Consider the following 62,304-nt stretch of genomic DNA (forward strand, 5'->3'; position numbering starts at 1 on the left):
AGCAAGTCCTACCTTGCAAAAAGTGATGAGAAAAATGAATAATGTCTGTTTGTGACAGAGCCTCCCTTGACTTGGAATGGGCCATGTCTATTGACAAGTCCAGCAGCCACACCTAAATAATCTGCATATTGAGATCCAATCACAATGCAGGCACAGTCCAGACAATGAGAACATTTTGATACCAGGTGGAATCGCAAAGGCCCGTGCACTGGATGTCTGTCATGCCTGTGCATACGGGGGAACAAGGAATACAAGGGTTAGGTGCAGTTCAAATGATTTATTACAAAAAAAAAACGGCAATAAACAAAAGGCTTAGGGGATGGTGAGGCACGCAAAGGTCAAATCCAAAGAAAACAGTCCAAACAAGCAAACAAATCCAACAGGGTGCAGGCTAGAATCAAAAATCCAATAAACCGCAAAGTCCAGCAAAACAAAGCAAAGATCCAAAAACACGTGAAAGGGCTGGAACGCTGCTACAAGGCGTACTGAGGCGAACTGGCACTGACTGAGGGAAACAAATGCTTCAATACAGGAAGGAGGGAAGGCTAATAAGGGACAGGGGAAACCAACAAAACCGTCATCCAGAGAATGGATCCAGATACAGATCATATGTTAATACAAGGTAGGAATGGGGTTTGGGTATAGACAACATAACGCAAGTCTACTTTTAGTTTTTTCTGGGGTTTTCATCTTAGTCTCATGGTCTTCATCATCTTTTGTATCTTGAACTATGGTCATGTGATTGCTGTTGAGTTAAAATAATGACAATGATAATGAAGATGAGATGCTTATAAAAGCTCCAGAAACCTGGTGAGTGGATGTTGATTTAGGCGGAAATGAAGGCACTCCTGGGCCCTGTGATGAACTGACCTGTCCAGGGTGAACCCCATGTCTCACCCACTGTAAGCTGCTCCAGCCCCTAATGTGTGATGTTCAGTTATTAATAAATTTAAGTGTGCATATACACAACATTGTTTTTTCAGGGTTCTTGAACTAGTGATTCTCTCCTATGACATTATTTTCTTATGAGGTTTTCACCGGGTTCTCCAGCTTCCTCCCACAGTCCAAAAACATGCTGAGGTTAATTGATAATTCTAAATTGTCCGTAGGTGTGAATGAGTGGTGTGCATGGTTGTCTGTCTATATGTGTGCCCTGTGGTAGGCTGGCGATCTGCCCAGGATGTCCCCTGCCTTCACCCAAGAGACGGCTGGGATAGGCTCCAGCCCCCCTGTGACCCTGCAAAGGATTCAGCGGTGTATAGATAATGGATGGATGGATGGATGTTTGGTCCAGATTAGCATCACCCCTGCATTTTCATCCTTTAACCATACCAGAATAATGCTTCCACAAGATAAACTTGTGCTTCAGTTGGTGGTGGCCCAGCCTACCATGCATGGGCACTGATTACTTAATGGGAGTAAGAAGACAAAGAAGAAGAAAATTAATAAGCAGTGCATTTGTTTCACATTGACTGGCCAAGTAATTGATTTTAATCTGATAAATGGCTAACATCTCCAAACCAATATGTTGTTGTAACATAGTGAGTCACGCTAATATACAGTATAATATGTATTAAAGGGTGGGAAAATCCTGACCCCCCATAGTGGAGCCCCCTGAGGCAAACCTTCAATAAAATCAATCAACCGCAGAGGTGTGTTATCTTCCACTTTTCCCTTTATGTATGTGCATCAATGATACAACTTGCTTCAGTGTTCACAATGAATTCACCACATACAGATGTATAGTATGGCAGGCAGAAAGCCTGTTTTTTTTTCCTTAAAACCAGGTTACACACCCCTGGTCTAACCTTGTTGTGGAGAAGAAAGCACCCTATCCATCACTACCACCCATCTCTGAAGCTTTTTCAGTTCAACTTCATTTCCATCCGAGCGGTAAAAGGTTAGGAACAGACCCCAGACACCGGAACAGAAAGGTAGGGGGTCTGTTTGAATCCACCTGCAGGTCAGAGCCACCTGGTAGCTGCAGGCAGAGTCAGGCAGGCAGCCACCTCCACACTACTTTCTGCTTTCCTCGCTATCTTTCAACCTCTTTTTTTGGCTTCTCCCTTTCTCCTTTTTCTTCCTTTTCACTTTTCTTCCACTTCCTTAGGCAGCACCTTCACTCCATCAACACCTCCTCTTCACAGAGAGAGGGAATCGATAATGCTCATGTCTGAGCGGTGGAGGAGGCATCGATTGCTCAGTTCCGCCGACTGCCCTTTCTCTGTCTGTTTAGTAAGCTGGAGGGCAGGAAGTTTTTGGGCTGTTTTCATGTCAGACGGACGTTTATCTAATTCTGGACCTCCAGAGATGCAGCGAGGCGATGTTACACACTCTTAATGTTGAATTTATCCACAGGGCCACCAGAGACACTGGTTCACAGAGCAGCACTAATTCACACTGGTAAAACCTAATTTAAACCCATAACCCATTTAAATAAGAAAACACTGCAAGAAAACACTGGAAATAACAATTCCCCAGAATCTCATGCTGCTAGTAATCACTGGATTGTTGCTGTAATTACTGAGCCGTCATTTCAGAATTTAAAAAATCACCATGGTTCATGAAAATGTGTAAAGCAGCAGGTTAATTTGACCGTAATTGAAGTTGGCTGGGGAAATGACTAATGCCCCTGTGGTCAGGATGAAACTGAGGAAGGGGCTCTCTGCTGAGGTAGATAAATCCTATCATCACACATACTCTGTTAACACAGAAAAAGATGTGGCGACATCAAACTGCAGTCATGTCATGACTGGTCAGTTTAGATACTGAATGGTCACTCTCTGGTCATGGCTTGCAAGCTGCCGTTCCCACCACAAATTTGTTTCAACTAAACCTCATCAATAAAAAAAAATTTCACATTCTTATACTGAACTTCTGTCCATTTTTAGCCGTGCTAGCAGCTAAAATATCTCAGCTATTTGATAAATTCCCAAAATTGGGACAGACATTCATTGTTTCCTCTAGTGCCACCACGAGGTTGACATTTCTGGCCTGTAGTGAAACATCTTGACAAGTCCTGAATGGACTGCATTCAAATTTGGTCCATATATCCGTGCTGCCCAGAGGATGAATCCCTGACTTCTCATCTGAAGTGGTGCTTCCTAAATAAGGTTGAGGGTATTGGACAAATCTGATCACTCACCTGGTGTATGTATACACAGATTTACAATAACCAGGTTTCTACATTGTTTGTAAATGCTTTGTTTAACTACCATAAATTGTCATACAATTTTGGGTGATTTAGATTTGGATTTAACCAAAACTACTAAAAAGACGGATTGTCATATATCTAGTTTGTAATAAAACATCATCCTTGAAGTGGTACTCCATCTAATCTTTGTAGCATCAGATGCAAGCTCCATGCAGACTGAACGCTGTTAAAAGTCGTTTTTTCTTCATTCACAGAAAACAGCTGTTAGCTGGGATTCGGTTACAATAGATTTCAAAACATCCAGACCATTCTCAAACCTCCTGCAGCATCATCCACATATCTGCCGTCCTTCAATACAATCAATGTTCCACTCAGGCACAGTTTAGCCGAAACAAGACTGATCATTGCTTCTGCCTTCAGCTCTCACTACTGTATGAGCTGCTTGTTGGAAAAAGCTCACCCTCAATCCCATTCTCACCAACATCTGGCATTTCACACACTTACAGCACTCAGCATCTGGATTATACCAGAGCTACATAACCAAGGCTGGCTAAAGAAGCTTCTCTCCAAACATAGAGATACGAAGCCTCTTGAAGTCTGGCTTGCTTTGCTGTTCTTTGCATAATGCTGGGTGACATAACCCCAGATTACCACAGTCCTCATCAGATTATCAAACCATCTGGATGTCTGAATGTCTGAAAGTACTGATTTGCATAGGCAAATAAAATTACCATTTGATATTAATGTCATATGGAGAGAGTTTAAGACCGTGAGTTTTTTCCTACTGGTCCATAGCAACGTCCATATCCAACTTCTTACAGCTTTGAATGTGAAGATGAAATAAATGAAGCTAACAATGTTAAAATATGATGGAAGAAAGATTACATTCATCAAAAAACAAACAAACAAACAACAGCAAATCCTGATGTGAGTACAGACATGCAGGCTGGTTTCTAAAGCACAGCTTGGTATAGTTCTAGCATGGAGCTTTGATTCCACCTAGTGTCTAGACAGAGGTACGACATCTTACTCACACTAACCCAAATACCCAAAACCTGCACATTTCTCCACCTCTTTAATCTTTACATAATAGCCAGCACTGTGGAACATCATTGTAATTGCCTTTCAAAACAAATTGAGTTTTCATTAATTTGGATTTTGTTTTTCTTTTATTCAAATGAGGTGCTAAATTCTCTTGTCTAATCCGTCTTAGCTAATATTAGCACACAAGTACAAGCTCTAAAAGTGCATGCCTGAAGAAACACAGCTTAGATCCCTACTTAAACTACAATTAGGAGGATAAAAGCCCTGCTTTGGGTAATAACCCAGAAATATTACTGAGACTGGACAAATCAGCCTCTCTCTAAAAATCCACACACACACACACACACACACACACACGCACAAACATTTAACACACTTGCTTTTGCTTTCTCAGCAGGAGTTCGTCAAATGAAAGAACAAAACTGCTGAGTAAATGGTGTGCTCTGTTTCAGGTCTTATCGTGGCTCGTACATTATATGTCGATGGAAGCACAAGTCATAACCTTTCCCACTCACATCTCCATATAGTGTGATATCAGCACTGAGCAGCAACTTCTATTTCTGTTCTGCCTCACAGAGGAACTTTTGTGCAGCTCTCTGTAAAACTTCTGCATTTACACATTATCGACTCACTATGAAGATTAATTACACCCCTGTTGCTCTCCTTCCTCTTCTCTGCAGACAAATCCAAGTTTATTGTGACGATGGGTTTCTTACTTAGTGGCAAAAGCTGTGCTTTTCTCAAAACACAGATTGAACCATGTGCATCTGTTTTGTCGTCTGCAGGACTGAACAAGGTCATGCTGACAAAACAAAAAAGACAGAAAAGAGCTTCACACGTATGACTGCCTTTAGAGTTGTCAAACCGTGACAGTCCTGTGTCTTACAAATTGTGTGTGTATAAAACTAATTAGCAAGAGTAAATATGTTTCAAAGGAAGTGAAATCACACTTTGTCTTAAAATAACGAGGAAATCTTGTTAATTAATGTTTAACAAGCTGCAAAAATGTTGATACTAAACATATGTTTGTATGTGTTTGTATGTTAGTGTTTAAATAGATTCCTAAACAGGGGTGAATTTTTAACTCACTCTATTAAGGCTTAAAGTCTTGTATAATTATGGACAGCCAGCCGCTAGGTTTTAGCTTCATTCAGCTGTGGGTGGGTCTATATATATATATAAAATATAATATAGTACATAATAAACATAATATAAAGAATAAGCAATATAACGTAGAATATTATTAAAATAAAATAATATTAAATATAATATGGTATAGTATGTGTATAGTGTAGTGAAATATGCAATATATGTAATCAGTCTGACAGCAATGCAACACCATCCAGTGTCATGCAGGGGTCTGGTAGAGGAGAGGTGAAGGGCGAGGAGGGTCCTCTGAGGTTATGGGTGAACTAAGAGAGGGGGAGGCAGCCATGTTTTTTCTCACCTCCAGCAAAGGTGTGGACAGGGACAGAGATGGTGGGTGGGGACGTGGACACACGGTCTGAGCACACACAGATGGAGGTTGGACTGAACCTATTGAAGAATAGCTTCGGCTCAGTAGCAAATTCTGGATCCCCTTGTGCTCTAGGGGCAGGTTTGCTGCAGCGTGTCATCTATTTCATTCCATTCCACACATCCTTGGTAATAATCCGCCCCAATTTGCCCTCAATCCCCTTCAATCCTGTATTCGTTTTTGGCCTCTCTGAATTTTTCTCTTAAACTCATTTTAGACAGCCCTGAGCTCCTCGTGATCCAAGGGGAGAGGAGCTGTAAGCCCCCTTCACTCTGATATACAAGAGGTCAGGATTTTATTTTCTCTCATTGCAGTTAACATTTGGTTGTTAACTGTCAAACTCTGCCTTTCTAGCTCGTCATACTGTCTAAACACAAGCAGCAGTGATAAAGACAACAATGGTGTTCTTAAAGAATGCCAGAGACCTGGAGGAATCTCCAGCTGAAAACCAACTGATGGGTTAAAAAGCCGTCAAATCTTGTAGCTGAGCATCCAAAACAAGCATTTTCATTAGATGGCCACCAGATGGTAGTACAGAAGCTAGAAGAAAAGAAATGAAGAACACCAATAATGAAGTGCTGCCAAGTCTCTGATGAGTACACACTGGAGGCGACTGTCTGAACTGTTCAGAGGTACTATTAGTCAACTATGGAAGCCTGTACTAGCGTTTGAACAAACAACACAAATGTGTTACCCATGATAAAATGTATAGAGAGGCATTATGCAGTAGAAAACTTTGGCACACCATTCACTGAATACTACAGACAGCAGCAAAGTCTAAAGAGCACCCGAGGGATCAGATGGTAGAAAATAATGTTGATGTAGAAAACCTGTGCAAACAGATTGCTGAACTAAGCAGGCAGAACAGGTTTTTAAATGTTATGGGAAAAGTATATGGGCGAACACTAAATCAAGATGTGTTCCTGGGACTTCCACAACAGACCTCTAACCTTCAGAATAAGTGTTGGGGGTTGTGGGAGCCAGTTAGTCGTAATGACAGAGTCATAGTCATAGTCCCCTCCTCTGAGGTGCACATAACAGAGACTCAATTAGCCACTCAGAGCAGTGTATGAATTGGCAACTGCGCAAGTTCTATTTGATAACTGACAGATAATTAATATCTGAACATAATGTACAGGCCAGAAAATGTATTGTAAAATATAATGTGCAAAAATGATATGGCAGTCTGGGCTTTCATGTAATCTGATATGACAACTATGACTGCTCTTATTCTGAATACCAGGTGTATCCTGGAAGCTTTACCCTTAACCTCAATTTTTTCTCTCTCTACCACATAACCAATAGTAATATTGCTATTTGGGCTTTTCGTCTTCTTCCAGGCACGAGAGGTTTGCAAATGTGAGCAAAAAACAGATCAAGCTAAAAAAGATCAATTCAATTATTTAAATAGAGCAGAAGGTGCTATTCTGATAAAAGAAAAAGAAAACTGCCAAAAACATATTGTGATTGATAAAAAGCAAAGGAGCTGGATAATAAAAAAAAATATTGAGACATAAAGTGCTAAAGTTGTATTTTGCTGTCATGGGGAGCTTCTGTTCTAAGTCTATGTCGAATAACTGGACTCTTTACTTCTGTTTTCCATATTATGTATACATAAACCATAGCTTTATGTAACATGTATTTTATAAACAACCCTGGAACAAATTATGCAACTTCGAAAGCACTGTTTTGTTGCTCAGGTTGATGAATAATTAACCGAGAAACAGTCCTGAATCCTGACACTACTGACCCTTCATCTTGTTATATAATGACTCTAAAACATTAATTTAGTTGGGAGAGACACCATAATTTATAGAAAAAGAAATTTACTGTACATGAAGCAGTGAGAAATGCAAGTTAAGACTTCCTCGCGAGGTTTATCTGATATTGGCGTGTTGGTGTTGTTCTTCCTACAACATGATAATTTCTGTTGCTCCAGGACAATTACTGTAACTGATGAAAAGGCGACAAAGTCCACAGAGGGGGCAAGGCCAGGTGGACAAATGAGTCAACTTTCCCCAGGGAGACCAGGATCCATGTCCTTTGTGGAATTTATTGCTGACTTATTATTTTTAGACTTACTTCACTTGTTATTTTCAGTTTACGAAACAAAACTGCTTGGTTAGTTTGAGAAAAAATAATGGATTGGGTTCAAATAGACCCTTTGACAATGTTAACTCCATGTTGGAAAGGCTAGCTTCTCCCATGTGCATATTTTTCCCCTCTTCCTCCCCAGTTGCTACACTATGGCACACAAAGTTTTTGGTTAAAGAGAGAGAGAGAGAGAGAGAGAGAGAGAGACAGAGACAGAGAGAGAGAGAGAGAGAGAGAGAGAGAGAGAGAGAGAGAAACAGATGCCAGTGACTTTGGAAAATATATTTTTATTAGTGATATATATTGTAATTTGTATTATCATAATAAAAAGAAGAATTGATCATGCTCTTCTTCATTCTATTCTTTAGTTTGATAAACTGGTACTTTGTTGGCTTACAGAGGTATAATTTGAGAAGAACACTAAACGAAGAGTCTCAGCATAAGGAACATGCGTGGAGGGACGTACCGGTGACGTTAGAGCCGCATGTTTGCGTCATCCCTGTCCAATAACCGCACTGAATGCTGATTGGTTAGTTCGGGAAAGTTGAGGCCCTATTCTCGCACGTTTCCGCTTAAGTATCAGTGCGTCTCGAACCATTGATGACAAGAGGGGGAGCCGTCTATATATATCTTTTTTTTTAATCTAGACTTTTATCCGTTAACGACCGAAAATGAAACAGTTAGATTTATTTCCAAAGTAGTATATCCACTTCTTACAGCTATAGTCAGTTCTACCGTATTTTTGTGCCCTCGGTAAAGCATTACGGACTAGCCCATCATATGCTAACCCCTCGGTAGCCGGCGTTCCGTGGCTCACTGGAAAAATGATGTAACTTTTGCCGGCTTTCTCCTACCTTCAAAAACACAGAGAGAAAACTAGCTAAGTTTACCCTGTCAAACCGCGTGTTGGGGGAACATTCTCAATCGTTTTGTCGGTGAAATGGCTCTGTTTCGTTAGCATATGTGAAAAGACAGCGGCACACTGCTCGTAACTTACAGCTCTTTCTCCGTTGGACTCAGTACAGTAAAGAATGAATCCAGCTCGTCGCTGTTCGACCTTATTCAGCCAGCTGTGTGTGTCTTCGCGGGGGGGACCGACAGCCAGGAGCAAGCTTTCCCCGGGAGCGGTCTCAACGCGGTACTGTCACCCCGGTGTCGTTGGAGGAGGGGGAAGCAAAGGGACCTGTCCCCAGCTGAGTCCAAGCGCAGCATCCAGCACAGGGGCAGCGCCAGGTATTGTACTGTACACCTCAGTATTTCATTCAGTATTCACCAGCTGTGATAGCAGGCTGACAGGGCCTTTCCACCAAACTGCGTTCAAAATGTGACCGTTTAAAGCGCTCTTACTCACCAGTGTCTGACTCAGATATTAACGATTCGTCACAACAAGTTACTCATACGGACCGGGTTTTACCACACGACGGCACAAACGAAATAAAATATTTAAGTTTTTTTGTGGCCTTAGCAATGCCATTTTTGACAGTGACAATTTTGTAAGTGACGTCATTAAATTTTCACCTCAGCGGCAAAACCGTCTAAAAAGTGAGGCACTTCTGCTGTCATTCTGTATGTGAAGGTACTGAGGAGGAGGAGTCCCTCTGTAACTGGTGGAGACCCTGTTACACCTCCTCTTCACAGACTGACCGCTCTCTGTGGATGTGGGCCTCTCACATACAGCAGGAACAAATAAGACCGACTGTCCTCAGAAGGGCTTTACAGAGCATCACACCCAGTGACTAACTGATCAAGTTTTTGATTTGCTGCCACCAAATAATTGGTTTCTGAAAAAGCAGTTATTTGCCCGCAGTTAGTCAGTGGGCGTGGTTTTTGATTGACATTAAAGGCGGAAGTAACACAAATCAATTACTGTCAGGATAAGTGTCAGTGGGGTGAATGACGAATAGTAGACAGTAACACAGCCCAGCTGATTATCAAAGCAGCACTGTTTTAAATGAAATGAAGTTTGTCAAATCCATTGACAATTTATCACTCTGTTTTAGAAATCTGTAACACTGCCCTGTTGAGCTGTCAACTCATTTTCTGTGGTGCTCTATTTTTCATCTCTTCAGTCATGGCAGCTAACACTGCTCCTGCTACGTAACCAGTTCTATTTATTGCCTCTCTGGAACTGTCGCACAGGATGTTCTTGATGTTCTCAATTGTGGCTCTCAAGCAGGTACCTCTGTCTAGTAATCTGTAGGAGCAGCCTCAGTTTCCTTCCTGCCACTGCAAACCATGACACTGCATTCTTATCTCACTGCTTTTAGTCCAACTCTTGGACCCACACAACTAGCTGGCAAACTGTCTGATAGGCCTGTGTGCAGAACAAGAGCTTAGCCTGGTGCTGAGATGTTAATGAACCAGATTTCCCTGCAGTGCAACGGACACCATAGAGAAATGTTTATTAAAGGACAACTGACATAGGTTAAACTGACATAATATTTTGACATTACATTTTGCAAAGGTTTTAGGCTGTCAACAAATATTCTAAATTCAAATATATATTTAAATTGTAAAAAAAAAAATCCATTCATTTGATTGAGGGGAGGAAAAAAGCAGCACTGCCACGCGTAGCAAATTCTGGTATAATGTCAGATGAGAACTGGATCCTAAATAGAACTAGATCTGGAAACTCAAGCATAATTATGTCAGTACTTTATTGACTTTTACATTTCATATCCAGTATTTACAGAAACATGTTATGACTCTCTGGAGGAAAGCCTGACTTTAATGAAATTATCAGACTTCAAAAACTTGAGCTGGTCAAACGTGAGTTAATCGAGAACCAGTTTTTGGGCCAAGGTCTTAAAGGCGCTCTCACCAGGCTGCATGTATTTTTTAGGTACAGTCATGTCACAAGAAAACAGGTCAGGTCTCATGCACATTCCCACGTGGCCTGGGTCAGCAGCAAAGTGGTGCCTTAAATTAGCCACTTTAATAGTTTCAGTGTTTGAGGCCTCTGGAGGCTAAAGGCTGTACTCCATGCAGATCTGTACTGGCCTCCATCTGTAATGGGATTGGTCAGGCCCAGTTACATAAGCATCCAGTAAGGAAGACGAGGGTCAAGGGAGAATGCACACAATCAGTTAAATCTCTTGGATTAACTTTGCAGTGTCGATACAACAGCACTAAAACTATGAGAATGTGATGAAGTTCGGTCTGTTTGTACAGCTGTAAAATCATAGACTTCAGAGCAGTTCCATTTGTTACATGCAGATATTATTGGCACGTTTGCTTTATCAGGTGTGGAGAACAACAGTCAAAATAGTCAATGAAACAATGGCTGTCTGTGTCATCTTTCTGTCTTTTTTCAGTGGAATTCAACAGTTCCACAGACAGCTCAGTGTCACACACAGTACAGGACAATCCCACATTCATGTTTCACAGTGTATCACTTAATCTAATAGGTCACTGAGGCAATTAAGTAATTGGCATGTGGTTGCAGCAGCAGAGGAGACGATGACCCGGAATTTGATCTCTGTGTGCATAACCAGCACCACTAATCTTATTATTCAACAGCAGCTTCACTCAGTCCTGGAACTGGACTTCTGCCACCATGTGCTCTTTTCTTACTACAGAGACAAGAAAAACAACAATTTGAGTGAAAAACAAGGGCAATGATGGCACTAATGTAGGTTTCCTACTAAATACAGCCAATACAGCTATGGTTTGTATGTAATACACTCTGTGAGCAACACTTAGTGCTGAAACTACTGTGTCTGTTATTGTTGCTTGTTCCATTACTGCAACTACACAGTGACTTTCCCACAATGTCTGCGGCTCCTACTAAAGATGTGAATCTGTAGAAACACAATTGTATTTAATTAAAAAGCTCAGTCAGACTGGGGACACAAGCATGGTGAATGTAGTCTGCCAGGATCCTTTGCCTGCCTGGCAGTTCGTAACTTATTGTCATTCCAGTTTACTGAGTTTCCTCTCTGAATTGCCTACACTGTAGAGCTCTCATTCTGTTTGTATGTGTGTGTGTGTGTGTGTGTGTGTGTGTGAGAGAGAGAGGGAGGGAGAGCATTCTTGAATGGGCCAGTCAGTGAGCGAGTCACGTCCTTCATCTGGCTGCCACAGCAGCAGTCAGTGGGGCTGTCTCAGGAGAGTCACACTATCCTTCCATAGCCACATCCAGCAGATTCAGTCCAGCTGTGCAGAGAGAGTAAAGGAAGAAGAGCGAGGGACGACAGGCGGGAAGAAAGGAAGAGCACTAGATGAATGACCAGTGAACAGACTGAAAACTCTGTGCGCGTGTGTGTGTGTTTCCTTCATCCATTTTGATCCATGTAAGTAGCTATTGGTGTCCTATGCTTATATGAGGCCTCTGGTTGAATCTGGTCCAGTCAGTGTCATTCCCCTCCAATAATTCGGACAGGATGCAGTTTGACTGATGACATCGTCACTGGAGAATTGATCAGCATCTGGACGTTTGGAATCCACATAACTTTGTGTGAATGAAGGAAGAGGACACTGACTGGTTGAGTCATATTAAATAAGATGAAATAATCCCATTGTTTGCAACAGCAAAAAGTCGGCTGACATAGACTAAAGAAACATTGCTTGTAAATGTTCAGTTTTAACTGATGCTGTGTCAGAGTGGAGCTCATACCATTGTGTGGTCATTGTGAGGCCACAGATAGTGATGGCCTTTTGCTCTGTGTTGTATTGAGAGGTTTCTAGCCAAGCTAGTGGTGTGGCTCAACGGATGTCTGTGCCGATTGGTTGGTGGTTGACAGTTTTGGCTTTGACTGAAATATCTTAATACATTTTGAATGCAGTGGCATAAAATATTGTGCAGATTTTTATGATCCCAAGGGATAAATTGTTAGAACTTTGGTGATCCCCTGACTTTTTCTGAAGTATTGTCATCAGGTTAAAATATCAGTCTGTCCGCTTTAGTATAGGGTCAGATATCTGTAAAAAGTGACATTCCAGCCTCAGCTGTACTTTGGGTTTAGTGCTAATTGGCACATGTCAGCATGCTAACATGCTAAAATAAGGTGGCAACCATTCTGAACATTACTAAACATAGTATTGTCATTGCAAAGTAACATTTCAGTATCTGAAAGCGAGTACAGCCTTACAGAGACTGTTGTTGTACTTGCTTGTTATAGTATTGCATGGGTGGACAAAATATTTTAAACATCTTTAAAGATGATAGCAATCAAACACATTATCCAATCCAACATACTGTGATGTTCAAAATATTTTTACCTTAAAGCATAACAATGTGCAGGAAATAGTTCAAACTGATCCAAAATCAGATTAGTAAATTAACAAGGTTAGAAAAGTGTCTAACCATGTAAATGTGTCATTGACAACGAACAACCCACACTCTCTTTCTCCTCCTTCCTCGATCCAGTTAACCAAGGAGCACATGGCCTGCTTGTGTGTGTGTGTGTGTGTGTGTGTGTGTGTGTGTGTGTGTGTGTGTGTGTGTGTGTGTGTGCGCGCGCGCGCCTGCAAAACCATGTCAAATAGCCCTGTCATCCCCACATGGACATATCTCACAAGCCCCACCCACTTACTTATCCACCCAATACACACACACTTAATACACACCTGTCCGCCCCGACAGCTCAACTTTCTTCTTCCATCAGAAGATGCTTCCTGCTCTTCACAGTCAGCATCTGTCATCACTATGGCCACCGTGATAGTGAAGTGAGTTAATTGGTCCTCCAGTCTCTCCCTCCCTCCCCCCTCTCCTCGTGTCTGAGACAGGCTTACTGTGTCTCCCAGCTCTCTAGAGGTCATTCTGTCACCCAGGGAGCGAGGGGGAGGGCGGAAGGGGTGGGAACTGATGATTCAGAGAGAGAGGGATAAAAGATGACTCACAGCATGGACAGAGAAGGCTACAGCTATGGAAAGGAAGAGGATAAAAGAGGGCAGGAGTGACTGACAGACAGCGAGGTGCATTTTTCCTGCTCCTCAGACGCAGGAAGAGGCAGGAAGGAAAGCATTTGACCAGACATGGAGGCCATGGGTAAGACATGTATACTAGACACACTCACAGAGCATACAGTGACTGGAGCAGTAGAACAGAGACAGGCAGCAGTAAGGAGGTGAAACGAAGAGGTGAAAATAGGGTCTTACAGTCCAGAATGGTTCTACTGATGTAATAGCTGTGAAGGAAAACCGAGTTCAAGCAGAGGAAGATTGGGACATTCCTACCTGCTAATTTTATTCATGAACAAATTCTCAACTGAAATTTCTGTATCTTTTAAAAAGAATTGAATTTCATTTCCTTATTAATTTCTTCTGTCTTCCATCTTGCAGCGACAAATCTCAATTAAAAAACATACAGAATGCCAGTCAAACCTTAGACACTGGGATATGGTAATGGAGCAGGTGTAGAAGAAGGATTTGGTGACAGCGGTGAGGGGAAACCTTGAGCAGACCAGACACACATGTTTTTGGCATCATCATGGTTTCTGAAATGGCCTAAATCCAGTTACAGGTCATGTGAAGAGTTGTTATATTTAGATTTCTCACACCCTGTAGTGACGTCTGAGGGGTTGCCAAACTCACCAGATGACACTCTCCCTGTGTTGGAGCTATCTCTTCCTCTACCTGAGACAATCAGATACAGCAGTCTCTGTACAGTCTGCTTTCTGACAGAGACTGAGCTACCAGCTGTGCAGCCGGTGAGTTAAGGATAATGTGACTTTGTTGTGGATAGACATGGCGGGCTGATAACAGTCTGTTAAAAATGAGATGAATGTCCACGCAGTGTCCTCTCCCACCTTTGCATGTACTGAACTGTCGGACTGTTTGTTGACTCACGGTCAGTACGTCAGCCAGTGGTCTGAACAAATGTTTAGTCAGTATGTTCTGCAACTTGTCACGGCCAAAGCGACCACAATAACAGCGAAACCTTTGTCCTGTCTACAGGACAGACAGTGGGTATGTCTTAAACTAGATTGGCAGTGAAGGTGCACAGTCTCTCAGGCCAGTGGTTTTCATGCTACTCATTTGTCTCGCTGGTAGACATAGTGGGCCTAGGCCTTCCACTGATGCAGGGGCCTATTTATGGGTCTTAGCTACAGACCCAAACCAACCAACAGCAGGGTCTCCAGAAACTCACGGAAGCCACCAAGCTAAAACTGTAGCTGTACACAGGATTCATGCTCATATCTGTCTTTAGAGTGCAGACACTGGAGCCTCAGACACTGATGACAAGAGAACACATGGCGCTTCTGTGAAAGTGGGACTATGTAGACCTGCATAAATTCATTTGAAAGAAGAAACAACACAATCTCTGGCTTACATAGGAAAAGCTGAATTCATAAGCACTAAAACTCACACACACCTTTCCTAGTCAATACACCAGCTTTTGATGTCAAATGCTACCAAACTTTAGACACAAGGCACCTTTAATGACCACATATTTCTCCCATGTGTCCTCTCCATTAGTTTGTCCAATGGGCGGCAGCAGCAGCAGCAGGTTGTTTGGTACATTGGCCCAGTCACTGAACAGCAGCCCCTTGGCCCAACCAGACCCGTACCTGGAGGAGAACCAGGACCTGGACCAGGACCTCACCGAGATTGACCCGGACGAGCTGCTCAGAGAGTGCGAGGAGGCCCTGCAGAGACGGCCGGCCCGCCCACACCGGGATCTGGTCTATCCCAATGGCATGGCTCCCTGCCGCCACAAGCACAACCCCTCCATCCGGATCATGCAGTGGAACATACTCGCGCAAGGTAGAGCTCCATGAATAAACCAAATATTTGTGGATTTGTCTCACAAAACTCCAGTGACATAGACCTTTAGAGGCTGTACTCAAACTCAAGGGGTTGTTCTCTGACATGCTAATGAATTGGCTGTTGGGATGGCAAAGACCAGACTAAAATATCTCTATTGATGGATTGAGATGAGATTTTGTACAGACATTCATTGTCCCTAGAAGGAGAATCCTGCTGAGTCTAGTGATTTGTGGTTTTGAATGTTACTCAGGATGAATTGTAATAACTTTTGTTATTTTGTAAAGCTAGAGTTGGTAATGATGGAGAAACCAGCAAGAGTAAGATAGATTTTGAAAGTATACAACTGAAAAATACCGTCCCCTCATGCTGCCCTCCAAAGCCAGATCACATGAACGTGAAATGACTACAGCTGGAGGACGAGTCCATGAGAGAGCATTAGGGGGAGGAGTGATGAAGATCCGCTTCTTTTAATATATTCATAAATGTACCACTCTGCTAAATGCCACAGTCATATGAACAGAAGCAAAACAGCTGTCACAAACATCCCTTCCAGTGTTTCAGTGTGAATTGGATACCCAGCCTGACAGTTACTGCTCACTGCTGTGGGTGTGAGCCTTGTGTTAGCATTCAGCTCAAAGCGCTTCTGTGCCTATGTAGAGTCTCACAGAGCTGCTAGCATGCTGCACACTCTTTGTCTTGTTTAGGTGTAAACATGTCTCTCTTTATTTCCAGCTCTTGGTGAGGGGAAGGACGGCTTTATCCGCTGTCCACTAGACGCTCTCAATTGGCAGGAAAGGAAGTACCTGATCCTGGAGGAGATCCTCACCTACCGCCCCGACATCCTGTGTCTACAGGAAGTGGACCACTACTATGACACTTTCCGGCCAATCATGGCGAGCCTGGGTTACCACAGCAGCTTCCTGGCCAAACCTTGGTCTCCCTGTCTGGATGTAGAGCAGAATAATGGTCCTGATGGCTGCGCTCTTTTCTATCGCCGCTCTCGCTTCTCCCTCCAGGCCACAGCTCACCTGCGGCTGTCAGCCAAGATGCTGCCCACCAACCAGGTGGCCATCGTCCAGACTCTGACCTGCCAGGTAACGGGCCAGGAGTTGTGCGTGGCCGTCACCCATCTGAAAGCCCGTAGTGGCTGGGAGAGGCTGCGGAGTGCACAAGGCGCCGACCTGCTGCAAAGTCTATGCAGCATAACCACCCGAGGTGACGGCAGCAGCCAGAGCAAGATGGGGCAAGAAAACATACCTTTAGTAGTGTGCGGAGACTTCAATGCAGAGCCTTCAGAAGATGTTTACCGGCGCTTCAGCTCCTCCCCCCTTGGCCTGAACTCTGCATACAAACTGCTGAGCTCTGACGGACAGACGGAGCCTGCCTATACCACATGGAAGATCCGCCCCTCTGGAGAGAGCTGCAGCACTCTGGACTACATCTGGTATACCCATGATGCTTTGAGTGTGGAGTGCCTGCTGGACATTCCCACAGAGGAGCAGATCGGCCCAGACCGCCTGCCCTCATACCACTACCCCTCTGACCATTTATCACTGCTCTGTGACATCACCTTCAGGGAGCAGCCCCATAGACTGTAGGCTGCCAGTCACTGGACCAATAGGAGGACTGTGAGTGACTGCGTCTCCAGAAACAACACTGAACCTGTACGATAAACCTGAGTGAGGAGGTGAACATGACAGCAGCTACTGCTTTCAGGCTCATTTTGAAGCCAGCTGATGGAGGGTGGAGCCAAGTCAGCAAGTAAAACCTGATTGGAGCATGAATACTATGCCGACATGAGACAGAAACAAATAAGCCTGTGTCACTTTCAATAATGTTGCTCTTATTTTGAGGATAGTCATAATGGGGAACAGCAGAAGTGAACTGAGACATTGTGACATCACTTCTGCTGGATCCTTGTAGTTTTAGCAGGAATCTTTGATTTGATCTACTGAGTTGTGAGCTTCAGCTGAAATGGCAGCTAAGGGGTTCATCTGCGGTTATTTATTGTTTCCATTATGCACATAAGGCTATTATCACTTGATGTTACTAAATTACTCTTTCTACTTTCTATCAGTTGGTTATACATAGTTTTAAAATAAATTATTTTGCTTTGAAGTTCTTAAGTTTAAGATTGGTAATGGCGACAATGTTGTTTCTGTGACTACACTGAACATGAGGAGAAATGTTAATATATGAATAAATTAAAAGCTATTTTTACTCTTTTTGTTGTCCTGTTGTATTTTGTTTCTTTTATTTCAGCTCACACAGGGGTGGGATGAAGCTTCTTGTCACTGTTTGCTGTGTAGGATTAATCAACTGAAGACTGCTTTTAAAAAAAACTTCCCACACAAGCTCTTAGATATATACACTACATGTTTGCACTTTATATGGGGTATGTTTATGTTACAGCATACAAGGATTAGATAATAATTTCCAAGATACTTAATGTCAACAGTTTGTGTTCGTTCCTTTCCTGTTTCAGCATGACAGTGCCCTCGTGCACACAGCCAGCTCCATAAAGAAATGGTTTTCAGTCTGGGTGTTGAAGAAGTCGATTGGCCTACACTGAGCCTTGACCTCAACCCCATCTAACACCTCTGGCCAGACCTTATCAGCCAGCAGCAATGGCAGACCTCACCTTATGCTCGTGCAACTGAATGGGAGCAAAATCCCAAGTTTAACATCTGGTGTAATCTTGAAACTCAAGGCGCTGACTCTAGATGTTCTGCTAGTTTATAAACGACTTCTCATTGTGAGCATTCAACTACAAAGCCACCTTTATAGCAGTGTTAACGTCCTTTCCCATGAGGCAGTATGGCAACCAGCATAGGCATAGATACCCAATATGAAAGGGTTGGGATCACGATAGCCCTGATTCAAACATTTGCGGCGTTGGTGACACTGAAATTGAAGACAGCTGCTCGTGATGTTGGAAAATGAGGCAACAATAGGTGTATATTTTAATATCAACATTCCTGCTATCTCCTCCTTGAACCGCCACCTTATTGTGGTGGAGGGGTTTGAGTACTCAGATGATCCTAGGAGCTATGTTGTCTGGGGCTTATTGCCCCTGGTAGGGTCTCCCAAGACAAACAGGTCCTAGGTGATGGGTCAGACAAAGAGCGGTTCCATAGCCCCTATGAAAACAAATAAATCAAGGACCATTACGTCGCCCGGATTGGCGTTACCGGGGCCCCACCCTGGAGCCAGGCCTGGGGTTGGGGCTCGCAGGCGAGCGCCTGGTGGCCGGGCCTTTGCTCACGGGGCCCGGCCGGGCAAAGCCCGAAGGAGCGACGTGGGCCCGCCCTCCAGTAGGCCCATCACCCGCAGGAGGGATCAGAAGGGGCCGATGCGGTGGGAATTGGGTAGCAGTCGTGGGCGGGGGCCCCGGCGGCCCAATCCCTGGACTCAGAATCTGGCAATGGGGACATGGAATGTCACCTCGCTGGGGGGGAAGGAGCCCGAGCTAGTGCGGGAGGTTGAGCGGTACCGGCTAGAGATAGTCGGGCTCACCTCCACGCACAGCCTGGGTTCTGGAACCCAACTCCTTGAGAGAGGCTGGACTCTCTTCTACTCTGGAGTTGCCCGCGGTGAGAGGCGGCGGGCCGGTGTGGGCTTGCTTATAGCTCCCCACCTTAGCCGCCATGTGTTGGAGTTTTCCCCGGTGAACGAGAGGGTTGCTGCCCTACGACTTCGGGTTGGGGACAGGTGCCTCACTGTTGTTTCGGCCTACGGGCCGAACAACAGTGTAGAGTACCCACCCTTCTTGGAGTCTGTGGGAGGGGTGCTGGAAAGTGCTCCGACTGGGGACTCTGTCGTTCTACTGGGGGACTTCAACGCTCACGTGGGCAGCGACAGTGTAACCTGGAGGGGAGTGATTGGGAGGAACGGCCTCCCCGATCTGAACCCGAGCGGTGTTCTGTTATTGGACTTCTGTGCTAGTCACAGTTTGTCCATAACGAACACCATGTTCAAGCATAAGAGTGTCCATCAGTGCACATGGCACCAGGACACTCTAGGCCGAAGGTCAATGATCAACTTTGTGGTCGTGTCATCTGACCTTCGGCCGTATGTCTTGGACACTCGGGTGAAGAGAGGGGCTGAGCTGTCAACTGATCACCACCTGGTGTTGAGCTGGATCCGCTGGCAGAGGAGAAAGCTGGACAGACTTGGCAGGCCCAAACGGGTAGTGAGGGTCTGTTGGGAACGTCTGGCGGAACCCTCTGTCAGAGGAGTTTTCAACTCGCACCTCCGGGAGAGCTTTGACCAAATCCCGAGGGAGGTTGGAGACATTGAGTCCGAATGGACCATGTTCTCCACCTCCATTGTTGACGCAGCTGTTCGGAGCTGTGGCCGTAAGGTCTCTGGTGCCTGCCGTGGCGGCAATCCCCGAACCCGGTGGTGGACACCGGAAGTAAGGGATGCCGTCAAGCTGAAGAAGGAGTCCTATCGAGCCTGGTTGGTTTGTGGGACTCCTGAGGCAGCTGACAGGTACCGGCAGGCCAAGCGTGCTGCGGCACGGGCAGTTGTTGAAGCAAAAACTCGGGTATGGGAAAAGTTCGGGGAGGCCATGGAGGAGGATTATCGGTCGGCCACAAAGATATTCTGGCAAACCGTCCGGCACCTCAGAAGGGGGAAGCAGTACCCTGCCAACACTGTTTACAGTGGAGGTGGGGAGCTGTTGACCTCGACTGGGGATATTGTCGGGCGGTGGAAAGAGTACTTTGAGGATCTCCTCAATCCCATTGCCACGCCTTCCGTAGAGGAAGCAGGGGCTGGGGACCCAGAGGCTGGCTCATCCATCACTCAGGCTGAGGTCACCGAGGTAGTTCGGAAGCTCCTCGGTGGCAAGGCCCCGGGGGTGGATGAGATCCGCCCTGAGTACCTCAAGTCTCTGGATGTTGTCGGGCTGTCTTGGTTGACACGCCTTTGCAACATCGCGTGGCAGTTGGGGACAGTGCCCCTGGACTGGCAGACCGGGGTGGTGGTCCCTCTATTCAAAAAGGGGGACCGGAGGGTGTGCTCCAACTACAGGGGGATCACACTCCTCAGCCTCCCTGGTAAAGTCTATTCCAGGGTACTGGAGAGGAGAATTCGGCCGATAGTCGAACCTCGGATTCAGGAGGAACAATGCGGTTTTCGTCCTGCCCGTGGAACACTGGACCAGCTCTACACCCTCCGCAGGGTGCTCGAGGGTTCATGGGAGTTTGCCCAACCAGTCCACATGTGTTTTGTGGACTTGGAGAAGGCATTCGACCGTGTCCCTCGTGGCATTCTGTGGGAGGTGCTTCGGGAGTATGGAGTCCGGGGCCCTTTGCTACGGGCCGTCCGGTCTCTGTATGACCGGAGCAGGAGCTTGGTTCGCATTGCCGGCAGTAAGTCAGACTTGTTCCCAGTGCATGTTGGACTCCGGCAGGGCTGCCCTTTGTCACCGGTTCTGTTCATTATTTTTATGGACAGAATTTCTAGGCGCAGCCAAGGGCCGGAGGGAATCTGGTTTGGGGACCACAGGATCTCATCTCTGCTTTTTGCGGATGATGTTGTCCTGTTGGCTTCTTCGAACCAGGACCTCCAGCATGTGTTGGGGCAGTTTGCAGCCGAGTGTGAAGCGGCTGGGATGAGAATCAGCACCTCCAAGTCCGAGGCCATGGTTCTCGACCGGAAAAGGGTGGCTTGTCCCCTCTGGGTTGGAAGAGAGCTCCTGCCTCAAGTGGAGGAGTTCAAGTATCTTGGGGTCTTGTTCACGAGTGAGGGAAGGATGGAGCGTGAGATTGACAGGCGGATCGGTGCGGCGGCAGCAGTAATGCGGTCGTTGTACCGGTCCGTTGTGGTGAAGAAGGAGCTGAGCCGAAAGGCAAAGCTCTCGATTTACCGGTCAATCTACGTTCCTACCCTCACCTATGGTCATGAACTTTGGGTCATGACCGAAAGAACGAGATCTCGGATACAAGCGGCTGAAATGAGTTTCCTCCGCAGGGTGGCGGGGCGCTCCCTTAGAGATAGGGTGAGGAGCTCTGTCACTCGGGAGGAGCTCAGAGTAGAGCCGCTGCTCCTCCACGTCGAGAGGAGCCAGCTGAGGTGGCTCGGGCATCTTCAACGGATGCCTCCTGGACGCCTTCCTGGGAGGGTGTTCCGGGCATGCCCCACCGGGAAGAGGCCCCGGGGAAGACCCAGGACACGCTGGAGGGACTATGTCACTCGGCTGGCCTGGGAACGCTTCAGGCTCCCCCCGGAAGAGCTGGAGGAAGTGTCTGGGGAGAGGGAAGTCTGGGCCTCCCTGCTTAGACTGCTGCCCCCGCGACCCGGCCCCGGATAAGCGGAAGAGAATGGATGGATGGCATTCCTGCTATTACTGGACACTAACTATATACCCAACATTAGCCTTTCACCAGTTGCTACACATCTATTATCCTGAATGACTTGCTGTATTCCTGGTGTTTTTCTTTATGCAACATGTGTTTTGTTAAATTAGTGTATGTTTCTTAATTTACTTGTGTTTCATTCATTTGCAGTGTTTCTAAATGCCACACAAGTTGTCCACTCTGATTCTTTGCACATATAAAACAAGTGTGATTGGTGCAGTCTCCAGTGCCAACAGAACTGTTTAAATATTTGGCATTCAGAACAGTAAAATCATCTCTGCAATAGACAAAGCAGACAAGCCTCATAGAGGAGGTCTGTCAGAACTCTAATCCCAGCAGCACAGTGCCCCCCTGTGGCCTGATCTGCACAATTTAATTTGGATTCAAGCATTTCTTTAAAACGAGTCAACTAGCATTTCATTTTTCAGATTGCTGAATAACACAACTTCAGACACTTAATTCACATTTGTTGTTTTTTATAATACATATTTCAGTAAAATCTACTTCAATACACTGATAGTACAAGAAAAAAAATAGTATATTATACTTCAGATGTGGAGCACACCATTTAGTTCTCTTATCTTGACGCAGACATCCTTTCACTCCCTTTTTATCAACAGTAAAAAAAGACAGTGTTGGGAGAATGTGACAGTGCTGTGGAGTAACAGAAGTCGGCAGAATAAACATTAGACTAAAACAGATGAAGCAACAAAGAGATGAATTCAAACTACGTCTGTACTGATACATACCTGCTGAGTATCAAAAAATGCTTTTTACATTTCTGTTTACAACAAAGTCTTGTCAGGCTTTTTATATTATATTTGATTACAAAAAGGAGTTTTTTTCATTTACAATCTAAGGCTGCCCATGTCTTCTGAGCTCTGAAGGATCTGTGTGAGTGTGTGTGTGTGTGTGTGTGTGTGTGTATTTCTACAATAGTCCCTTTAATCCTTTGTGGGGCTTCAGCAGCTCCAGAGTAAGAGCATATGTCTCCCTGGAGACCAACATTAGGCTGACAGTCTGAGCCAATCAGAGAGGAACTCTGCTCTGTGGGGGGTGGGATGTGCACATCGTCACAGTGTCCACAGTCACTTCCTGTACGCCCCCAATGGCCCCGGCTCAGGGTGGAGCTCTCAGGATGATGGGGTTTCTACTGATGCTGCTGGTGGACTGGAGGGGGGCGGAGCCTCAGATGCTGCCTCTGATTGTGCTGCCTCGGGCTGACTGCTGGAGGGCTTTTGGGGCCGGGTTGGGGTTTTGGGTGGGGCAGGGTAGGGCTGACTGACTTGAACAGAGAGCTGTGGCAGCGGCTGGGCTACTGCTGCCGGTTTAGCCAGGATGAGCTGCGGTGTCGGCCGGCCTGCCGTTAGCTGGACCGTAGGCGCGGTGGTGGCAGCTTTTGCGGCGGCCTGCGAAACCTGTGTAGCAACAGGTTTTGCCTGGATGAGCTGCGTGATCTGGCCTGACGGGTTGGCCTGCATGAGCGTGGCCAGCTGGTTGGCTGGGATGGTGATGATGGTGATTTTCTCTCCTGCTTTGGAGCCGGCGGGCAGCACGGTGGGCAGAGCCTGGATGACCAGTTTGGGGGGAGCGCTTGCAGAAGTGTTGGCTACCGTTACTGGGACTCCCGTGGTGAGGATGGAGGAGGAGTTTAACGTCACCTGACCCAGTGAGTTGGTCATGACCACTGGCATGGCTCGGATGGGCCTGCGGGAGAAAGCACAGGGAGGCAAAGTTGTTACATCCCTGCTGTGCACAGCATTACAGTTCTGTGATTTACATGATTTACACAAAACACACTGTCACAGCCAGAAAAGCACAGGAGGAAATATTGAAATGGATGATGGCTGAATGCAATTTAGCCGTTCAAGTTTCATTGTCAGTTTCAATGTTTGCATTGTTTTGCACCTGCTGGTGTTGGAAGATAATGATATGAAGGTAGAGGACAGGCTGCATCACTAATGGGATTAAAATTCATTTTGCCATTTACTTTCTGGGCATAACGGATGATAAATAGATGTTACCGCTAACAAGGTGATAGGAGGAGTACAATTGATTTCTCTATCTGTTTATTGAATGTTGTGCTGATGCAGTGACAGCACTCAGTTCAGACATGTGCTGTGGTCCAAGTGCTACAGGAATGATTCAGGTCCGACCTCATCAGATTCTCGTGACTCCTTTGTAAAAGTGACTTAGGATCTTATTCAGACATTGAGACCAACGTGTACGGTTGCCAATATATTTACATCACCAGGTTAGTTTTTATTAAAGAAAGGTAACTTCCTCATTATCACAAACGTAAAAACCAAGTTAGCTGGATGAGAATGAACAGGACCATTTCGTTGTCTAATGTCATGTTCGAAGAGCGTTAACACCAATCTAGAGAAACAGTGAGCAGAGACCTGGAGGCGGCATTGCTGGGGATGACAGTGACGTAGGTCTGCTGAGGCTGGGTGGCAGCGGGGGAGTTGGTACCAAGGCTGGCAGGGCCCTGCTGGTGAGCTGGGTGCTGGATGGTCACCACTCCCTCGCCGTCCTCCACCTCCTCTCCGTCCTCCTCATCATCAATCACCCGGATGTTCTTGGGCATGTCCTTAAACTGGTAGGCCAGCCGCTGACCCTCCACTTTCGCCAGGATGCCTCGCTGGTAGTAATACCTACACACACACACACACACACACACACACACACACACACACACACACACACACACACACACACACACAGAATATGAAAGCTGTGTCACTGTCTCTGTCTCTCAGGACTATGCAGGACTGGGTGTTTGTGGTGTGGACAGGCTGACCTCAGGGCTCGGCCCATGGTCTCGTAGTTCATGTCAGGCTTGTTCTTATGTTTCCCCCACAGTTTGGACACAGCCTTGGAGTCGACCAGTTTGAAGATGCCCTTCTCCCTCTGCATCCACTTTATGTACCTGGGACACGTGTTCTTATCCTGCAGCAGTTCCAGCAGGAACTCCCACAGGTAGGTGGTGTTGCCTTTAGGACACAAAGTACACCATGAAATCCCAAAGCTCTGTATCATACTGTACAGCTACCGTCACAATGATGATCAGACTGACAGGATCAATTACACTGAGAACTCCCTCGCACCTCACACATCATGATAAATAAATAATAAGACTTATCTGATACAACAGCAACTGTTATGGACAAAAAAGATGCACTGTAAAACATTTGGGCCATGTTCAGAGAGTTCAAATTCAGGGAAGTCAGGGAAGTGAGATTGGGAAAAAAATGTACAGAACAGAGTTCTCTAGATAGAATTCAAACCACAAATCACTACATGGCACCCTGTGTACTTGTGAGCTGGAACAAACCTTTGCCCTCCCTCGGCCTCTTCTTGATCCCCAGGTCAAACGAGCCGTTGGAAGCAGGCTGGTGTGTCTTTGGCTTACGCCCACCTGCACACAAACATAAATACAAACACAAACACACACAGTCAAGATCAATAGTCAGTGGAAGCCTTGTCACATCCTTTTTGTAAGAATTTTAACACCCAATAGGTGTTTGCACTGTCACATGCTCCTCACATTGTAGACTTAAGTCCATGGTCATTTTCAAACAAGCTTGATGTTTTGTTGTTGGCCTTGTAGTGTTCTCACCCAATTCACTGACCCTACTGCTGCACTACTGAGACTAGAGATGCTTAACTATTAATCGTTAAACCACCAAGAATATATTTGACTAGTTAAACATGTTGGTCTATAGGTTCATTTGCATACAAATAGTGTGACGCCTTAGACTGGTTCCAAGGCCATCACCCAGTTGGAGTGCCTTATGATTGAGACCCAAATGAACTGGGTTTGGCTAAATGCTAAGATGCTGGCTGAGAGGCTGAGAGGGTTATGTCCCATTTGTCCGGGACATTGAAATCTTCCAGGACTCGACTAACTGGGAGATGCAGTACAGTATGTTCCTCAGCAAAAAAAATAACCAGTTAGTTACCAGTTAAAGGCTGCCTGGCTATCAAAAGCAAAATTAACCAAAACTGGCATGAGTAGATGAGATGTAATTATGGTTGGGAAATGTGAGATGTCCAGATAAAACATAATCTAAAGACACTTTGGCCTTAGCTACTGAACCTAAACAGCAGGCAAAAACTGTGGCTGGCCATTCGTGCCTTCGTCTATAAGTTCAGTACTGGCACAAATACGTATCTGAATGCAGTCTGGCTATGTATGAAATCTACAGATCCTACGTCCTATGGCTCAAATAGCATATGGTTGTTGTATGGAGAACCTGAGCACTGACACTGACCTCCTCTCTTCTTTTTGGCAGCAGGTTCACATTCTGGAGGGATGGGGAAGGACTCCTCCTCTATGGTTCCACACTCCGTAGACACCTCCACCACCGTCTCCATCATCACATCCTCTGCTGGGTTCAAACAAAACACAACATTTACAATATTCTCTTCCTGCTGGGTTGTGAAGTGAAACACCCAAAGGGAGACCATACTTAGGGTCTGCAATAGCATCTTTATTAAGATGCTTGTTAACTGTTAGGCATCATAAAGTACTTCTACAGGGCCATGTGTGTCTGTGACACACGAACATGCAGACAGCAGACCCTCACATGAAATGACTAGCCTCATGGCTACTAACTGGTTCCTCACAGAAAGAGCTGAAGAGACAGGATCTGAACACACTCATCAAAGACACACGGCTCTGTTCATACTGCACAGCGTGACTGCACACACTGATCTGTTCATATTTGGCTCAAATTTAGAGCAGAAAGTAGATCTTGGCTACACACTGGTGCTTCCTGGGCCTCTGTTTGATCTTGTGGACTTAGCTGTTCAGCATGAGTCAACTACACTCACTCTGCACACGACAAACTGATACTAAACCTAAGACTAAAAGTGATCCAAAGAAAAAACTATTCAGCTCATCATCAGTTTTAACATTCAATCCACTCGCTGTGTTGTTTCATTTATATTAATAATAACAAGCTTTGTTTGTATTGCACCTTTCATACAAGAATTGCAGCTCAAACTGCTTTACAACAAAGAAATCACATGCACCACGTACTTCAATTAAAAAAGGACAAAACAGGGAAAATAGTAAAAACAGTAAAACTAAGATAAAAATAAGTAGGAAAATAGAATAAAGAGAATGCATAAGATGGAAAATAAAACCCACTGCACAGTAGTAATAAAATGTTTAAAACAGAGTAAATAGAATACATGAATTCAAGTCAAATGCAACTTTTTAAAAGAAGTACAGCAGTGCAAAAGTTTCAGGCCTGTATCAGGACATCATAGATTGTTAAAGGCTAATGTAAAGAAATACGTTTTTAGTTTTCCTTTAAAAATATTCAGCGAGCTGGCTTTCCTGATATCTATAGGTAGTGTGTTCCAGAGCTTTAAGGGATAAACAAAAAATGGCTGCATCCGTGATTTTCTTTTGGCTGTTGCTGGAAACCTTCAACAAACCAGCAGCAAAGGATCATAGCGTTCTTTTCCAGTAATCTTACTGGTGAATGGAAGGATGGATATTGGCTTGAAGTTGGTGAGTGCATTACCTTCTAGGTTGGGTTTCTTTAGTAAAGGTTTTACAACAGCTGTCTTCAGGACTTGAGACACAGTAATAAACGTGAGAATCCTTTTTTGCCAGACCTACTGATTTGTTATAGTCGAGGCTTCTTTGTTTATACTATAGTGAACTATGATACAATGCAATGATGAGCACTGACAATACCACTGTCAGTCCTGTATTTAGGGCAAAGAAGTAGGTGGTGGAAAAATTTGATTTCTTTCCCCAAGGTTGAAATGGGCCCTGATAAGAATACATGTTGTAGCAGTCGCTCAGTTTCTCCAGTAGCAGGCAAAAACTTTTTTCAGGTCCTGCGAACCAGTTTTCCTTCGCAGAATGTCAAAAGATCCTGCATTAATGATAAGCTTCCTTTTACTTGGATGTGTAGAGTGGATAACTGGCAACAGCACTGTTAGCTCCCTGACAGATGTGTTCAATCTTTGCAATTATAGACCCCCCAATCATAATTGTTTAGTATTGTCACACCTTTATTCATTCAGTGGGTCATATGTTTTGCATATAAGTACTTATAAGTATCAAGGATCCGCTTTCTGGGACTTTTAGTAGAAATAACAAATGAGCAAAAGAAGGGAAGCAAAGAAGAGAGCAAGCAGAAAAGCATCTGCTCTGCAAGAGAGTAGGAAGTACTGATATGTTGAATACTACCATGCCATACATTAGGCTACTCTTGTATTTTTAAATAGGGCCACAACAATTATTGTCATTTTAGACTGATCTGATCATTTAGACTAATAACCTTAAATACAACTGTCCAGAACTTGTTACCAGAACTAAGAGACCTCTGGGATTCAGCGTTGTGAAGCAGTCTGTCCTGTCAGTCTATGAAGCTAAAGCAAACATTAGCTGAGCTGTCAACAGTATCATTAGTCAGTCTAATATCACATAATTTTCATGTCAAACCACGGTTTGTCATTATTACATTATCACAATAACATATAGCTGTCTTCATTAAGTGTAAGGGCACCTTTGAAAACCATGTTTAAATAGTTTGGGAATCACATAATTCATATTTTTCATTGAAAACTATATATGTTTACACTTTGCCTTTTCTTCTGCTGACTGGTTTGTACAAGCAAATGCATTATTTTAACTGATTTTGTTCCTCAAGATAAATTTGTGATTTATCTTCATACTGCCTGCTGTAATCACTTGACATCTAAGATGCACAGATAACACATACTGGTGGTTATTATCAACTTCACTTCACTGTCCATATGACTCAGACTGCTGTGCCTATCAAACAGTGGAGGAAATACTGACAGTGTGTTTACCTGTGCTGCGTTCGTTGTGCAGTCCTCCAGGAGACTCCATGTGGAGAAGAGCTTCGGCTGCTTCAAATGTTTTGTCAAAACAGACCATGTCATGACCCGACATCTCCACTGAGAAGAGCAGCAGAGAGAAAGTTGTCAGCACACACACACACACACCTCTGAAAATAACACATGTGCCCTCAGGAGAGGCAATCCAACTAGAAGCGTGACACCAAAGAACGAAGCAACACTAAGAACCTTTTCTGGTGAGGAAAGGCTATATTCACAACAGTGCAGTGCTGCAACCTTAACTATTTTGAAATGTTAACTTCCTTGTTTTAGGTTTGAAGAGGCAGTCTGTTCCTCCATTCTGGTTTCCTGTAATCTGGTCTTTATTGTTAAATGCCATTTCTGCCAGCAGAGGGCAGTCTACTGCTGTCGTGCACGTCAGCAGCAGTTTGAGGGGAAATAAGAGCACTTAATGTACCACTAAGTGAACATTAATACAAATGGCATAACACTTGTGCAGATTTCAAGTGAACTGGAAGATATTTTTAGACGATTACATGGAGCTAAATTTAAAATGATTTCAACAACTAAAACAATGCTGATATAATTACAGTTAGGAAAACAGACTGCATAGTGTTCTATTTTGGATTCATAAAAAGTTATATTATTAGTGGCACAAAAAAACAACATCACATAATGACAAGTCCAATTAAATGCTCATGAAGAACTGGATTTCAATTGAGTGTTTTCCTTACATGTTCCTCACAAATGTTAAATCACCTCATAAGGTTGAGAAACAGGGCCGCGATCACAAATACTGGTAAAGTGCAGCTTGACTAGGCTGACAGGTCAAGCTTCAGAGGAATTATTACCACTAATAAGGTTGTGCTTACATCCTTTCTAATGGAATTATTTAATAAGTGCAGTTTATCAGGAAAGTGTAGTTAATGCTTATTACATTCATATAGGACAGGTTATTATCACATGTTAAATGACATTGGGGGCTCTAGTTGACAACATATTCCTGCTGCTTGCTGACACATCACATCAGTTATAAGACGGCTGTCTGCAGAAATCTCACATTAGCTCAGAGAACAAGTTTATGTAGCTTGCAGCCTTTGGCTCTCGTAGCAGCTTTTCAGTTTGTTTTATTTATATGTACAGGCTTCACATTAAGATGGTCAGACACCATACAATTTTATTAATCTTATGCTTTGCGTAATTTACACTGCACGGTTTAATCAACCATTCTGTGCAGCACAAACAATTTTCACGCTCACACTCAATGGAATATGAGCACTCACACTGAACATAAACAAACCCCTGAAAGATTTTGTTCATTGACAATTCCAAGACGGCCCATTCTAAAAAAAGAGAAAGGAAGCATTTTTGTTCACTTGTTCTAACAAAAATGCTGACCATGAAGCAAGAAAAAAAGGGAAGAATTTACAGCCACAGCTGGAGGATGTGGACCAGTCTGTTTTGCTCCAAAGTTCAGTTTTAGTTTCAGTTTCTATCACAGTCAAGTCTAGAGTTTGAACCAGAACATGTAAAGTACCAGTATACTATCAATATACTTCTGGGAAATCAACTGTACAGTGTCTGCACAGTATGAGGACTGTTCATCTTGTGTAATGTAGATAGGACATAAATCAAATCCTTCAGATGTTATTGGATGGCTCGAAAGTGAGCATGGGTTGACAAACAGAGTGACACAGAGTGGCAGAGAGGTATGAAGCTCTGAAGCAGCAGGACTTTGGCCATCACACACAACTTAGCCTGCAAACTCCAGTGGGATGACAAAGGTTCTGAGAAGTGGGCTAACCTTCAATTTGTGACACATTCTGTGTGTCACAGCAGCCTCTGGGCCAAATAAAGTAGTTAAAAAGAAACTACACACTAATTTTTTTCCACTGTACACACAATAGCATAGATTCTTACTGGCATATGACCTCCTCTTTCAAATCAAAATTAGCGTTGTTTGACTTTCAAAGTTCAGTTCCATTGAATTCTCTGACCCCTCCCTTACCACGACTTCAAGGTCAATGTTGTACATTGACATTTAGCATGCATTGAGATAAATGAAGGATCAGCAGAGAGACAAAGGAATATTACTTTCATGTCACTGAAGTCCTGCTGGATATGCCTTCAGAAAAATCTGGATTTATAGCTGAGCATCAGATTTCACCTGCTGACATTACCACCAGAACACTAAATACTATACATGACTGTGGCATAAAATGAATAAATGATATTTCCCAGCTGTTGGGGCTGTAATAAGTGGAGAGAATAAATGGAAGTGGAACTACTGAACAGCCTATGCAATGTTAAAATCACATTATTATCCTGTTCAGTATGTCTGAACTTTTTCAAAACAACCTCAATTATCTATGAAGCCATCCGCTTTGTCAGATTTAACATTCAGAGAACTCAGCCTCACCAGTTTCAGCCACCTCTGTGACCACCTCCTGCTCCTCGGCCACATCCTGCATCAGGTACGTCTCATCATCATAGACCAGGACCTGTGCCGAGTAGCACTCCTCCACCTGGGCGCTGGGCACCTCTTCCACGATCACTGCCGGACATCCCTCCTCCTGCAGCACCACACCCTCCTCCTCTTCCACATCTTCCTCCACCTCCTCTCCGCCCTCTATGATCACCGCCTCAATTTCCTGCTGAACCACTTCTTCCTCCTCCTCCTCCTCCTCCTCCTCGACAGGCTGCTGCTCACACTGAACACAAGTTTGAAAAGATGTGAAAAAAAAGATATATTTAGTGATGTGACCGTTCCCAGATCACAGCAATTAACTTGGTGAGTATAATGTTGTCATTGCTAATCAAGAAAATAGACACATGTTGTATGCAACCAGACTTTAGCCTATGCTGTGGAATTTTTAACCATTGATCTTATTTGTTCTTCCCATCTTCTTTGAAGGAAGTTGTCAATACCCAGTGAATGTACTCTCCTGTGCCTGTAGCTCTTTGGATTGACCGTTAAGTGAGTGGTCATTTGACCAATCACAGCTTTACATAAAAGTAAATGAGCTTTGAATGTGCTTACCCAACAACCAATCACTAATGACCAGTGTATTTTAAAGGATCTCCTTCATTGTTTTTGTTCGAAATGATTTGATTAGTTATGTTATTTCCTCAAAATAATCCAATGACAGGATACCAAAATTAGGCACCTTTTCTACACTTTCAATACTTAACTACTACTATATATTTTACAATAGAAATTCCCAACATTCAGTATGGTGCTAGCAAGTGGGGTGGAGCAGCATGACGGTATATTCCCTCCGACAGTAGAAATGTGTTCACCGGTGTAGATTTGGCTATCCCTTAAGTCACATTTACACACTGTCGTGCAGTGTCTGCACTGCTCCCCTGCTACACAGCGAGAGAGTGGGCGTGTTGGTACTCTTTTCTGCTTGCTTGTACATTGCTTTCCACTCTTTTGTTGACATTGTGAATACATTCAAATACCCTTAAGTTAGATATAAAAATACCCCAGCTCTACATGTTGTTTCCCAGCTGCTTCTCTCACTCCTCTCCCAAGTCTAAGGGTTTGTTTTGACCAAACCAGAGTTGGTATATATGGACCAGTGTAAGGATGAACCAAGATGGTTTTGGTGAGTTATACTTTGTTACTGTCCAGTTTGAATGAAGTGTGTTTTACAATGATAAAATCACCATTCCTGTAAATGGAGTCTGGTGACTATGGAGAGTGATATAGCAGCAGTTTGTGGCTAAAGAAAAAAGATCTTAATCTTTAAAAAAAAGGTAACTCCGTAGAGATCCTTTCCACAATAACAACTAACAGTTAGAAGGTGTCAAAAGCAAAAGTAGCAGAAACTGACATCCCTAATAAGTACATTACAGATAGTAACATAATTCTAAATATGACTGTACTTTATTTTCCAGCATTCACTTCGGTCTTGTGTGACTGTCGCAGTTTTGACCGATGCTGAAAGGAGGGGTGAGTGCGTGCAACAGGATGCTGACTGCAGTCCCACAACAGCTATCAGTGTTATTAATAACGGGGATTTTGTGAAAATTCCACACAGTACCTTTAATTCTAACAATTGATCCTTGATAGTTTTCCACGAAGATGTTTACGATCATATATTTCAGCTGGGACAAAACGCCCCTTCAGCACAAGTACTTCATAGAGCAAAGCTGAATTCACTCTACTCTGCTCTTCTTCCACTGATTTTGCAACGATTGGCACAACCTCCAGTATCTCTTCAACAGTTTTGCTGACTTACAGTACATATACAGGCTTACCTGCTGGGGCTCCTCCACCACAGTGACATACTCCACTATGTTCCCACCACCGTCTGACACTACCACAGAGGTCATCACTCATTCCTACCAAAACAAAAGTACAGGCAGTCAGGATGGAGAGGGCATTGCTAACATAACAGAGCTAAAAGATTTCTAAGCATGATTTGGTAATGTGGCTTATATGCAAGTTTGGAGTGTGTATTTGTGTGTTTATTGTGCAGGGGGTGGGGTCATGTGAAAGCCCCATGGGTGTCTGCTCTCCTCATGACTTAGTCCATGTAATGTTGTGCACTTTGTTCTGGGGATTGAACACCACATCACACTCCAGTCTAACATTTTCTGGCAACTGTAGTCTTAAGATACAGTCAGTTTCAGCCAACAGCAGGCATTTGATTTCAATGAAACCAGCATAAATTTATCAAAAATGCAACTTAGACCTTCATCAAGCATGAAACTGAGGGGCAAGAATATCTTTATACTGCAGTCACAGGCTGCAACAACCAACGAAGGAGTCACCTCACAAATACTTGAGACAATACGACCATCAATTATTGATACAAAATAATAATGATATCAATTGCTTGTTTGCCTATGATGTCACATCACTCTTTTGTTGTGGTGTGAACTGCAAATGGAGGGCAGGAAGTGATTTTCTCCATAGGAGCACAAAAACACACACTCAAAATGCTTATGTTTTGCATTATTTATGGTTGCTCTAATCAATTAAACTAAGAAACCACAACGAGTTTTTCTAGAGTACCAAGAGTTGTTCACATGGGTGAAAAATGCAAGAAATTTCCAAAAAAAAACACAGGAAAAAAATGGCTTGTGAACCTTCGTCTGCGGCCCGGAGGGGCCGAGTCTGATTTTGGTGGAAATGGTGTAACATTAGCTATTGTTTTAAATATATGGTAATAGAGTTAAAGTAATGGCTACAAGCAACACAATCAACACTTGATAAATCAGGGTCAAAGGTTTCATGAAAGACAGGTGAACATAAATAATTTAACCTGCCATGCAACTGAAATGGACTGCAATGACTTCTCTGTCTTGTTTTGTGATGATTCACAAGTAATCTTGCAAACATTCTACTGTAAACGTTAAGCTAGGTTATTCCGCTGAACAATAAAACCTACTCCACCTAGCAAACATGAAAGGACAGTCATCCTAGAGCACCTTGGTACTGAGGTCGTGGACCCAGCCATTAACAAAAACTTGTATGCCTCCATACTTTTGTATGCTTTCAATTCGTTTGTAGAGTAGAACGACGTCTGAATTATCAGGTAGTTGGTTATATCTACTGCCTCAAAAGCAGCCAAATCTTTCAGTTCAGTTCAAAAATTGCTCCTCTTCATTGCGCAAGGGTCACATCCAACATATGTGCTGATTTTCTGTTTATACCTTTCTCTCATAATTTAATCTAGATGAGCACAGTAAAAACTTTCCTGTTATGTAAACATAACAATTTCATTAACACTGCTTCACACTGTTCACACTAGACTTCTGTGATAAATTCGGTGGGTTGGACTGAGTATAATAGTATTAACTATACTACTATAACTCATAAATATGACATTGCTATTGCTCCAAGTATGTGTGCAGAGTTGAACAATGGCTCAGAGGCTCCTAGTCTCGTATTGATCTTATACGCAAACGAAATGACCAAAAGTACAATTAAATTGAGATTTTAGAAGGTGTTTTTCTCATAGCTCATCACTTAATGTAAACAAGGCAAGTATCGTGAATACATCTGCAACTCATGATGCAAAGACGAAAATCGTAACGTTACCGTTGGCTAACTGCCAGCACGACTAAATCAAAACAGAAAGAGCAACTAAAATATAGGCAGTGCCCCATCATGTCAGACACCGCCGACTGTCTGGGGAGAAGGCGTGCACTGACTATTCTCACCATACAAGCTAATGTTTACTATCTGAGCGGGTCTGCGCGTCTATGTGTTCACTGACTCTGTAGCTGCAGCTCTACATCCCCAGCTAACTTGTTAGCTAACAACAATGCTTCTGCTAGCTACTTACTTATCAAGACTTCATCAACTTTGTTCCTACTGCTGCTAACGTTATGCAGTTCCGTATGGAACGTCACATATTCAGCCTCATGAAAGTAAAAAAAAACACTGTATTCTCATTTTAAAAACGAAGATTAGGCAAAACCTAATAACTTAGCAATGGCTAGCATTAAGGTTACTTACCGAGCGCCCAATAGTTAGCAGACAGCTAGCTAACGTAAATGTGTATATTTAACCAAAATTTAGTAACGAGAGTAACATTACACTGTCACTGACTGTCCAATACGGCAATTTATGAGATCTGCTTTGGGAGTTGTGATTTATCAGAGCCAACAGATGCAATGAGTACACCCACCTTACCTTGTTTTGCTTTTGCTAGCGAAAAGTAAGCTCCACGGCTAGCACTAGCTGGGCCTGGCGTTAGCTAACGTCAGTTAGCCAAGTTGACAAGGCCAAAACCCTTACTTCGCTTGCATACACGAGTGTTCGCTAGTCCTTCGTCCCTCAAGATCACTTAGCAGACACCAATGTTCGCCCCGTGTTGATATCTGCAGGGTGAGAGCGGATGAAGGCCCTCAAGTTGCTCGTTTCTTGCTATCCTGTATCTTTCCGGCGCGCCGCCTCTTCACTACACCGGATCCAGCGGGTCAAAGCACAGAGCGCCGTGACGTCAGAGGGACGATCCCCATCGACAGTGAAGGAGCGCAACCCTGTACAGTACACTCTGGAATCTGGAAAAGTGTCCCAGATCCAAGATCTGCTCAATGTCGGTTTGTTCACATATTCAGTAAAGAGGCAAAAGCGTTAAACTTCGTACGTATTTTCTGGTAACATGTAAACGTGGATCCACTGGATCGTAATTTACCCTTAAAATAAATCGAACCTGTAATTACAGAATCACCAACAGTGATCCCAATAAATAAATATTTGAGTAGCCTAATTAATCACATTATCGTTGAGGTAAGTTCAAAAATTTCATTCATTTAATTTGATCACTGTTATTATTAAAGGGGAGGTTCACAGTTTTTCAAGTATGTTTTAATACAGTAGTCAGGTGCCCATATGAACAATGCAATGTAAGGAGTTTTTACTAAATGGAATCATTCCTCCTGTTCATACAAGCCATGAAGAGATCCTTTCCTAATGCATTTCAGTGTAAGCAATGGGAAACAAAGTCTACAGACCCTGTTTCATGCAAAAACACAATTTATCTGATGTTAATTTAGGGGGCTTTAGAGATCTGAATTACTCAAATCAAATGTGAATCTTCCAAAGTCTTGACAGGGGTGACAAAATCTAGTTTTTAAAAGGTGGCATTTAAGATAAGATAAAATAAGATAAGACTTTATCAATCTCACAATGGAAAAATTCACTGTTACAGAAGCTCTTTATTTATTTCTTTAGGAATACTGTACACAATGAGAGTTAGGGTATCAGGGTATTATAGAGGGCCCAGCAGCTCATTTTTGCCCATGCAGGTTAATCATGCCATGCTGAGAGGCATGAGCGAGGCAGTTTATTATTTTCACAACATAACAAATAAGCCTGTTGTCATATTAGTTATGATTGCAGCTTCATCAGGATAGATGCTATTTTGTATTTTTGTAAAATAAATCAGATTAATATTTTACATACAAAACTAATGACAATATGATGATTTTATAAAATATTATACACTGCCACAGATGAAACAGCTCAATGTACAGATGGCTAAAATTAGCCACACCTCAACCAACTACAGTATAATGTTACTTACACATTAGTGCATGAACAATAATTCAATAACATATACAGTAGTACAACTGCCATTGGATCCAATTTCCTGATGATACTTGAAAGTACATTTTGCTAATCACACATTAGTATGTTTACATAGGTGGCATTTGTAATGTGCAGGACTTTTACTCGCTATGGAGTATCTTCAAATAGCACTAGTGCTAGTTTTGCTGAAGGATCTTAAAGTCAGATTTCATTCACCTCCCCGGTATGGGGGTGGCAGCAGTGTTTCAGTGGCAGGCACCTGAAAGCGAGCCTATGTGACATTGCATAAACAGCAACAACTGTGTTCAGAAGCAATTGTTTAGGGAAAATGGTTTGGCATTAGGACTCTGAAGTCCATTTCTCTAAATATTAAATAATAAATATTCACCAAGGAAGCCAAAAAACACAAATTCGGCTATTATTAAGATTTTAATATTTAAAAACTCAGCTCATTTGCTTCATCATGACTGGGTGGATGTGTTTGAACAGGTTAGACAGTGACTGAACAACCCAACTGTCATCAGATTCTGATGTAAAGGTCGCTAAAGCCTGATTCTGACGGATGATCTATTTGTTTGTTAATAAGTATTTGTTTGTATATATACATAGATATGTGTGTGTGTGTGTGTGAAGACACCTTGAACAGCTTTTTTGCCCGCTTCGACACATCAGGCAGCAGAGAAGTCACACACCTACCCCGGCTGGAGGAGCAGCACCAGCCCCTCGTCCTGCAGCAGCACCAGGTGTCATCCACCCTGAGGAGGATCAACACCCGCAGAGCTGCAGGACCGGATAAGGTGTCAGGCAAGACTTTGAGGACATGCGCTGACCAGCTAGCAGGAGTGTTCCTGGACATTTTCAACCTGTCCCTGCAGCTGTCCACGGTTCCTGAGTGCCTCAAGTCCTCCACCATCATTCCGGTACCGAAGAAGACATCCATCACCTGCCTGAATGACTACCGGCCTGTTGCACTGACCCCGGTAATCATGAAGTGCTTTGAGCGGATTATTCTCAGGTACATCAGAGACTTCATCCCCTCGGACCTAGACAGCCTTCAGTTTGCTTACAGAGGGAATCGGTCCACAGAGGATGCTGTCTCCATCACCCTGCACACAGCCCTGACCCACCTGCAGCAGCCCAACACCTACGTCAGGATGCTATTTGTAGACTTTAGCTCAGCTTTTAACACCGTCATCCCAGACAAGCTGGCGCTGAAGCTACACACGGTGGGTCTGCCTGCGTCTCTGTGCCACTGGATCAGAGACTTTCTCACCAACAGGCCTCAGGTGGTGAGAATAGGGAACATCACATCATCCCCTCTGGTCCTCAGCACGGGCACGCCACAGGGTTGTGTGCTCAGCCCAGCCCTCTTCACCCTGTTTACTCACGACTGTGCTGCCATCCACCCCACCAACACAGTCGTGAAGTTTGCGGACGACACTACAGTAGTGGGTCTCATCTCAGATAACAACGAGACCCGCTACAGAGAGGAGATACACCAGCTCACCCAGTGGTGTTCAGCCAACAACCTGGTGCTGAACACAGGGAAAACCAAGGAGGTCATTGTGGACTTCAGGAGGTCCAGGAAGACGGATCACGCCCCCCTCCTCATGGACGGAGAAGTGGTGGAGCGTGTGGACAACATCAGGTTCCTGGGCCTCCACATCACATCTGACCTCTCCTGGTCCATGAACACCTCCCGCCTGGTGAAGAAGGCACAACAAAGGCTCTTCTTCCTCAGGAAGCTGAAACGGGCTGGACTCTCCTCTCGGTTGCTCGTTAACTTCTACAGGGCCACAATTGAAAGCATCCTCTGCCTCAGTGTGACAGTGTGGTATGGCAGCTGCATGGCACAGGAGAGGAAACAACTGGCACGGGTGGTTAGAACTGCACAGGGCATCGTGGGCTGCCCCCTCCCTGACCTAGACTCTATATATGAAGGTCGGGTCAGAAAGAGGGCGAGATCCATCGCCACGGACCCCAGCCATCCGGGCCACAGACTGTTTGTACCGCTTCCATCAGGAAAGCGGTACAGGAACATCCGCACCACCACTTACAGACTGAGGGACAGCTTCTTCCCCAGAGCTGTTAGAGCTATCACCCCCAGCAGCCCCTCACTGCAGTGAGAGACTGTGTGAACTGTGAACACTGCACACCGCACTTTACACCTACACCTCTACCTCCACCTGCACCTTCTGTGTACTTGACTTTTATGTACACACATATACTATAATTATATACATTTTAGTATATCAGCACATTTCAGTTTCATTGGCATATTTTATTCTGTCGGTACATTTCACTGTGTATATTTTATATTTTATTCTGCTTGTATATTTTATTCTGTTTGCACATTTCACTTCCATATTTTATTGTTTATTGTTTAGTATATTTTATTGCCTAAGTATATTTTCATTCTGTTATATTTTTAATTGCTTCACGAATATGTTTTTTATTGCATGTTGGTTTATTTTATTTTATTGTAGTTATCTTAATTTTATTCACTCTTTCTAGTCTTATCTTTCTTACCATCTAACATGGGGGTTGCAATGAAAATTTCCTTGACATGTGCAATGACAATAAAGACTCTTGAATCTTGAATCTTGAAGTGTATGAGTATATAAGTGTATATAAGTCAATGACTGGGGGTAGGATTAAATAAGTTTATACTTCTTCCTGCTCCCTGCTCCTTTCGGACATGTTAAGCTAATGTTGTTTTGTTAGTTACATGGTTCGAAACAAAGCTTTCATTCCTTCATTCAGCTGACACAGTAATGTCAGTTACACATCCAGCACCGTAGCATTAGCCACCAAAAGCTACTGGTCAAGCTATTGGTAGCAGCCAAACCCCTGAGTGTACTGAGCAAGGCTATAATGACTATATTTTGCTTGTGCATACAACTTTTCATTTATCAGAGGGAAACTGATTTTGCATATTACAAAAAATGTGCAGTCTTACCTGAACACCTGAAGAAAATGGAGACGGTAGCAACAAATTAAAAACTCATTGTTCTATTTTTATTCCAGTTCTGTGGAAACAAAGGCCAAAGACTTATTTGGGATATGCTACCCACCAATCTCAAGGTGCTAGGTGCTTCTACCTCCAACTCTCTTTACACAAAGATTATGTCATTTATAACTTTAACACTTACTATTTTTATTTCTTGCTGACTTTACAGCACACACTATTATGTCAGGATAGGTTAAGCCAAGTAGACAAGTGTTTTGGGGAAAAAAATGTTTAAAAATGACAGACAGACCAGATAAGAATCATGTTTAATCTATTTTTATTTTGCAAAAACAAAAAAAGTGTAATGTGTGAAACAGCCAAGTCAAAGGCATTCCCTTACATCTTAATAGAGTGTGCCTGTGAACACCAAAGACAGACTAATCATATAATTAAAATACCTACAAACACTAAGTTCAATTCTTCCCTCAGATCTATTTCAAAGCATAATACGCCAAGCTAACAAAGTCCGAAGTTCTATAGTAGAGGTGAGAAAACCTGTAAGAGGGAATCAAGGAAGAGAGACTACAACACAGCTGTCAAAGCATTTCACACTGGAGACTTTTCTTCAGACATAATACAACTTTCCCAAACACACACATTTCATGTCAAACCGGCACATCGCTATCATGACTTTTCATACTTGCTGCAAGCCTTTAAATTACACATCCACACACAACTGAATGCTAGAACAAAACAAGAAAAGCTATTCCAAGGGACAGAAAAGCACAGTGACAGAACATGATGCTGCTTATGCATTCCCATATCCAGCTCACAAACAGCTTTAGTTCACAGAACCATGACACTGAGCTACACTTGAAGGTATATTCATCATCAGTGTATGTAAAACCAGTATCCCTTATTGAGTTTCTTTCTTTAATCTATATCAGTGGCTAAGGGGGAGATGTGGATAAAAAGGCTGTGAGAAGGACTTTTCAACTTTGACCATAATTTAATATGGATTGTGCAAAAAAGGGTGCAAGCTAATATCAGGAAGATATCCCTAGTATTTAGCACATTCATTGTATATTCATTAGATTGTCTGCAAAAAGTAAGGAGGAACAGCCTCACCTAAACAGGTAACAAGAAGAAAAGAGAAGAAAACACCTGCTGTGCGCTCTATGGGTCAAACCTTTCAAGTCTGTTCCATTTCTGGCAACATCCCTATTAATGTTGTCACAGCTATCAAGAGAAAAACACCTACTGTGAAATAGCCAACCGGGGTGTGGCCAAAAGTGAAACATGAGTTTTGACTCAATGAGAGCAGTGCAGCAGCAGTTTGTGTGTGTGTTTTACTGTTAAATTTCCCTTAAAGGAAGCGTAGTAACAGGAAATCAACAAATGGCTTTAGTTTTACAGGATAAGTTGTTTCAGTGATTAAATTAGAACTTCTGAAGAATAACAATATGCTTACTGAAGTTAGTGCCTTTGCAACTGCGTTGTTGGCTTAGGAGCTGTAACACTAAAAGCATCAAGAAGATGTCTGACATTTTAAAGACTGAACACAAAGGAAAACTGAGGTAGCTCCTTTAAATGGGCTGTTGAGCCAGTGTTCTCAAAGTGTTTCTCAATAATAAACTGCTGCATGTGCTTCCAGCCATTCATTTTCACACCAAGAGAAACAGAAGGAAGAACCTGAGGTTGGGTACAGTACAGAATGCTGGTGACTTAAAACATCCCTTGCTTTAAGTAATAACACTGTAGGTTCACATCACAAGTGGCTGGGCACTGATGGGTTAATAGGATATGGTAAGGAGTACAAAGGTATGTGGAGTGTTTTCTGAGGCAGTGTAAGAAAAAACTGTGTACTGAATGGCTCAGTTTTGTCCACAGCAGTAAACAGATTGCAAGAAGTTACCAAATTTGATACTGGCTACTAAAGGATAAACCGGAAATCTGTTCAACCACTGACTGACTGTAGACATGCAAGTAAGCAAGTGGAGTGTCATGCTATTTGAGCTATATGGGTACCACTAATATGTTGGGATGATGGTTCCATAAAGCTGCCATTGATCTAAACACTGTATATTAGGTGTACCTTTACACTAGAACTACATAATTAGCCCCTTGTGTTTTTAGGGGTAAAAGGAGGAAGGGAAAGTGTAGGAGAAAGGCACATCCTCTTCTTCTGCAGGATAGAAAGTCATCAGTCAGGAGCCGTTTACTGTAATGGAGGACAGAAGACAAAAGTCAATAGTACTGTACATTTTCTGTGTCTATATGAATACATTCCAATTTTTTCTGCATCTCTAGATTGTATTTAAACCTAGAGTATAGGATTGTGAACAACAAAGGTAGGAATGTCCAATGTTAATCACATGTACATTGTGTCCACAGCCTATTCTAGAATGGAAGAAATAATCAAACACTCAGTACCTCAGTTGGAATTACTGCATTTGCATCCTAAGAAGACGTCGCTTACCCTGAATAGCAGAGTTTAAAATCCATGTTAGAGTGATTTCTTTTAAAGCCCACACTGATTAAGACAAGCAGGGGTGACTATGTCATTACGTATCTAGTTATACTGAAGCATCCTGATAATAAAAACTTGTCTCTTTAACTCTTTCTCAAAATACTGTTATGCTCTACAAGCCAGGCAGGGAAATATACTAGTCATGCAAATACTGCTCAGTACATGCAATCTTGAATCAATCTGAGATCAGCGTAAAAACAAAGTTATCTGGTACCTCAGAAGCAGGGCCATCATCATCATCTGGAGCTGGGATGATTCTACCAGTCATGGGCCCCATTCCCAGTACCTTGGGCCGTTTTTCCACTTTAGGAGTTCCTTCCAGAACCACAACAATATACTCTCTCTTGGGATCTTCTTCCAGGGTCTCTGCAGGAGCTGCAACTGCTTCTTCCACCACAGGGTTGGCTACTTCTGCAGCAGGGGCTTCTGCAACTTCTTCCACAACTGCGGTGGTGACTGGTTCTTCAATTAGAGCTGTAGTAACATCTGGTTCTAGTGGTGCAGGTGCCACTGGTGCCAAGGCTTCTTCAACAACTGGTGCAGCAGCTTCTTCTACCACTGGTGCAACCTCTACTGGTGCTGGTGCCTCAACAACCAGTGCTGGGGTCTCCTCTGTCGGTGCTGCCTCAACTGGTGCAGGGGTTTCTTCAGCAATTGGTGCAGCCTCTACTGGTGCTGGAGCTTCAACAATCAGTGCAGGGGTCTCTTCTAATTGTGCAGGGGCTTCTTCAGCAACTGGTGCAGGGGTCTCCTCGACTTGTGCCACCTCTACTGGTGCAGGGGCTTCTTCAGCAACTGGTGCAGGGGTCTCCTCGTCTTGTGCCACCTCTACTGGTGCAGGGGTCTCCTCGACTTGTGCAACCTCTACTGGTGCAGGAGCTTCTTCAGCAACTGGTGCAGGGGTCTCCTCGTCTTGTGCCACCTCTACTGGTGCAGGGGTCTCCTCAACTTTTGCCACCTCTACTGGTGCAGGGGTATCCTCGACTTGTGCCACCTCTACTGGTGTAGAGTTCTCCTCAACTTGTGCCACCTCTACTGGTGCAGGGGCTTCTTCAACTGGTGCCACCTCTACTGTTGCAGGGGCCTCTTCTACTGGTACTGGTGCAACCTCCACTGATGCAGGGGTCTCCTCTGTTGGTGTAGCATCCACTGGTGCAGGGACCTCCTCAACTGGTGCAATTTCTTCAACAGGCTTAGCCTCTACTGGTGCTGCAGACTCTTCCACTTTGATGTCTTCAACAACAGGTGCCGACCCTTCCTTTACTTCGGCTATCTTCGGTACCTCTACATTAGAGGCAGCTGCCAGCAACACTGCAACACAAAATCCAGCCATCCAAACATCACTGATGCTCAAGTTAAATTTTGCCACATTTAGCTAACACATAGTGAGGCAGTTAACCAAGGTAACTTGCCGGGCATTTGTGAGACCCTTGTAGGTATACAGGATATAGTAGAAACAAGTCTCGTGATTGTGACTACATACAGGTGCAAGGTTAACACCCAGCTGTGGAAGAAGTTAAAGAGAAACAAAGGTGTTACATGAAAGCTGTGTTATTCAGTTGGAGCATTGATGCAGTGCCACAGACCAGCGAAGTACTTTCATGTAAAACAGGGAAAATACAGCTTCCCAAAGAAATTTTGCACAGGGAAAAACAAAACAGCATACGTAATATTGGGCAATTTTGGCGAGGTATGGATACACTGCTTTAAAGTCTGAATTCTTTTTTGCAAGAAATCAGTAAAACTAAAGAGATTCTTATAATGTGTGCGATAATGGATTTTTGATGTAGATGTAGAAAAATATTTGAGGGACGAAGAAGAAATCCGATAATAATATATATCTGCCAGTATTTGTTTTTTTTTAAATATTTTTGATTTAAAAAATCTTAAATTTGATTATTAAAGATACAAGACATGACAAGATCCTGGTTTGGACATTTTACAGTTGAAATATAACTCATCAGTCTTCTCTGGTCGACAGAGTATACAGCAATACTAATAAAGTCTATGTGATAATCGAGAATCGGGAAATATTAGTCATGCTCTGTCCAACGTTAAAGCATAAGGCCATTCACCATGCACGCCTCCTTCAAATCCTCACTGCTAAGTACAGAGACTGGGAATTTTTAAAAATACATATGGACCATAGTGCAGGTATATCATGCAAATATACACCTTAAAAGTATATCACCATTCAAAAGCAAAGGTTGTGTCTAATGAATACAGAAGTCCCTGTGCATTGCTGATACATGGTGCGGCAAAGCAGAGCTGAATGCAGAGCTCTGCGAGGAGATGCAACAGAGAGCCTGATTAAAGTGCTCATTGATAATAGATGAAAAAAAGCATGATTGTGTCTGTAGGTTCACTCTATACTTGGATATTGCCATCTCAAATTGGATGTATTTCTAAAAAATACAGAAGATATGTTTGATATTTGTGAAGACAAAAAAGTGGTGCAAATGTAATTCCTAAACTGGCGCGAATAGCTAGAAACGTCCTATTTTAAAAGCTCCAAAACAAAAGGATGGTAAAAGGACCAATTCAGACAAATTAAAGACGGCAGTAAACCTTTCCGATTTGATAAAAGCTTTATTGTATGGCTCGATGAATTACTGTTAACTGTTCACAGTGCCCCTTATCCAGTTATAAGCAAAATAAAAATATGATCACATATGGTTTGAATCACTCAGTAATCTGATTGTTTCTTTGACAGTTTCTCTGACCTTATGATTCTTCTGGTGATTTCACATTACAGTTAAGGAAAATAACACACTGCAGCAGTTACAGAGTTTGTACACAATTTCACAGCCTCTCATGTTGCTGTAGGATATACACAACTGTACGACAGTTTAAGGATTAACAGGCGTCTACCTGCTCTGTGATACTTGGCAAAGCATTACAACATTACAGAGGTTTATATCAAAGAAATACAATGTTTAGTCAAATCTCATAAAATAGCATTTGGGGCTTCATAACAAAAAAATACCAACAATATCACAGCATTTAAGGGGTGTTCTCTGCTTGTTGTCTTGCCATGTCTATTTACTGACCGATACAGGTTTGTGGTATTCTTGCGGGGGAATGAGCAGGTTTTTAGTACTGTTAACTGTGCAAAATCACGCCCAATCTGCATGGATGAGGTTTGTATTCAGAGTGATCACATTTATTTAACTCATAACTGCAAATGAGTGTTGCATAAGACCTCGCTGCCCCTTTGGAAATGTCTCAGTGTGGTCTGCAGCTGGATATCACCAGGAACCTGCTGAGAGGATGGCCTTGTTGATTTTTAACATATCTAGGCCTCATAATAATCGGAACTAATTTAGACATTGTACACAGTGATTTTGACTGCACATCAAAATTTCCTTACACAAGGAAACATTCCATTTGCACACAGTGCTGCCCTTTATACCCACTCCAATAAATAAAAGAGGAAATATACAGTTTCAGGAGACAAAAGAGAACGATGAGTAAGAGGTGAACCCCGGCACCAAGAAGCAACTGACCCATAGCGGTTCTAGACAGTGATAATAAATTACCTTTTCTATTGTTCTCATTGTTGTGAGGGAGGAGAAAGACCTGCTGTCAGTGGCTCTTTAATTAAAGCGGTTTAGAGATAGCCATGAGTGTGTGTCTAGTAGTGTGTGCCTCTCCCTGTAGTGAAAGTGTGGAACCTCAGGCCTCAGAAGAAGCCGCCCCCTCCTCAGGTGAAGAAGTCGTACCATTGCTTTCGGGTTCCTCGGTAGCGGGGGCGGGCGGTTCTGCCACAGCCTCGGCAGCCTCCTCGACAGCTTCGGCCACTTGGACCACTTCTTCTGCAACCGTCTCCACTTCCTGCGCAGCCTCGGCAACGACCTCAGCCACCTCGGCAACGACCTCAGCAGCCTCTGTGACTGCCTCAGCAACTGCCTCCACTACAGTCTCTTCCTCGCCACCAGCAGCTGCAGTGGCCTCCTCTTCGACAGCCTCAGCTTCTCCACTGGCCTCCCCAGCTGCTGCCACTTCTTCCTCCTCCTCCTCACCTGGAACACAAGAAGAGACAGAATTGGTTGGAGCATTGGTTTGATTAACAGAGCGAACTCATTCTGTTTACTAGTACAGTGAGCAGCCAGTGGCCTTGATGTTCATTTTACAAACCCCTGCCCCACACCACCCACCCAAACAATATTTAGCACTGGTGCAGCCAATTTGTTTTCTCCAGACACATGCAGCTTGAAATGCTTCATGTAAGGCCATAAACCAGGCAAAACATCACTTTTCTCAAATTTGAAATAATAATCAAAATATTTCACAATTTTCAAAATTTTTCATATATTATCAGTAGCTGGGTCTCCATCCAAGGTGTGAAACACACGACAAAGAGCAAAAGTGGTGAAATGCTTTATAATTCCTAAAAATGTTTTGTATGCACACTCAAATGTATTAGGGCTGTCACTTTTTATTGGAAATTCAAAGAACCATTACAATGCGAGAAGAAATAAATATTGAACTGTCTATTGAATTCAAATCTCACAGTCAGTGGAAAAAAACCCTGCACACATCACACTACAAATAACCTGACAGAGTAACAGACTTTTTTGCTGGACCGCAGCAAGGTGGGGGCAAGCCCTATAAATGCAAGAGTCTGTCCCTTAGTGAGTGAGCGAGTGATAAAGTTTCCCCATTGGTTGGTCACGTGTTGGTGTTTCCCCATTGGCCGTTCCTCTTTCGAAATGAATATGCGCAAATGTTAGTTGTGTACCATAATATACCACCACTAATATTCACCACGAAAGAATGAAACTGGAAAACGATATAAACCTACTGCTGCTGATTTATTTGAGATGGAAAGTTGGATGGAAACATAGCTACTAACAGCTTCTCATAATTTTTATTTTTCCATATTTTACAAACCTTACAACTACTTCATCTGAAAAAACCCAGAGGCAACACCTTTACTACACAAACTGCATGCAAACACAGACAGGAAGGAGCACAACAAAGAGGAGGGGGAGGGAAAAGGAAGGGGACAGGAGTGCGGGTTAAGGTGCAGGGTAGAGGGGGTGAAGTTGAATCTTGGTTCTTACCATCCAATTAACAAGCTATCAGTTATGTATCTGGAACTCTGAAAGTGAGTCCGACAGTGAGAAAGTCACTGACACAGCCCAGGTACATTGTGCATCTTTAATTTTTATCTGAGAGAAAACTGCATTTGTTCTATATGAACCATTAACAAATACACAATGTTTGCAGGACAATGACCAGGGATCAACTTCGAGTCTAGTGCTCAACACTTGGATCATTGACTATTGGGAGTGATAGTAGCCGGCCTGCTGACACGATGTCATATGGTATAAAGGCTAACATTTGAGCATATGTTAAGACTGTGTTACAATGTGGAGCACCTTGTAACAGGAGTATTTTTCCCCACTGTAAATTTCCATTTAAAAAGGTCCCTTTTAATGATCCCTCCAATGCTACTCAACATAAACAGACAGGTGTCTCCTGCACAATGTAACAATGCTGTCTATAGGTATGTTATGGCTGTCAATCTGAATTATTTAAGCTTCATTTCTGATAAATTTCTTTCCACCAGTTTGGTTTGGCAGATGGCTATAATATATCAATGTGCCTCAGCCTCCACTGATCTGGGAAAGAAGACAGGGAGAGGCCAAAATTCAGAGCTGTAGCAAATTCAAAACACTTCACTGTTGAAAAAGAGAACAAACAGCTGTGCCATATGTGTTATCCATTAAAAACAACTGACCAATAACAACTTTAAAAAATGACTTCATTGCTAACTGACTGCTGTTGAATGTATTATTAGGTTTCAAAAACTAAACATTAGCTTCTCCAGGTAGCAGTGCATGCAACACAATTTTAAACCCAGTTCATCAATGTTTCTAACCAAAATGCATCTTAATAGTTGTGGTTATCTTCTCTTCAACACATTGTGAAACTAACTTTTTATCATACAACCAATATTCACCTTTGCTTGTTGTTTGTAAAGATGATTTCAATTTTGAAAAAAATCCTCCCACTATGAACTCTATAGGGCAGACTTGACATTTATAAACAGCCTTGGAAGGGCTCATCATTTACATTGCCCATTGGAGGATGTGCTAAACAACGCAGAGAAGCACTGCATGGATAATCATTAAGGCTAAATGGTAATATGCCTTTTTATATAATTGTCAATAGCTTTAAATATGTGTTTAGAGTTATTGTGCCAGTGGAATTGCACAGTGCCAAGATTATTTCTCGTATTTCCTTCCTTTAGAATCTTTGGAATGAAAAACATTGTTGTTGGTAGAGCATAAGGATCTGGGATTGTGATTAATCTATTTTTCCTTATATTTTCATACAAATGTCACTGCTGTCAAAAGTTTGCCATTACTAAAAGTCTCACTGATCATAAACATATAGGATTTATCTTTAAAGTGGCCGTTGAGACTGCAAATATAGCAGATAAATATCTCTGACCACCAGATAAATATATTTGTTGACCTGGAATAGTGCTTAAAACTACATCAGATAACAAAACTCTTTAGATAATGCTAATGGAATACCATCACTCACAATAGTGAACTCTAATGTGTTAGCAATGACAGCTTTGCTCAACAGTTCAGATGACCAACTAGATAATGTCCCACAAAAACAACGCTGATTTTCTAACATTCAAAACCAGAGTTGTGTTGAAAAATGTCATAACTTCTGTCAAGTCCATTTATCCTCTTCAAAGATGTAAACATTAACATTGAGCAGCAAGAAGCAAACAAAAGGAAGAATGGAGCATGGAATCGATATCCTACACAGAACTGTCCGGAGATTTTAGGCTGATCAGAGGACTCTTTTCTTTCTTAGCAGTACAGGAGAGGAGGAAAGGAGGAGAGAGGGGTTTTGTTTTCCTGTTCAGATCCAAAGACTCCAGTTCTAGGACGAATATCCATGCGGCCACAGAGGACCTTAGCTCTACCATTACACTGAAAAGAGTAAAGACAAAGAGTTAGAGAAACGGGAAGAAGGAATTTAGCTTTTTAAAAAGCCATGTTCAATTTACACGACTATGCCATTGTGACATCTAAATTCAACCACAGAGGCTACGTATGTAAAAAATGGCAATGGGGTAATGGGGTGCTAGCAAGATGCACTGGTGCCAATGGGGAGAGCTCTGTTAGAAGAAGCCTTAGTCATGAGGAAATTATGAGAAATTCACCAGTGTGTTCAACTTGCAGAGATGTCTTCAAATGACTTAAATTTGAATGAAAATGCAAGTCTCTGTCTTTCTAAAGCCTACCCTACTTCTGCTGACACAAGAGGTATGAAGAACACAGTGAGGATTAGGATGGAGAGAAAGGAGGGATTGAGTGGTATCAAAGGAGAGGACTGACGTAGTGACCAAGCTTTTTGGCCACCAGGGTGAAATCAAGAGAGGTGAGACGGAGGTCACAAAGGAGGTCATATTTGTCAAAACTGTATTGGCTAAGTATAACCAAACTCTATGAAGAATATGATACTATATGTTACATGTATATACATGGTCCCAAAGTAGAAGAGAGGAGGAAATGGATGGAAATTTAACTGAAGCCAAAGATTAGCTGGTAGCTAAGAAGATTGTGAGGCATGGAAATAATTTGCAACATCCACTAGATTTGTTGTTCAGATTGTGAAAATTAACTTCAAAATGTGATGATTTTGAAAGAGTTTGGCTGGTGTCTAATGGCAATTTCCCAGCCTGTTGTGTGTGTGTGTGTGTGTGTGTGTGTGTGACTGTTGGCAATTCTGCTCCTGCATAACAAATTTGTTTGTGAGTTAACAGTTGACGTTTTCAAGTTTAAGACAACTCAGTTGAGTTTGTTCCTTTTTTAAAACTTTTTTTTCTAAACTAACCTTGCATTGCTCTGCTCTTCTGCTGTATCGTACACAGTACTGGTTTTTGATGTGACGAGGCCCTCTATCAAAGTCTATATACATGCTGAGGGGTCAAGGCCCCAAAGTTAGTGCCCTGCAGGATATGGCACAAGAATGCAGCATTTATAGTGCATACACATCTCTAAGCACAGAAAGTGTCAACTATGCATGTGTGCGTTTGGAGCAGTTTTGAGTATTTCATGTACTTATTTCTCCATTGAATGTGCTGTGGAGTTCTTGGCTTGCCACTTGGGGTTGTTTGATTCAGAATCGTGTCAGGTGCTTGGACCCCGGTATACTTGCTCTGCTGTTCTTTGATGACCCATATATAGAACCTATTGCGACAGTATCTAGCTATTATTATTTACAATTCCCCGTTTTTTTTTTACTTTACATGATATGGCATTGTAATTATGCAATAGGTTGTTTAACATCCGTTATTTTATGTTCATATGTACAGTATAATGTATCGGTCTGTGTTGGAAGTGACTAATGCCTCATGTTGCAATCACATAATTTGCCATTTTATTAGCAGATATCTCAATTTCTGTGTATAACACTTTGTTAATTTCCTTCCCAAGGTCTAATCTTGAAACGGTGAGTGCTAAAACATTCAGTGATTAGTGTGATCATGAGCTTTCATTGCAATCAGGATAGTGAAATTATTAGAAGCACAATCAAGCCCATGCCAACATTTGCCTGAACCCAAGTTAACATTTCAGTGAAGCAATCAAAAAGTTCTCAGACAGTGACGATGAATGAAAGCTAAATATTTGTAATGACACAACTCACCCTCTTCATCTGTCTTGCCTGAAAGTAAAGAGAAACATTAGTGTAAGTTTCACATTGAAACGAGGCACAGCAACTGTAGCCAGCTCAGCTGATGAGCAGTAAAAAAAATGTATGGCTTAGTAAGGAAAAAAAATACAATGGTTTGTTTCTGCAGAATTCTGAAATCAACTTTTTGCAATTCTCATGTGATGAAATCTACTTGAAATAGATCATCTTGACAACAGCAATGAATCTGACTCTGCATAAGCTAAATAGTTTACGTAGTGGACTTATCTCGTTCCACACATTAGTGACTGTACACTGTGCTACTGCTGATGATATCTGTGCACTGTCAATTGGTGTGTTTGCCCATTTCATACCTGTCAAATTGCATCAAGTAAACAGATGTCATCCATGTAAAACACTGATGACATTTTGTGCGCTGGACCAGAAGATGTTTATGTTTGAAGGAAATGAGTTTGTGTTAGAGAGGAAGGGGGGTTTAGAACAGGGACGTACTGAGATACAGGACAGTAAAGCTTCACTAATGTGAATGTATTGGCAGAAACAAGGCATATACTGGATTGGATCCAAGCTAGAGATTTAAGTAGCAATTTGACACTTAAGTTTCCATGAATTTTAATTCTCACCAGAGTGGAAAACTTCTCACATAAGACACTGGAACCCGATTAAAAAGCATAATTTAACAGTATAAAGATTAAGTCACACTGGCAGGAAGTATTGCTGCACTGCTGTCTGTTGGTTAAAAGCATATTCAGGACACATCCCTATCAATGATCCGATGAATCAGTATGGGGGCTAATGCAGGCATATTTTAATAGAACAGTATTGACTACAATATGCATATACAAATCCTATCCTTTCTTTACTCTCCCGTGTCTTGTCCACTTCAGGCTGCCAGCACTGCTCTCCATTACATTATTTTCACAGCGAATTTATGGATTGTGCTGGTTGGCTACCAACATTTTTCAACTGGTCTGACTTAACACTTCAGCACTCTACAAGGATGGTAATAATACACAAGCAGGAGAGCAGCTGTGTGTGTGTGTCAACTACTGAGACAACATGATCACAACATAGTCAGACTGAGCTGGGCAGCTATGCTGAGGCTCTTCATCCGTGTCTTGGCTCAGTGACGTTCCCTCGCTGCTGAAATAAGCAGGGGATAATCTGGGACTGTCCCACAATACTTTGCATGTGGTGAACTCAATCTCTTACTCTCTCACAGGCAGAGCAGCCCAAAACATCAATGAGGGCTGCATGTGAATTAAAGAAACACACTACAATTCTATTATATAGTGCTGAAGGTTAGTGCTGGAAGTTGCCTTTAAATGATTAAAGCATGGGAATGAAAGGTGTGCTTTTGACCTCAAACGCTCCATGTTTATCCTTTAGTATAGACTATTTACAGCGTGTTTCATTCTTTTGCTTGAATTATTCTCATCTTTAATGTAGTACAAGTCTTATTGTACACTGTAACCCATCTTATGACATACCTAGACTTATATCAAGACAAAACAGCACATTATGTCTTAATTATTAGGTCTGCCATTTATGTGAGGTTACAGTCCATGTCTGCACTTCTTGATGAAGACTCCCTCTCAAAAATCACAGAGAGAACACTGATAAAGAATACAGGAGCTGAAGAAGACTGTACAGAAGCACACTAGTATGTACCAATACTCATTTCTGTTATAAAACAGCGTAATTCTGTCATCATTTGTGTTTACAAACTGATTAAATACATTTGTGTTTAATTAAAGACAATACAGTATTGTTCAATTCAACATAGTGGTTCTATTTTTTTATTTGCTATGTTTGTTGGTCCCTCAGCACCAGGAGCTGTCCATAGTATCCTGCATTAAGCCTCAGATGTGCACAGCAAGGCACAGTATTGTTTTGTTCTAAACATGGGGGCATTGATTAGTTAATGCTAAATTTGTGTCATTGTCATTGGGATTTAATGTAGCAGTGAATTTATCCCCTTATGTCGGGAGTAGTCGAGAACTTGCTAGTTCACAACCCCCATGCTAAATAGTTTCATAATAGCAGTTTAGCAGACAGAAAAAAAAGCCCATCATATTATTTTCTGCATTTGCAGTTACTTCACAAATGTTCTTTGGCCAGGGACAGTCACAGGTCTGTGACCACCACTAGTCTATGGTAAGTGGGTGAAAACTACAGGTGGCAGGTGATGAATACTTACTCTTAGGTGGCCATGGTCTGGGTGTCCACTCTGTCGTTTGTCTGCCAGTAATTTGTGAAATGCGATCATTGTACCTGGCGCTGTCTGCGCACATACTGCTGTATGTCTGTGGAGAGAAGAAAAAGTCTGAATCTGATATTTCTATTTATTTCTCATTCCTCAAATGAAAGGATTCTCATTCCAGACACTTTGCAAATCATGTCATTTCACAAGATCAGATCATTTGTTGAAACAGGGTAGTTTAACTGTTTTGTTGAGGACATAATGTCAGCACTGTTGACCTGGCTTAGTGTTAGTATCATCTAATGTGTTGAAGCTGAAATGATGAACTGCTACAAACAATACCACTTACATATGACAGAGCACCAGCGCAGGCTCCACCACACAGCAGGGCTAAGGCTATGTTGTCCCCAGACCCACCAGGAACGGATGACATCGGCCTCCGTTGCACAACTGGAAAGGATTACAGATCACATGTTAGATCTTTTTCAAAACTGTCATCAATCAATTGTCCTTTTAACACCTTTAACAAAACATGTTTAAGGAAGGTCTGACTGATAAAACTTTGCCTAGCTCTCTGGAATTGCCAGCAATAACATTACTACCAAAACCTGGCAAGGATCATCAAAAATGTACTTCTTTTCAGATCAGATTTGTTGACTGAAATGGTTGACTGCAAGAAGACCCCATGCTAATAATGCTAATGGATGTGGAAAAGGAATTCAACATGCTCAAACCTAGCTTTCTTTTGCAAACCCTTAAACCAATGAATAATGGAATGAGATTTATTCCATGCAGTGAAACAATTTCTAACGGCTTAAAGCACAAATTTTAAGTAATGGAGTCCTGTCCACTGCCTTTCCATGGTCCAAAGGCACCACTGTTGTTCTTAAGAACCGTTGAGCTCTAATACATTCTCCCTGTATGCTGACAATCTTTTAGTTTTCCTGTCTGAGCCATCACACTCACTTCCCTCCTTACTGTGATGTTTTCAACAGCAGTACTACTTCTGGATGTAAATTATTATAAGCTTTCGAGGCCTAATTTGACTTTTTGAGAAGCACTTTGATAACCCCTCACTAGGTTGCAAATGGAGCATCAAAAAATGGGTTAAAAACAAATTAACTGAAAATTTAAGTTTAACTTAAAAACTGTCATCAATTATTTGATATCATTTTGCTGCAAAGAGCCTTTATGATGTGTTCTCTTTTTGACATCCACAACTATTAGGAGACATTAGCAGGGGGGCAGACCCTCTGAAAAGAACAGCCCCAGCTACAGAACAAATCTGACCAACCATGCATTCAAACAAACTGCTTTGTCCCCAATATCCTGGACTGGCTTTAAAGGATCCCACAGGATAGGAATAATGTGCAGCACAAGCCCATAAGCGTCAGCTTTCTCAGTGTGAAAAGGATTGGTGAGGAAGCACCCTAAGGTGCTCTACTGGCTCATGATGCCTCCCACTCTGATTGGATTTAGCGCAATAGATTTAGATTGCCAAAAATATGCCTGTCAGCACTTGTTTGATGCCTGTTAAGTGACATACTCTACTGCACACCCGTAAAAAGAAAAGACAGTTTACTTTTGGGTTGTTATGCTCACAGCTTTTAACATGTATTCCAATGAGCTTTAAATACTGCAGTAAGACCTTGACAATTTCCAGTATTCTAATCCACCACTCCCAGGGCAGACATCAAACTTTTATTTGACGAAGCAAAACCTTTTAGTTTGCCACAGTATTTTCTTCTCTGGCAGAGCATTTAGCAATAGCAAAGAAAAAGCAGGAACACAAGCTTTGTTTACTATGACAAATTTGGACCACAGTCAACACCTCATAGCAATACTGTGTATGTGAGCTTTCACTTAAACCCTTTGCAAACGCCACAAAATAACACTTCAAACAAACACAATGTGTAGCTGAATGCTGTTTGGTACAGACGATATGGATGCCCAAAGGGAAAAGAAAAACAGGGTATCCACTAATCTGGCCAAAAGCAGGCTGCCTGTTTAAAAAAAAGAAAAAGAAAAAAGAATACAAAATATGATGAATATTTGAATGAATCAAACTGGATGCTGCATTGAATAAACCAAATACTACAGATGAAAGACTTGTATGATAGGAAATATATATGTGTGTGTGCGTAGGACATGATATATGAGAGTGATAAAAGCCAGTTTTAATACTTTTATAATTCTTAAAACTGTATAAATCCATGCATTCTCTATTCAATACTACAGCTCCCAAATCCCAAAATAGATAAAACCCTGATCCCAACCTACAGCAGTTTTACAAAGTGTTCCTGAGCCCATGTTGTAACATCCTTTGTACAATCATGTGCTCAAAGTGTTGAAGCTCGTTCCATCCTTGCTCATGAGCAACAGCCTTTCCAGGATGCTCCTTTCATACCTAATCATGATACTATCGCCTGTTACCAATCAACCTGTTTACCTGTGGAACGTTCCAAACAGGTGTTTTTGGAGCGTTCCACAACTTTCCCAGTCTTAAGTTGCTCCTGTCATGACTTGTCTGAAACATGTTGTCGCATCAAATTCAGAATAAGCAGATATTTAATCAAAAACCAACAACTCGAAGAGGTAGAACATTACATATGTTACCTTTTTACTGCTTTCAATTGAGTATATGTCAGAAAGGATTAGCAAATTATCACATTCTGTTTATTCATGTTTAGCACAGCCAGCTTTTTTGGAATCGGCTTGTAAGTCAAATAACAGGACAAATGCCTTGCAACTGCAAGGCATAATGCCCTCAATGAGAGAACACTGTCAAATTATTAACTAGTTGTTTTGTAGAAGGTAGAGAAGCTAAGTGTTGTCATGTTCATTATTGAAGGTATTAACCTCCTCACATTGTCAGGAACTAATCCAGAGCTCTGACATGACCGACCCCCCCCTGTTATTTATACTGCTAATCGGCTCAAGTCTAAAGGTATGAGTTGGGGGGGGGGGGGGGTAAGGTGGTAAAAATTCATGACCAGTGGAGAGGGACGCTGGTCAAGAAGTCACGGGATTACAGCATGATATCCTTCTCTGGTTAAGTGGGACCACTGAAGTGAAGAAGGGCTGCGGTATCAGGGTCTGCTGTACAGTGCATTTGTCTCATCGCTGAATGGATGTTGGGTGTAGAGGGGACAGACATTACTTTGATGTAATCTCTTTAGAGGCCCCCCAGGAGCGCCTGGCAGCAAACACAAACTCTTGTAAGAAGGCATGTGGTGAAGTCATCTTTTTTTAAGCTTGGGCTTTGTCAGGATGAAGCCAAAAGGTATTTCCTGAAGCAGTCAGGACACTGCCAGCGGGGGAGCAGGCCGCCCTTCAGAGAGGAGGCCCGGCACTTTAACAACATGAAGACAGTGTGTCCCATAAAATTGGACGCTTGACCATTCACACGCAAAACCTAAGCTAGGTTAGCTAACATACATTCAGAGTCAAGGTCAAGTGCTGGCATTATTACTTAGCCTAGTCAGCTAAAAAGTTAGGATTTTCTCTTGCTGACAAACATGACGGACCCTGAGAAACAGCCAGCTGTCGCAGTAAGTTTGCAAAGTAGCACAACACAAATGCTAACAAAAGTGACGACGGGTAGCTGGCCATAAGAGGAATACGTCCACCAAGTTCATCGTCTTCTTACTCCGACATACCACCGACAGTTTCCAGTCTTTCCATTTGTCAGTCATGGTGATGTAACGTTATCAGAGATGAAGAGAGCAGCTGCGGCCACCGACCAGCTCGTGGCGCAAGCTTAAAACCACCATAGAGATATAGCTCGTGCCTCTGCTCTCTATACATTACACTTTCACACGCGCACACCACGTGACTAACAGAGCAACCATGTTTCCACACGCAGTCTAGTGAAGGTCACGTACACATATATGCACCTTATACATTAATGTTTCTGTCACCAAGGACATGTAAATGAATGTAACGTCACAGAGAGGAGGCTCGTGTCTCGTTAAACTGCATTAGTGTTAACGGCTCTGCCTAAATTACAATCAATGGTCTAAATTGAAATGTAACACAGCATTTGCAAAGTATGGAAACAAGCCCGTAAACTGCGGATTAACGTCACAGATTTGGTCTGTCAATCTGCTGCTCTGTTTAACACTCTGGCAGAGGACAAACAAGGGTTTGGGGTTTTTTTTAGTATCTTTATGAAATAGTACAACCGAGGCTCAAAGTATACACGTATCTCCACGTGGAGCAACCTAAACGTACGGGCGAACAAATCACGAATAATCAATTTAAATACGACGGGGAAACGTTCACACAAAAGCCGTCCCAGCCCAAGTTAAGCAAAAAAAGCCAAATTGACCTTTACATCACATGAGCAGCCATTGCCATCCTCCAGCTTGGGGCTGCAGCTATGCAGACAAATTCCCTGGGACAAAGTGTACTATTCCGCACAATCAGTCAGGAGGCGACAGGTAGCAAAGAGAAAACGGCCCATTCAAGCACAGAGACGGTGCACAAAGCGCAGAAACTCAGTGAAATGATGAAACTCACCATCCCGAGGCAACCTGTAGGCTGCTCTCCGTGCCAAAGGCCCACACCTCTGCCAGGCCGCTCTGCAGGAAAACATCGCCGCTCTCCGTGGGCTGTGATGCCAATGCTGCAGCTTCAGCAAACGCTGGATGAATGGCTACTCCGGTCTGCGCAGACAGCAGTGCGCGGAGGCGGGGGACGGTCCTGCCCTCTGTTGCGCAATGAAGGTTGTGCTGTGCCGTTTGTATGAAAGATGGTTGATGCCACAGATCCGCAAGAAGATGGCATTTATGAGGAGTCGTTAGCACCCGAGATGAGAGAGAGGTTAACTATCTTAAAATAGTTTAACGCCAGAGAGACAAAGGAGAATGTTTTAGACGGGTGTATATGGGAGAACCAATTACAGAAAATAAAGTCAAAGTTTTTTATGGGTGGCAACATAGAGATGCAGGATAGCTCAAGGGATTAATTCCATTCAGAAAAAGACAAAGGATGATGTTGCACACTGAATCCATAATATACTGTATGCATACAGCTAGCAAAAGTCCCTGCAGGCCACCAAAGTATACCAAACTTTACTCTGGCCTATAGACTGGTTAAGTCAGAGTCAGGTTCATGGCCAAGTAGGTTACAAATACAAGCAATTTGTCTTTGTGTTTTGATACATAACTTTAAGACTTTGAGACTTTATTAATCTCACAATGGAGAAATGTACTCTTACAGAAGCTCTTCAGAATGTCCATGATGGCTGTGAGCTTGGCCAACAGCCTTCTCTCACCCACCTCCTCCACAGAGTCCAGAGGGCAGACCAACTGGTTCAGTCTCTTCCTGTCCCGCTCTGTGCTGCCCGGGGCCCAGCAGACGACAGCGTAGAGGATAGCAGAGGCTGCCACAGAGTCAGAAAAAGTCCTGAGCAGGGGTCTGAAGGACCTTGGCAGTGGCAGCAGTTAAGTGGCTCCATGATGGCAGCGGAGAAGCACACCATCACTGACTTTGGCTGGTTGATCTTCTTCAGCTGCTACAGGCAGACAGTACATCCTCTCCTGTGCCTTCTTGGTGATGGAGCTGATGATGGCTGGAGATCCTGGGTGACGAAGGTGCCCAGGAAGAGGAGGGATTCCACAGTGTTGACTCTGGAGTCACACGGGGTGATGAAGACGAGTGGGGCTGGGCTCTTTCTGAAATCCACAAACATCTCCACTCTCTTTAGAACATTGGGCTCCAAGTTAAATAAGACAGCTGAGAACAATAACTGAGAAGGGCAATGATTTAGATCAGTGAGGAGTAAATTGGTCCTGACATGTGTGACATGTCAGTTTCTCTATGACATGTTGTTTAAAATATCTCTAAGAATATGTATGCTCATGTGTACCTTCCTATAACATGAATAAAAATGTTGAACAAAATGAAAATGGAAACAGACAACTTCTCTCCCCTTGGTGTTTCCGAGTGGTATTATTGTTGGCGCTGCTGTCACGCCACTGAATTTCAATGAAGAAACGATCAACACCACTTGGGAAAGAGACAAAAGACACGTTCATCGTTTTATTTGGAGTAAAACGCTAGTTTTAGTATTGCTTCGCATAGACAAGTAACTACAGCAGGGGTTGGCGTGGGGGTGAAGGCGGCAGTAGCAGAAAACATTAGGAGAAAAAGCATGACTTCATTCAATCATTTAGTCTGTTATGGAGGCTTGAAAGCAGAAATGGTGACAGCCTGACTTGATTGCCACTCACTCATTTCCCCTGGGGATCGTTACGCAGTGGCAGACAATTACATATTGAAAGAGAGGCTTATAGGGAACCAATCTACACACTCATAATGTCATTATGCTAGCCACTGTGTTGTGCAATCAACACTTAACCTTATAGTGATAAGCTAAAGGTCTAGCATGTAGGATTTAGGGGGATCTATCAACAGAAATGGAATGTTCCCTGAAATAAAAATAGCTTTGATTCCTGAGAATAAGCCCTTTATATCTGCAGAGGGAGCAGGTCCTCTTCCATGGAGTCCGCCACATTTCTACAGCAGCCCAGAACGGACAAACCAACACTGGCTCTACAGAGGATACCACTAGATCCTACACACTGGTCCTTTAAAGCAAAAACTTAATGAGTAAAAAGGACACTACATAGTATCACAATGTTCTTTTTGAGTGTTTGTTTTTTCAATATTTTTATGCAGTGATATTGAGGAGTAAGGCTTCAATCAGACAGCGTTTTGTCGCAGTTTACAAGGCTGCTCCTAAACTGTACACTGGATGCAGGTAAACAGAGGTTTCTTTTCTGCCCTCCTTTCTTTCTCTCAATTCATCCGACTGGACAATGGGAAGAAACACAAATGACATCTGCCCTGAGTTAAAGTTTTTTTCAACTCAACCCGTTCAGAGCACTGCCTCTGGAAAACAACTGGAGAAAGACGCCTCTCACTAAAGTGACATTTACTACACATAGATTTGATGTACTGTAGATGACCTGCTACTGAGCCTGCTAACCTGACAGCAGCGGTGCACTTTTGCCCAGTTTGGTTACTTGTTAAACAAGCTAATGTTCAGGACAAGACATGTTCATGTTTGTAAGCTAGATAAGAAGTAGACTTTAGCAGGAAAGCTAATATTGTTGTTCAAAGTCTGTGGCTTTTGTGTTTCAGGCTGCTGCCTGGCCGTCAATGTGACCATCTGCCTACGATAGACCACTACAACAACTTAATGCAAATATGGTTGAAAATGTAGTAATTTGATTGGCTGTGTGGAAACAAGTTCTCCATCTGCACAGAAGGGGGACTAATGGCATTCTGACTAATGAATGCAAATGAAACCGAAACATGCAAAATGCAAATTTTTCCTTTTTGGTTTCTGATTTGTTTCTCTACACATTTGTGCTACACTTGTGGGACAAGAAAAGTCTAGAAAGTTTTACACTTCCTATATCCACTTTTAAAACTTCACTTCATACTGCTCTCTTCACATCTACCCCAACATGGGTAAACTTACAGGCCTCATCTCCTGCCTCTGCTTCACGGCATGGATCACCCTCTTGACACAGGGTGACTTTCATCCTCCCCACCCTGAGCACAGAAGGTCACAGATGTGGACAAAATTATGCTTTTACAGGCTGTTTCCAAGTACTGAATAATGCTGCTGCTGTGGAGTTTTCATATTTTCCTTACTCAGATCACTGTTGTCCTTGTTGACCTTGATAACTTTTAATTCTCAAGCTGGGGCCTTGTTCTCCCTGTTTATGCAGGGGACTAAATCAGGTGAAGAGAGGACTATTGGCCTTTGGTGTGGACATTTGTTTGTGTCCAAGTGTTAGCCCTGTGGTAGAATGGTGACCACACTCTTTACAAAAACAGATCATGTACAATAACTACTGCTGCTGATATGATTCAAATGCCAGTGTGCTGTATACAATTAAAGCCAAGTTGGATGATATGATGACTACACACTGACAGGAAGTGATCCTGCTTTGTTGTATGTCAAAGGCAAAGGCTAACAAATGTTAGCCCAAGCCACAAACCCAAGTTTTACTAATACTTTGGAACAGCCGTTTGGAATAACAAACATACACTATGTATCTCAGCTGGTTCCTTTAAAAAAAATGCATAAATCTAACATTCATAATATACTAATCTACTTATAAGTGCCACTACCACAGTGACTGAATTATGTGAAGAAAAGGCTCATCACTCATGTATATTTCACATGATACATTTTTATTTTACATAGAATTCAGAGTAAGGAATCAGGAACAGTGGAAATAGAAACAAGCACACAAACTGGTGCATCCTACAGACAGGACCCGACGACCTCCTGCACAGGACAAGAAATGACAGAGTCTCATGTTTCGTTTGTTCATTCATTTATAGATTTTACTCGGCATCTTCACACTGGATGACAGAATACCAATGATACCGCAACCCTGATTCTAACAAAGCTAGGACACTGTGTAAAACAGAAAGTGTGCGCGCGCACACGCACACGCACACGCACACACACACACACACACACACACACACACAAATCATTTGCAAACAGACTGTGTATACTGAAGGCTTTTCCCAAGTCCCAACTGGTTTGAAACATGCTGCTGCCATCAAATTCAGATTAAGCACATATATATATATATATATATATATATTTAAATAAATGAAATTGATAAGGTAAAACATTAAATATATTGTCTTTGCACTGTTTTCAATTGAGCACATGTCATAAAGGATTAGCAAGCTAACACATTCAGTTTTATTTGTTTTACACAGCATACCAACTTTTTGGGAATCAGGGTTGTATAAGGCACTGTTGCTTAGATCACAAAATAACCACATATGTTGAATTAATATTTAATTTTAGCATCATCTAAACAGATACTCACATACCATGGTGGAGGGTTATTCCAGGCCATTCCTCAATTTGTACTCATGTACATCTGTGCTGTGCTGCTTGAAAAGCTGCAGGAGGAACAGAGATACCACAAGTCATTAAATGTACCTACAAGTTATATCAGAACATTCTTCACATTCAGCTACATCCCATCATAATCTGAAATTCTTCACTGCCTTGCGGATTTCAAATAAATGAGGGTTTCTCTTTAACATAGCTGCAGCTTTGAAAAGGATTAGTTTCTGACTTTGTGATAGCTTTTTA

At 42.8% G+C, this 62,304-nt stretch overlaps 3 protein-coding genes across 7 annotated transcripts; 1 reads left to right on the forward strand and 2 right to left on the reverse strand.

Annotated features, from left to right (window-relative positions):
• Window positions 1-8,575: 8,575 nt before the first annotated feature.
• Window positions 8,576-17,660, forward strand: LOC121611700 (nocturnin-like). The gene is made up of 3 exons (XM_041944365.1): window positions 8,576-9,041; window positions 15,228-15,515; window positions 16,251-17,660. The coding sequence occupies exons 1-3, from the start codon at window positions 8,840-8,842 to the stop codon at window positions 17,114-17,116; spliced, it is 1,356 nt and encodes a 451-aa protein (XP_041800299.1). The 5' UTR covers window positions 8,576-8,839; the 3' UTR covers window positions 17,117-17,660.
• A 4,682-nt stretch (window positions 17,661-22,342) lies between these two features.
• LOC121611491 (ETS-related transcription factor Elf-2-like) lies at window positions 22,343-35,668 on the reverse strand. Of its 3 annotated transcripts, none has more exons than XM_041944071.1 (9): window positions 35,388-35,668; window positions 33,002-33,085; window positions 31,155-31,446; window positions 28,727-28,834; window positions 26,161-26,274; window positions 25,221-25,304; window positions 24,687-24,879; window positions 24,286-24,540; window positions 22,343-23,590 (listed from the first exon to the last, which is right to left on the reverse strand). In XM_041944071.1, the coding sequence occupies exons 2-9, from the start codon at window positions 33,074-33,076 to the stop codon at window positions 23,017-23,019; spliced, it is 1,695 nt and encodes a 564-aa protein (XP_041800005.1). In that variant the 5' UTR covers window positions 33,077-33,085; window positions 35,388-35,668; the 3' UTR covers window positions 22,343-23,016. The 3 variants fall into 3 exon arrangements, with proteins under 3 accessions (XP_041800005.1, XP_041800003.1, XP_041800004.1); XM_041944069.1 differs by having other exon boundaries at window positions 26,161-26,277; XM_041944070.1 differs by having other exon boundaries at window positions 26,161-26,277; window positions 35,383-35,668.
• A 4,390-nt stretch (window positions 35,669-40,058) lies between these two features.
• On the reverse strand, window positions 40,059-57,808 carry mgarpa (mitochondria localized glutamic acid rich protein a). 3 transcript variants are annotated; one of them, XM_041944678.1, is made up of 8 exons: window positions 57,681-57,808; window positions 53,509-53,609; window positions 53,157-53,262; window positions 50,951-50,968; window positions 45,991-46,290; window positions 42,483-43,579; window positions 42,172-42,218; window positions 40,059-41,959 (listed from the first exon to the last, which is right to left on the reverse strand). In XM_041944678.1, exons 1-7 carry the CDS (start codon window positions 57,754-57,756, stop codon window positions 42,183-42,185), a joined length of 1,734 nt encoding a protein of 577 aa, XP_041800612.1. In that variant the 5' UTR covers window positions 57,757-57,808; the 3' UTR covers window positions 40,059-41,959; window positions 42,172-42,182. The 3 variants fall into 3 exon arrangements, with proteins under 3 accessions (XP_041800612.1, XP_041800613.1, XP_041800614.1); XM_041944679.1 differs by having other exon boundaries at window positions 45,991-46,285; window positions 50,946-50,968; XM_041944680.1 differs by lacking the exon at window positions 42,172-42,218.
• Between the last annotated feature and the right edge of the window lie 4,496 nt (window positions 57,809-62,304).

The sequence above is a fragment of the Chelmon rostratus genome, chromosome 9, assembly GCF_017976325.1.
Source record: "Chelmon rostratus isolate fCheRos1 chromosome 9, fCheRos1.pri, whole genome shotgun sequence".
In the NCBI taxonomy this organism is placed as follows: Eukaryota; Metazoa; Chordata; class Actinopteri; order Chaetodontiformes; family Chaetodontidae; genus Chelmon; species Chelmon rostratus.

Bases quoted from the DNA above. Each gene is read 5' to 3' on its own strand.
- LOC121611700 (XM_041944365.1), top strand. From the start codon at position 8,840: ATGAATCCAGCTCGTCGCTGTTCGACCTTATTCAGCCAGCTGTGTGTG. The intron at 9,042-15,227 runs GTATTGTACTGT...CCTCTCCATTAG, and splicing joins CAGCACAGGGGCAGCGCCAG to TTTGTCCAATGGGCGGCAGC. The intron at 15,516-16,250 runs GTAGAGCTCCAT...CTTTATTTCCAG, and splicing joins GTGGAACATACTCGCGCAAG to CTCTTGGTGAGGGGAAGGAC.
- LOC121611491 (XM_041944069.1), bottom strand. From the start codon at position 33,076: ATGACCTCTGTGGTAGTGTCAGACGGTGGTGGGAACATAGTGGAGTAT. The intron at 28,835-31,154 runs GTGAGGCTGAGT...TGCTCTTCTCAG, and splicing joins CACAGAGGTGGCTGAAACTG to TGGAGATGTCGGGTCATGAC. The intron at 26,278-28,726 runs GTAAACACACTG...GTTTGAACCCAG, and splicing joins GCACAACGAACGCAGCACAG to CAGAGGATGTGATGATGGAG.
- mgarpa (XM_041944678.1), bottom strand. From the start codon at position 57,756: ATGTTTTCCTGCAGAGCGGCCTGGCAGAGGTGTGGGCCTTTGGCACGG. The intron at 53,610-57,680 runs GTGAGTTTCATC...AATCCTTTCCAG, and splicing joins CTACAGGTTGCCTCGGGATG to TTGTGCAACGGAGGCCGATG. The intron at 43,580-45,990 runs GTACGACTTCTT...TTTGTGTTGCAG, and splicing joins CGAGGAACCCGAAAGCAATG to TGTTGCTGGCAGCTGCCTCT.